Raw genomic sequence first — 72,089 nt, 5'->3', positions numbered from 1 at the left:
GACGACACTGACCGTATGTATGTATGTATGTATGTATGTATGTTTTGGGTATCATATGAACTAGAATGGTTTTCTGAAAATACTAGAACTGTATGGAACTGTATGAAACTGTACAAATTGTTTCAAACTTTATCGTATGTATAGTGTTATGAAGTATGTAAAATGACACTGGTATGCCACACACTGATATAAACTGTTTTCTTCCTTACTGAGAAGTGTCTCACCCCGAATGTACGTACAATGTTTTTCAGGTCCCTCAAGTAGCCGTAAGTAGCATCCTAGCATCCGAGAGCAAGGGTGTCGTAGCTACTGCTAATACCTACTAGGTACGAGTTTTTGGTATCCAGGTTGTCGGGATAGTTTTGTGGACACCTGGGGTATATGTTGTAATTATGGGAATGTATATCCTAGTTTGTATAGACTCTGGTATGATACTGTTTATGTAATAAAGACCATATTCCGCTGGGTATTATGGATGAGTATGGATGATTGTATGTATGTATGTGGGCATCCGTTCACCCCACGGGGTCGGACCCTCTATTTGTAGTGTATCAGGTATGTGTTAAATTGATACAGAGACATGTTAGGTTACTAAATTCACACCTGGGACCCACCTGCGGGTTCGAGGCGTGACAAAAGCCTTCAGAATATACAATAAAAGAACTCTTACAATCTTGGAATCAATTCATGTAACATTTGATGAAGAAAATCCATTAAATAAATCAATAAAAGGTGAAGAAGTTCAAACTACTCAAAAATCAGAAGACTTAGACATAGTAGAAGCAAAAGAAGAAGAAAACGAAGAAAAATCAAATAATGATGTTGTTGAAAATACTGAATTACCAAAAGAATGGAAATATGTAAGAAATCATCTAAAAGATCAAATAATAGGAGAACCATCACGAGGTATAACTATAAGATCCTCTTTGAAAAATCTATGCAATCACTATGTTTTCTTATCTTAAGATGGACCAAAAAATGTTGAAGAAGCTCTAAGTGATGACTCATGGATAATTGTTATGCAAGAAGAATTAAATCAATTTGAAAGAAGTAAAGTATGGAAATTAGTTCCTAAGTCGGATAACCATTCAATCATTGGAACTAAGTGGGTATTTAGAAATAAAAAAATGAAAATGGAATTGTAGTTAGAAATAAAGTTAGACTTGTAGCTCAAGGGTATAACCAAGAAGAAGGAATAGATTATAATGAGACATTTGCTCCCGTAGCTAAAATGGAAGCAATTAGAATGCTTTTAACTTATGCGTCTCATAAGGAATTCAAATTGTATCAAATGGATGTAAAAAGTGCATTTTTTAATTGTTTTATAATGAAGGGGTATAAGTAGCACAACCACCAGGTTTTGAGGACATACAAAAACCTAAATATGTATACAAGTTAACTAAGGCTTTATATGGTTTGAAATAAGCCCCTAGGGCTTGATATGAAAGACTTAGTGAATTCTTACTAGAAAAGGGGTTTTCTAGAGGAAACGTTGATAGTACTTTGTTTATCAAAACTAAAAAGGATGGCATGCTTATTATCCAAATTTATATAGATGATATCATATTTGGTGCGACTAATGATAATTTATGTAAGGAAATCGCCAAATGTATGCAAGAAGAATTTGAAATGAGCATGATGGGAGAATTGAACTAGTTCCTAGGATTACAAATCAAACAAGCAAAGAATGAAACTTTTATAAGTCAGTCCAAATATATAAAAGATATGCTTAAGAAATTCGATATGGAAAGTAGTAAGCCCATAGGTACCCCCATGAGTACTTCCATAAGTCTCGATAAAGATGAAAAAGGGAAATTGGTAGATATGAAATATTATAGAGGTATAGTAGGAAGTTTGTTATACCTAACATCTAGTAGGCCAGATATAATGTTTAGTGTATGCATGTGTGCGCGATTTCAATCAGCACTTAAAGAATCACATCAAATAGCCGTTAAAAGAATCCTAAGGTACTTGATAAGTATAATTGATTTAGGACTTTGGTATCCTAAGGACACCGGATTCGAAATGATTAGTTATTTGGATGCCGATTATGCAGGGTGTAAGATTGATAGAAAAAGTACAAGTGAGACTTGTCATTTTCTAGGACTATCCTTAGTATCTTGGTTTTCTAAGAAACAAAACTCCGTAGCCTTATTCAAAGCTAAAGTTGAGTATGTACCAGCTAGGAGTTGTTGTGCACAAACTTTGTACATGAAACAACAATTAAAGGACTATAATCTAGAATATTTCACCATACCAATTAAGTGTGATAACACAAGTGCAATAAACATCTCTAAAAATCCAATATCACACTCAAGAACTAAACACGTTGACATAAGACACCACTTTCTAAGATATCATATTCAAAAAGAAGATATCCTTCTTGAATTTATAAATACAAATGACCAATGGGCGGACATCTTCACAAAACCTCTTCCTGAAGAAAGATTTATATCCATTAGAAGAGAACTTGGGTTGTTACATAGTAAGGAAGTGATTTAGGAAGGTTTCATATTAAGTATAAAGAGAAATTTTAAAAATTGAGGACTTTAGGCGACTGAGCTTGGAAGTTCAGGCGCCTACACAGGGTATTTTTGAGGCTCAAACGCCTGAGCCATCAGACCTCGATCGACTGAGGTGCTACTGCCTATTGAAATTTAATTTCTATAAATCTTTAGGTGACTGAACTTAATCTTCAGGAGCCTGAACTCGCAGGATCTATATATTTTAAGCGCGAAAACCCTAACTTCAGGCTACTGAACCCTGCTCCATCATTCACCCGAAGCTCCAACCCTTGGTCTCCCTTGATTTCTCACTCAAAATCCCTTGAATCATAGCCCCAAAATCCTTTTCCTACATCATTTGCCATAGATTCTAGGGTTTCTTTTAGCTAATTTCTTCCATCCTTCACAAATCAAAGATGCCTTGCACCAAGACTATAGCAAACCGAGGATATTCTTCCGGAAGAGATGATAACAACATCGAGCAATGGCTTGTCACCCCTCAATTGAAGCTTCGTTATCATTTTAATCTCTATTCTACAGACCCGATTTTTGGTAAGGTGATAGACATCACCTTCTTCAATTCTGAAATTCTTGAAATCCTACCTATGTTTAGGAATATCGGTTGGAAAATTTTTGTCGTTTATCAAGCCAAAGGAATGTATCCCAACTTAGTCAAAAATTTTCATGCCAACATGATTCATGAAGAAAATGTTCTAACCACTGAGGTTAGAGGAAAGAAAATTTTTTTGACTCCACAAATCTTGGCTCCCATTTTTCATACCACCCCGAGTGAATTTGATTGTCCAAGCTTTGCCCAAACTTGGATTTTAGAGCAAAGCTTCACACCTGAAGAATTTTTGCCACTGATTATGGCAAACGAACCTGTTTATTTTGGCCATCCACCTATGTATAAACAACTAAATATTTAGGCCCAAATACTTCATAAAATCATCTCCAACAACATCCTACCTAAGGCTAGCTCATATGATCACCTTTCCTATGTCGATTGCTTTGTTTTATGGTGTTTACTAAAGGGGAAGAAACTTGATCTCTCTAACTTAATTTTGAAATGGACTTGGGCCAAATTGGAAGCTACTCGTGTAACTCTTCCTTATGGAGGTGTGTTGAACCTTGTCTTTGCTCAACTTAATGTTACCACACCTACTAAATTGTTCATTAAACGCACACGATATGACCTTTTCACCTCTACAATCCTCAAGCAAATGGACTATGAAAAGCATGATCAGGGTTGGTTTTTGAAATGAAGACGACCTCAAAGGCCAGCAGTTGTACCTCCTCCTCCTCCAGCACAGGACTAAGGACCTCTTGTTGACACTCCCTCTTGGTTTATCCCCTTCCATCATGAATTCTCTACTTTCAGTAGAGATATGCGATAAGGACTTCACTCCCTTCAGGAGAATGTCTTTTCACTTTACACTACCTGTTCTTCACTTGATCAACGTCTCACTCATATTGAGAAGTATCAAGCTAGCTCATCTCGTGGTGTTGATCCTATGGATACTAGTTCTGCCCCATGGAGTGATGCTTCATCTGATGAAGAATCTGAGGAAGGCAGTGAGGAAGGTAATGAAGAGGAAGCTGAAGAGGATGATGATGATGCTGATGATAACTGATTTATTTATCATTTGGTGTTGTATTAAGAACTCTCTATGTATTGGCTTTGTCTTATGTTGCTTTGTTTTTTTTTTTTTTTTTGGCTTGTAAACTCCATTACTTATGACTTTGTGTAATATGATTATGCTCTTTATGTGCTAAGTCTCTTTGTGCCTATGCTCCTAATTTCTTTTTGATTAATGTCAAAGGGGGAGAGATATTGAGCAAACATGAGAAAGCAAACATACCACAACAAATATGCAAAACAAACTCTTGATATAAGATATAGCATAGGGGAGTAAATGCAAAATAAGAACATAAGAATAATAAGACTATAAGCATATATGTTGACATGAGCTATAATGCAATTTACTTGATTGTGATTTTTTTGAATTTACTCATATTTGAAATCATCATTTTTTTTTCATATTTGTTAACAAACATGTTTATTATAAGGGGGAGCCTTATCAAAGGTTCTCTCATCTTTCCTCCTTATTTGTCATCATCAAAAAGGGGGAGATTGTTGGCCTAAATGTAACAAACCGGGAAATTTTAAACAATTTAAAATAATAAGGAAGATGGAAGGGGAAGAAGGAATAAATTAGAAAGGCGGCAGCAAGCATTCATCAACGAATAGACTGGTTTCGTCAACGAATGTTCTTCTTAGCTCGTCGACGAGGGTACGTGTCTCATCAATGAGGAATTACCGAGAGGTTTTTTTTGCATGACTGGAATTCGTCGACGAGTTGGCTGTCTAGTCGACGAACAGTGCACTAGGACTCGTCAACGAGTCCCTGCCTATAAATAGTGGATTTCTTTCATTTCTGCGAGAATTCTCTGCATGTTTTCTCTCGCTCTCACTAAAATTTGGCACTACCACCTTCTCTCTTCGATTTCAGGCGGGATTTCCACCGGTTCGACAATCAGAGGCCACTACGACACTCCTAGAAGAGGTCTCTACAAATCTGCGGGAGTGGATCGTCAGTGGGACTACTTAGGAATTCATCCCAGATTTAAGGTAAGACTTTTTATGTAAAATTTGACTTTATCCCAGTTGTAGGAAATATTATACGCGAAGAAATACCGAAGTTTAGTTCTAGGAGATGTGGTTTTCAGGGCGTTGAACGGGGAAACCTACGAGTGCATGACTAGTTATTTTAGGAGGCTTTCAGGAATTAGGTAAGGGGAAATATTTTATAATATAAACGACTAGTTTCGAGTATGAATTCTTATATACATACAGGTATAATTTTCTAAACTTTACTAGTATGGAAAATAATGTTTTCGGTAGATAAATTATATTAGGAAAATTCGTGTGGTTGAAACCATTTTCTAATTAAATGATTGTGATTTATATGGAATGAGGAATTATTAAGACTACAAATATTGTTTGGCTGTGAAATCTGTTTAATTGAATATATTGATTGATTGTGGATATTAAAGTTGTGTATACTGTGGTAGAATTGTGGATGTGTGGCATGATTGGTTTGTGGTTGACTTATGTTGTGGTTCATGTAAATTGCGATATAACGTTGGCAGTGGTATGAGGAGGTCGTTATACCATACCTGGTATAACCGTCATATAACCTTGGTAGTGGTATGAGGAGGTCGTTATATGGACAATTATAGTGGGAGGTAAACATTGGTAGTAGTATGAGGAGGTTGTTTACTTATTTACTATGAACAGAGTGTTGTTTTGTGGCTTGTGTGATATGAAAAGTCCCGTGTGGACATTGATGCTATATGATTTGATTAGTCTTGTGTGGACCAGTCCTATGTGGACATTGATGCTGTATGGTTTGATTAGTCTTGTGTGGACCAGTCCTATGTGGGCCAGTCCTGTGTGGACATTGATGCTGTGTGACTTGATTAGTCCTGTGTGGACCAGTCCTGTGTGATATTGACGCTGTATGGTTTGATTAGTCCTGTGCGGACCAATCCTGTGTGGACATTGATGTTGTGTGACTTGATTAGTCTTGTGTGGACATTGATGTTGTGTGATTTGATTTGGTGTGGATTGATTATGATATGCGTGTATGTGGGAAATTTCGTGAAGCGATTGTGTTAGCTGTGTTACGACTTTTAATTAATTAAGTATTTTGGGTAAAGTAGATTATTCCACCCGAGAGCTTGCTGAGGAAGGCGAGTATGATGGTAATTAATTGTGGGTACCAGAGTAGAGGGAAGTCATTTGTATGGGCGGGTGATCTTCCCTATTCTCGGTAACTTTACCTGAATACACAACCCGAGGGCTTACTGAAAAAGGTGAGTGCCCTGGTGTTAGCATTAGAGCAAAGGGAACCCACTTGTATGGGTGGGTGGATTTCCCTATTCTCAGAAACTAACATTAAAATCCTGATTGGTTATGGGTATGTGATTGGATGATAAAGATGTTGATTTTGTGCGATTATGGGCATGTTATCTGGCTTCTTGTGAACTGTGTGTACACTTGAGATGGATATTTTAAATTGTATTATAAACACTTCAGCCTCACACTATTATAAATTATTTCTTCCTTACTGAGAGGTGTCTCACCCCGTCTTATGCTAAATCTTTTCAGGTTATCCAGGTGATCGAGCTTAGATAGCTCTAGGGCGAGGTAGTTTTGTGAGTTAAATATAGCTGATCGGATATGTATTTAGTTTATGTTTAATATGTATTAATTCTGGATTTATAATATGAAGGATTAGGTTGTAATTATTATGGATCAATGCATGTAAATATAGCTCTTTAGTATTTTCTATTGAAGATATTTATTGTGTCCGTTGTATGGTGTCAGAGACGCGTGTCGGTCTCTTAACGCACTGGTCCCTGCGTGGTGGGTCCAGGGTGTTACAGTTGGTATCAGAGCATAACGGTCTTGCGGACTTAGGAGGACTAATACCAGAGTATAGGTTGAATTGAATGGGGGTAGGAATGGGTAGATTAGGGTGTTGATAGGAGTTTGAGTTGTTTCCTATCTTGGAGGCAGAAATCCCTTGACGTACTTCTATGATTTTCTGATTCAGTCGACGGTTTCAGAAAAGTACGGTAAATCCATCGACGGTGATGCTTTTGAGTTGTGGGACTAAAATTTGGAATTTGATTTTGAAGGTTAAGAAGTTTGTGGATAAATTGACGTGGATGTTTAATTGAGAATATGGATATCAATTCAGTTTTATGTTGGGTGATTATGATATATATATAAAATGTGGAGATTTTTAAATTGCTTTGTTGTACAATTATATTCAGGGATGGATCCTAGAGGCAAGGGTGTGGATGAAGGAGGAGGAAGCGAAATGGGAGCTTCCAGTGGAGACGAGGTTGACACATCTCGGCTGTTACGAGGAATAGCTCACCAGGTCAGAGAAGAAATGAGGCGGGATTTTTGAGGAGTAGGCTATCCACCGGTGCACCAAGGTTGCACCATTGTCCAGTTCACTCATCTAAAACCCTCGTCCTTTGAGGGTGGCACCAACCCGAATAAAGCTGAGATGTGGATGCAAGAAATGGAGAAAATTTTGGTAGTATTGAACTGTACTGAGGAGTAGAAGGTCCTCTTCGCCACCTTTAAGCTAGTCGGAGAAGCTAAACGGTGGTGGCATGTGATGAAATTGTTAGAGGAACAGTGGGTGGTACCAATAGCAATGACCTGGGTCATTTCAAGGAAGTCTTCTACAACTGATATTTTCCTGCCACCACTAGAAATGCAAAGGCGGAAGAATTTTTCAGCTTAACTCAAGGACGCCTCAGTGTTTAGCAGTATGTCGCTAGATTCCTGGAGTTGTCTCGTTTTGCACCTTCTGTGGTTCTAGATGAATATTAGAAGGTGAGGTGGTTTGAGAGGGGTCAAAATCAGAGGATCCATAAGCATATGGCGTGTCTGCAGATTCAGGAATTCACAGAATTAGTGAAGAAAGCTACAGTGGTAGAGTCGAGTCTGCAGAGTGATACAGAGGCTTTTAAGCGAAGGAAAAGGCCTGCGTCTCCACGATCCCAATCAAATGTCAGGCAAGGGTCGTGGAGGGGATATAGAGATGTTTTGGGCCCAAGGTCAGAGAGAAAGGATCAGGGACGATACGATACGATAAAAGGGTCCGACCCCATGGGGTACACAGATGCCCTATACACATACACATACAAATCCATACTCATCAGTTACACAGTGGAAAATGTTTCATCTATCAACATACTATACCATACCAAAGTTTGTACAAAGCTAGGATACACATATACAACAATACTAAGGTTTACATTCCCATAAATACCATACATACTCTAGGTGTCTACCAAACCATCACGACAACCCGGTTGCAAAAACTCGTACCTAAACAGGTACTCACAGCAGCTAAAGACACCCTCACTTCTGATTACTAGGATGCTAAATACAGCTACCTGATGGACCTGAAAACATTGTACGTACATTCAGGGTGAGACACCTCTTAGTAAGGAAGAAAGAAGGTTATATCAGTGTGTGACATACCAGTGTTTTACGTACTTCATAACACTATAAGATAATATACAGTTCGAAACATTTCCATACAGTTTCATGCAGTTACATACAGTTCCAGTATTTTCACAAAACCATTCTAGCACATACGATACCCAAAACAGACGGTCAGTGTCGTCACACTAGTACGCAACTACACAAGGTCACCTAAGTCTCACAACAATTACATTGCTCCATATGCAACTACACAAAGTCACATGAGTCTCACAACGATTACATTGCTACATACGCAACCACACTGCGACGACCGAGGCCCACAGTGATTACATTGTTCCATACGGTGTAGAACACACCCATTAGTGACCAGCCGGAACATACTGGTGATATTTCACACCCCGGATATAGAGCCGGCCACTCTCGCCCATAGTAGTTAATCGGTACATGGGGCAGCGTACGGTAATTAGCCGCCACATAGCTGTTTCAGCGTACGGTAATTAGCCGCCCCTAGCTGATTTCACAAAACCTGGAATCATTTTGGAACTCACGTTCCTATACATTTTAGCGTACGGTAATTAGCCGCCACATAACTATTTTACAAATACCTGAAACATTTACATACAACCATACATACCACACTTATTTGGTTTACGGTAAATCATATCGTTATCCATTTCAAGTATACAGTTTATGCAAATATGGATAATAGTCATCTCAATTATACAGTTTAAATAAAATGAACGATTTTCCAAACAAAGTAGAGATGAAACCTGAAATCCCCAATTTTTTTCGAAAATTGTAACCTAATAATCTCGTATTTTACAAGATAGATTTTCCCAAATAAGTTACCAAAACATACATACGATCGTAGCCTATAAGCTTACCGATCCTAATTTCGAAAATAAACTGATATAAACTGAATCCCCTTACCTTAACCCAAATTCCAACTACGAACTCTACAGTCCCCAAAACTACGAACCGAGACTCCAACACCTACAAGCCATAGTACAATACCTACTTATAATTCGTACGACTACACATATACTAAATCAAAAACGAAAATCGAGCCTTACCTCAACTTTTGCCCGAAATCTGAAAACGCTTAAAACGAGATTCCAATCCGCTAGAAACGTAGAGAATCCTTCCTTGATCCTCGTAGTAATGTTGGATTTACGAATTAGGCGACGAATGACGAAGAAATCGAGGAGAGAGATAGAGAGAGAGCTTCGAGTTCTAGAGAGAGAGAGAGAGAGAGGATATTTGAGATTACTTAGCTTAGAAGCAATGGAACTGATATTTATAGCCCTTGACTTGGGTGGATTCGTCAACGAGTTGGCGTCCTCGTTGACGAGTCCGCCATTAACTTCATCAACGAGACAGTGGCCTCGTCGACGAGCCAGATATTTCCAATTCCTTCCCTCATCAACGAGCCTCTGAATTTCGTTGACCAGGAGCCTTCAACCTTCGTTGATGAATGATGGCCTCGTCGACAAAGTCTGCCCAATTACCTTTTTACCCTTCTTTCAATATTAACCCACATACTACGGTTCGGGTTCTTACAGTGGCGAAGGCTCGACGCGTGTCTATATGTTGAGTACGCCTGAGGAAGGCAACACTAAAGGCTCAGGTAATGTGTTTATGTGTAATATGTTCATTAATGTTGTTTGACTTTGCATGATTGGATGTTGCATGTGTTTGAATTGTTTGAAATTCGTGGATATGTGGTTAGTTAACTTTTTGATATGTAAATTGGTGACTAACGAATTTCAGGGACGAAATTCTTTTAAGGGGGGGGGGGGAGAATGTAACAACCCGGGAAATTTTAAATAATTTAAAATAATAAAGAAGATGGAAGGGGAAGAAGGAATAAATTTGAAAGGTGGCAGCAAGCATTCATCGACGAATAGATTGGTTTCGTCGACGAATGTTTTTCTTAGCTCGTCGACGAGAGTACGTGTCTTGTCGACAAGGAATTACCAAGAGGTGTTTTTCGCATGACTAAAATTCGTCGATGAGTTGGCTATCTCGTCAATGAACTGTGCACTAGGACTCATCGACGAATCGATGTGTCTCGTCAATGAGTCCTTACGTATAAATAGTGGATTTCTTTCATTTCTGCGGGAATTCTCTGCATGTTTACTCTCTCTCTCTCTCTCTCTCTCTCTCTCTCTCTCTCTCACTAAAATTCGGCACTACCACCTTCTCTCTTTGATTTTGGGCTGGATTTTCACTGATTCGACAATCAGAGGCCACCACGACACTCTTGGAAGAGGTTTCTACAAATCTGCTGGAGTCGATCGTCGGTGGGACTAGTTAGGAATTTATTTCAGATTTAAGGTAAGGCTTTTTATGTAAAATTTGGCTTTACCCTAGTTGTAGGAAATATTATATGTGAAGAAATACTGAAGTTTAGTTCTGGGAGATGTGGTTTTCAGGGCATTGAATAGGGAAACCTGCAGGTGTAGGACTACTTATTTTAGGAGGCTTTTTAGGAATTAAGTAAGGGGAAATATTTTATAATAACTTTTTCATAATTATAAACGACTAGCTTCGAGTATGAATTCTTATATACATACAGGTATAATTTTCTAAACTTTGCTAGTATGGAAAATAATGTTTTCGGTAGATAAATTATATTAGGAAAGTTTGCATGGTTGAAACCATTTTTGCTAATTAAATGATTGTGATTTATGTAGAATGAGGAATTATCGAGACTGCGAATATTGTTTGGCTATGAAATCTATCTGATTGAATATACTGATTGATTGTGGATATTGAAGTTGCGTATACTGTGGTAGAATTGTGGATTTGTGGCATGATTGGTTTGTGGTTGACTTATGTTGTGGTTCATGTAAATTGCAATATAGCGTTGGCAGTGGTATGAGGAGGTCGTTATATCATACCTGGTATAATCGTCATATAACGTTGGTAATGGTATGAGGAGGTCGTTATATGGACGATTATATTTGGAGGTAAACATTAGCAGCGGTATAAGGAGGTTGTTTACCTATTTACTATGAACGAGGTGCCATTTTGTGGCTTGTGTGATTTGAAAAGTCTTGTGTGGACCAGTCCTGTGTGGACATTGATGCTATATGATTTGATTAGTCCCGTGTGGACCAGTCTTGTGTGGACATTGATGCTGTATGGTTTGATTAGTCCTGTGTGGACATTGATGTTGTGTGATTTGATTAGTCCTGTGTGGACATTGATGCTGTATGGTTTGATTAGTCCTGTGTGGACCAGTCGTGTGTGAACATTGATGTTGTGTGACTTGATTAGTCCTGTGTGAACATTGATGTTGTGTGATTTGATTTGGTGTGGATTGATTATGATATGGGTGTATGTGGGAAATTTCGTGAAGCGATTGTGTTGGCTGTGTTACGACTTTTAATTAATTAAGCATTTTGGGTAAAGTAGATTATTCCATCCGAGAGCTTGCTGAGGAGGGCGAATACGCTGGTAATTAATTGTGGGTACTAGAGTAAAGGGAAGCCACTTGTATGAACGGGTGATCTTCCCTATTCTCGATAACTTTACCTGAATACACAATTCGAGAGCTTACTGAGAAAGGTTTGTGCTCTAGTGTTAGCATTAGAGCAGAGGGAACCCACTTGTATGGGCAGATGGATTTCCCTATTCTTGGAAACTAACATTAAAATACTGATTGGTTATGGGTATGTGATTGGATGATAAGGACGTTGATTTTGTGCAATTATGGGCATGTTATCTGGCTTCTTTTGGACTGTGTGTACGCCTGAGATGGATATTTTAAAGTGTATTATAAACACTTCAACCTCACATTATTATAAATTATTTCTTCCTTACTGAGAGGTGTCTCACCCCATCATATGCTAAATCTTTTCAGGTTATCTAGGTGATCGAGCTTAGATAGCTCTAGGGCGGGGTAGTTTTGTGAGTTAAATATAGCTGATCGGATATGTATTTAGTTTATTGTTAATATGTATTCATTCTGGATTTATAATATGAAGGATTAGGTTGTAATTATTATGGATCAATGCATGTAAATATAGCTTTCTAGTATTTTCTGTTGAAGATATTTATTGTATCCGCTATGTGTTTGGTATCAGAGATGCATGTCGGTCTCTTAATGCATCGGGTCCCGCGTGGCGGGTCCGGGGTGTTACACTAAACATGACTTTCGAATCTCGTTTTGATGATAACAAATAAAGGTTGATTTAACATGTAGTGTTTAAGTAATGATATTTCAGGAAAGCTTGAATGTCAAAGTTCAAAAGATCAAAAGAAATGCAAGTTCAAGATCACTAAGTATTATAAAGCACACTCATCTTCAAAGTGATCCAAAGAATGCTCAAATGGACCAAAATGATCAAAGCATGTGGAAACCTAAAGATGACTTAAACTCAAGTCAAAGTGGATTCAAATACAAGACACATATAAAGACTTCAAGCTTAGAGTGTTTAAGGCTTTAGGATGAATTACATAAGTACTTCATACTAAATATCATATTGAAATGTTTTGAAACTCATTTGGGGTTGTCATGAACTTAGAGACCTTATTTCAAAACCTCAGAAAATGATTTTTAAAGTAACAAAGCAAGATGACTGAGTGTTTTTGAAAAATAACTTGAAAAACAGAAATTATAACTCTTCACGTGACTGAAGATTAAACCTCAAGCACTTGAAGATTTTCCTGAAATAATTCTGAAAAAGGTAGTGTAGGCTCAAGTGACTGACCCTGGTAACCTTAGGCACTTGACCCTATTTTATAACTAAAAATACACAGTTTTAAGGAATCTTAGGCAACTGACCCTGAGACCTCAAGTGCCTGAACATTGTTAACGATTATATTTTTCAAAAGTTTTAAAATTCATATTTAAGTTTCTTGTGCTCCAAATTTCGTATAAACTTGGGAAACACTCCAAGTAACTTGGAAAACATGAATTAAACCTCTTTGAGCTTATAAATACATGATTTCTCTAATCAAATCAACACCAAGCATTGAAAATCTGCTCTCAAACTAAAATTGCTCTTGCTCTCTTAAAGCTCTCTTGCTCACTCTTTCAAACTGAGAATTGCTGAGTTTCTCTGAGTCTCTAATCAATCTTCTCTGAGCTGAAACCTCTAATTTATTGATTTACATCAAGAGAAGTATTTAGGTGAATTAATTCTTGAGCTTCAATTCAATATCTTTTGATATTAGTTTTGAAGTATATTAGTGTTTTCAATTGTATTAACCAACTCTATCTGAGAGCATCTATTATACAAAAGAAATTGTTTCTTGTTTCTTGTTTCTTATTTCTTTGACGGTTCAGGTCATTGGATCGTTGTAACTGAGTGTGGGGTATCGTTTGAAGAGGAGGCTCCACCCTAAAGAAGGGATTGTAAACAGTTCTGCCCACAAAGGAACGTGTTAATGGAATTCTTAGGTGGTCTTGCCTAAGGTGAGGACGTAGGCTGGGGATAAGAGAAACCTTGTAAAAAATCTCGATATCACTCTTATCCTTTACTCTTTAAATTCCAGCATATATAAATCGTGTTTAAGTGCAGGTTGCTGAAAAATTGAGATTGAGAGGACCTTTTAATTTAAGAAAGTATGTTGGTTAATCTTTTGTGGAAACCTTAAAGGGAGTACGTTGATTAATCGCTTGTAGAAATCTTGATTAAAAGAAGTGCAAAATATTCATTCATACAAGGTTATAAATTGAAATTTTGCAAACATTGAAATAAGAAAGTGCAACAGCTCTCACAAATTGGTTAAGTATTGTGTGGTTGGTTGATTGATTGCTGTTTGACTTTTGATTGATATTGAAGTGATTGGTTACGGTTGGTTTAATTGAGTATTTAAAATCACAACATTCTTGTGTGTTTGCTTAAGTATACAAAAAGTTATAAATTTGAAAAAACATTTAAAAAAATTTTATAAACCCAATTCACCCCATCTCTTGAGACTACACCTTAACTTTCACAAATTATCTACTAAACTTTAAATTACGATAAACATGTTAACTCCCTAAATTTACAGAGAATTACAATATCATATCTGAACATATTTGGTGTTATTTTTTTTATATTTTCATCAAGTAGACTAATAAATGACTATATTTTGTGAAAAATGATTTTTTGTGCGCTTATTTGTTGCACCAAATAAAATGATGCATGGTAATAAAAAATAGTGTTTTGGGCACTAAGCTAATCTAGCTAGACCATCGACTAAAGAGAGTGGAGATAACAAGGTCAGTTTGATAGTTTGTCTTGACTCGATTGTTCATAGATTAGGTGGAACAATTTGCTTAAAGCAGGAGGATGGAATCAAGAAGAGGTGTGGTACAATTTGGTTGCTCCTCAATAGTTCAATGGTAGAACAGTCATATGTTAACTGATTTTGATTAGTATTAAGGTGATTATGTTTCCATTTCTATATAATGGGACTGGAAGTGAGGAAAAATTGGTAGTCACTATTCGTTCCTATTTAGGTATGACATTGCACTTTTTTGCAAGTTTAGCAATTAAGTGTCATGATTTAATGTACAGGGAATAATGCACAGTTTAATAAAACTTTAAGAATTAATTACCATTTCTAAATCTAAAATCTAACTATATAATAACAATATTATTTGTCACCGAAGAGCCTCAACCTTAACATGTATTGGATGCATTTTACCATTTATGTATAAATATTTAAGTAATTAGTTGTAAAGAAGTTGCTATAGCCATCCTTTACATACATGGTAGTAAAGCATCTGATTGAATATCGAGCTTTTGTTGTTATCTTTTTTATTTAATTTGTTGAAAGTCCATTTGATTTGGACTAGGTATTAAGAAGTAACCCATCTCCTATCCCTAATTTTTTTTTTGGATGATTAAAATCTGAAACTAGTATCATAAAATTCTTAACCTTTAATTGTAATAATATCTTGAAGATTTATGAGTCAAATTTTAACTTTTGGAGAAGTATACCAAAGGATAGGTCTTTTTACCATTTGAAAGTAAGATCCAAAAATGAACAATGAATGCTCACAAGCCACAAGAGTTCAATGGAGAATTGTATGAGGATCAATGGATGCAACTAATGATCTCCTGAGGTTGAAAACCATTTATCATTAAAAAAAAGACAACTGCAACTTGTACAACACTTGATTATTACACAAAGGTACATGCATTCAACATTTCATTAAGTCACTTCATATTAAATATGTTAGGGTATATAGAAGATTGTCTTTTTATCCTTCTTATTCTTATTTCTTTTTGATACAATAGCATATACTCTTCAAACACTTGACCGATTTATCGGAATAATGAATTCGTCTTTATATTATTCTTCACTTAAAATACTAAGATTTAATATCAATTGAAAGCCCATAACTCTGTATTTTACTATTTCTCATAATTGCTTGTTATAACCACAACATAAATTGTAGGTAATGATGTCATTGCTTACTTGTTCAGCGTTTCTCACTAGTCATTCCATAGTAAGAAATTTATGACATCAAGTAATGTAATTCATTTGCGTTAGTCGTTTGTTCAATAATCTTTATTTTATAATAAGCATATTTTTCCTTTTTTAATAAAGTTACTGAAAAGGTAAATAAGAGTTAAACTCAAAATGTTTTAATAAAGTTAAACGTTTATATTTAAAAAACAAAATAAAGCCATTCAATATACAAATACTCTAAAGTTGCGTTTGGGAGCATATATTTCGGAGTCTCATCTTAGACTTGGATTTGAATGGATTTAGATAAATCATAATGTAATTTGAAGGACAAACATGTAGGAGGGAGGGGTAAATTATAATTCTATGTAATAAATATGAAAAAGTAAGGTTAAGTTTTTTAAAAAAATTGTGAAACTAAAATTTTGAAACACAAGGTGCAGTACAACAGTCCTATTGCTCTGTCCCACAACGATTTAACATGGGGCACTAAGGGCATATTCTTATCTTTTTACGGCAACACAAGGACAAGGATTTAAGAAATATTCAAAAAAAGGTATTAAAACTAAGAAGTGAATTAATTGTTGTTATATGAGAATTTTTTTATACTTATTTTAATTTATAAAAATTCATTTAAAAAGAAAAAAAAGACTTCCCCCTAATATCCCATTTCACAAAATAAAAAAAAAAAGGAAATTAAAGAAAACCCAAAGAAAAATACAAAATACAAAGACCCCAAAAAAGAAAATAAGGAAAACAAAAAAAAAAACAGAAAAATCAGATGACCCAAAATAGAAACCAGATGAAATCGAATTACCCATTTCAAAAAATTAAAAGATTTAAAAAGAAAACAAGGAAAGCAAAAAAAAAAAAAAAAAAATATAAAAGCCAGAAGACCCAAAACAGAGCCCAGATGAAATCCAATTACCCACAAATAGTAAGGGTTAAAAATTGAATCCAACTCTATACCCATTGCCTCTCTGTCTCTCTCTCTCTCGCCAGAAATTCCCTTCTTTCCTCTCTCTCTCTCTCTCTCTCTCTCTGCATTTGCTGTCGCTTTGGTCCGCCATGCCCTTCTGGTCTCAAACCCCACTCCTGTCCTCCTCCTCTGTCTTCGTCGTCTATTTTCTCCCTCTACAATCTCTCTGCTTCACTAATGCGAACCCATGATCTCCCATGTAACCCTCCCGTAGACAATCCCTCCCCTCCCGATCTCTCCACCATGCCCCAGGAACCCTCCCCGCCGATCCCCGACCCGCGATCTTCCCCTCCCCACCACTCCCAAAACGACACCTCCAATACCCAAAACGACGCCTCCCTCGCCGCCGACACCGTCTCGGCCACCCCCGTCGACGACGCCCCCACCACCACCGCCCCTAATAATAACAGTACTACTGCCGTAACAAGGAAGGAGCGGCCCTCCCGTGCCTGCACGGCCCGCGCCGCGGCTCGGCTCTACGCTGCCGCAGCAGCGGAGGCCGCCGAACGCAGGCCCAAAGCCGCCAGGAAGGAGCGGCGCGACGAGGCGGCACAGGAGCAGCAATGCAGTGGCGGCAGCAAGATCGTGACGCCACTCGTGAGCTCGCCGCCGCCCTCGCAGTTGCCGCGGTGGAGTCTTCGTGCAATGTGGGAGTTCGCTTCCATTCTCAATTTCTTCAATGTGGGTTTTGGGAATTTGAGTCTTTTGTTGTGGGTATTGTGTTTTGGCTTGGTTTTCTCGTGTGGTGAGCTTATGATTTTTGTTTTCTGGGCTGCAGATTTTTAGGCCTCTTTTGAATATTACAGTAGAATTTTCAGCGGAGGAGTTTGAGACTGCGTTGATAACACCAAATGACACTTTAAGTGACATACATATACCCTTATTGAAGGTTGGTGCTTTAATTGAAGTTAAAAGCTTGTGTCTTTAGTATATGTTATATGAAGCTGCTTTGTGAAATCTTGTCATCATTTGGTCAGCATTTTACAAATATTTTTTCTGCTTTTGAAATAAAAATTTGCATGCATTTTACCCCCGAGGAGCTGGTTAAAGTGCTTCCAAAATGCTGACCAACCAGTGCCTTTACTTTTCCCTTATGAGTCTGGCCTCCTTTCATCTTTTGTATTTTGGTGGTGAGTGTTCATCAGCTTAGTTCTTATGATCCTGTGTCTGCTTTCAGGGCATGAATATTTTGAACTAAATGCTTATCCCATTTGCATTTGGGTCATAATAAATGCTAAATAGCATGCTAAGTTTGTAACTTTGCACTTTAAGTGGCTTGATTCCAAGTCTCTTTGTGCAAACTTTTGAAGCAAAAGACTGTTAGGAGGCTCTTGCAATCATAGGTTGCAACTCATTTCTTTAAGAAAAAGTAAACGACATATTTGCCCAAACATATGGATGCACTTTTTAATTTTGTGAATTGGTACTAAAAATGTGCAAGTATAAAAAATTGACTTTGAATATGGAGAAATACTTAAGAGATTGACAATTTATTTATTTTCCTTAAGTATCATATTTCCTAACACTCACTCCTCTATTGTATATTTGTTACGTTACTAAATAAGACAGTTTGAGAATTCATATTTAAGTTAAATTGGACCTTAGGCTAACATCTAATGAATATTGAGCATGTTAGCATTATTCTATAATATTTGACATGATTTTTTATTTCATCATTTTGAAGCCCTTTTATCTTTTAGGTGCTGAACTTATGTCAAAATATGGAGTGTAAGTTGAACTGAGAATAAGTTGATAATTTGATGCTATTGAGTTGTGGATTCCAAATCCAAAGTACCTGATTTGTTGTGCCAAGTATTATAACCTTTTTGTTTTTCACAATTGGGGCATGGATGATTCTATTTCTAGAATGATTGCCGAGTATTGTGAGAAAGCTAGTCATTGTCAATTTTTAGAAGGTTTTCATCTTATGTATTATTTTTACCTTTTACAAGAAACTATTTTGCCAGCAGTTTGTGGTGCTGAGCTGCAGATTTTTATTTTTAGGATTATTTGATTCTTCTTTCTTCTTGGCCACAAGGACAGATCATGGCCCATAGTAGAGTTGTTTCATTGTGAGACATCATGAGTTCAAGACATGGAAGTAGCCTTTTCAATGTGGGAGTATTTGTAAAGAATGTAGTGTAAACAATGGACTACTGACCCACTGAGTAGTACAGAACCTGCATGGCTTCTTTCAGGAAGCCTTCTGTGTTGTGTTTTTTCTTGGTGATAACTGGTTGTTGTGTGTGGTTGATTTAGTGAAGTCAAGATTCCTAAAGTGGATTTTTGGATAGGTGATGTTTTTATGAAGGCAGTTCAATTAAAAGGTCATGAGTCAGGTTTGACATGTTATGGGTAGAATCATGGTTATAATGATATAATGGCTTAAATATGGAATGCTATTGGAATTTAAAGATGTGAAATCTCTAATATTAGAATTGATTGAAATTTAACACATGCTGCCAAAAAGTTTGTTGTAGTTTGAATTTGTCATGGTTTAAAATTAGTATTTTCTAGTTTGAGTGGCAGAAATAAGATTTCGAAACACTGTTATTTTGTGGATATATCCTTGCATGTGATTGATTTTAATTAATTACTGTATCACTCCAATAATTATCCATTGTCTGCAAACTTGTCAGAGCCCTCTTGATGCTCAAATTATTTTCTTATCTATTGTATGCAAGACTTTTCCATACATGGACATCTTACATGTGGTGTTTAACTGAATGGGCTTCTTTTGATAAGATTAAGCTAATTAGCTGTCAATCTGGGTATCCTTGTATAGAGGAAGTTTTGTTGATTGATAGCCATGTTGAGCTAATTTTGCCTAGCTCAGCTTGGTTGAAACCAATATTTTATCAATTGAAAAAAAAATGGTTGTTGTATGCTTTTGAGCTTTGACGGGATGGTTGAGCTTGTGTCAGGCTAGAGTTAGTTGGCACTATTGAATTCATTGGGTAAAAAGTTGGAAGCTCATAATTCATGAACTGTTAAATGGCTGCCCTCGGTTAAATCTGTTATTGACATATAGCCACTTTTTGAGAAAGTTACATTTTAATTTCCATCTCCGATCACCCTCCATGTTGGAGTTTGGTAGGTATGCTTCATTGCCATTCTATCCCCAATGCTGGTTGGACTAGTTTTCAGGATTTATGCGTATAGCAGGGTCTGGGAAGGTGGATAGTAGATGAATTTACCCCCATCTTTGAAAATGTTGATTTCTAGATTTGAGCGTTTGCTTGGGGCATAAGTATTTTGTGCCAAGTTTGCCATTGCAATCCCAATATTTTGCAGTCTGCATTGTATTTAGGGTTGTAGATAGGGTGATCATCTAATGTTATAGTCATGTAGCCTCCTTTCACTTCCCTAATGTGATGGCATGTATCTACTGATTTATATTGCTTGCTGGACCTGTTCTGTTAACAAAATTGAATATAGATAAATGAGAAATGTTTTGTTACTGTCCAGCTTAGAAGTAATTAAGTAGGGCATCAATTAAGAAAACCTAGAAATGTTTTGTTTCTAAAAATGTTTGTACACACACATTTAGGGCCTGGTAATCCAATAGACAAATTACTCAGGTAGTTTCCCCCACCCTGCTTTTCTTTTAGGCTTTTGTTCGTGGTTAGCTATTCCTTGCAATAAGAAGGAATAGAGTGAAAATTTTCGGAATATAGGAAATAGATTTTCCTCATATGTTCATAATTATTTCATTCAATATGCAATAAGAAATGAATAGACATTCTAGTGAACTTTGGGAATATTTATTCCTCGCTTATTCCTTGTTATAGACTTAAAAAGCTTCATATTCTTATTTCTTTTATGGTAACAACATAATTTTTTCTATAACTTATTGCAACTAACCTTCTATAACTAATCATTCGTAGGAGCGGACATTCTGCAAACCAAATGTAGGGTTAATGTTTTTATGTTTTGAATAACTTGTCTTGGTTTGTGGGCCAACACAACACATGTTTAGGTTCCACAATAGCCTGTGATTAGTAGCAGCAGTGGTGATACTCGTAGGAACTGTGGTACCATAACTTGGCCAGTATGATTTGGCTAATGTTTCCCCTTCAATCCAATGGTAGGGGGCCTACAAATGCTCAAATCAAAGTGTCCATGTTAGGGTGCCATGATTTTTTTGGTGGCTGTAGTTTTACAGTTCACTGTATTTTGGGCACTTTTCTGCTTGCTTGGTCTTTAATATTGGATGGTTCTCAACTGTCTTTTGAAACCCTAGGTGAACCTGTAGTTGTATCAGGTCCACTAATGTATAGATTGTTGGTACCTTTTTAGTAGCAGTATAATATATTATGTAATTGTTGATATGTACATTGACATTTCAATTTTCCCATACAAATTTGCATTGTTAGATTTCAATTAGGCTGATCCTTTAATTTTGATAGTTTAAATGATTACAACTGTGAAATTCTTTTAGGATATCTATTGGATTCTCATTTACTTAGTTGGATGATTCTTTATCCCGTTGCGTGGATTGAGAGCAGTTGGGGTAAGAATAGCATGGCAGAAGAATGAATACTGCTAATCTTGTAGGCTATGTTTAATGAATGAATACTACTAATCTTCTCTAATACTATAAAGGGAATTCTCCCTTTGGTGTCTTTTTTCAATTTTCAAAAATATCAAATTTATCCCTATAACTACCAATGATTATTCCAAAATACTCCTTTAAATATCCATAATTATCCCAAAATACCCTAATAATTATGTCGAATTTATCCCTATAACTACTCATAATTATTCCAAAGTACCCATGTAACTATCTACAACTATCCTAAAATACCCTTATACTATTTAATTTTTTGTTATTTTCTTCTATAATTTTTTTAAAAGTTTAGAAAAATAAAGAGTTATGGAGCACACATATAGTTCGTGCCCATGGCTAGTGTAGGTTATGTTTAATGACTTGATTTGTCCATGGTTTCCTTCTACTCTGTTTGGTTGCAAGTTTTTTTAATGTTGCACTGCAGAATGAAAGAAACGGAAAATACAGCCCATGGTTTTCTTCTGCTTTGTCTGTTTGCAAGGTAATCTAATGCTGCATTTGCAGAAGCAAAGAAACCTGAGATGTATTTTCCTGCAGTCTGATGCTACTGTAGAAGGGTTCAAATTCTAGGCAGGAACTTCATGTAGGTTTTGATCTAGGTTTACCATTGCTCCTCCTCCCATGATCTTTGTTTTATGCTATTTCTGGATCATCTATTGCCTAACAATGTCTTTTAGTTTTTGGGGAGAATAATTTCTTTATAATGTAAACTAGTATTTCTTGGATGGGTGATTCTTGACTCTGAGTTATGGATGAAATTTTGGGAAGCCTGGTGGACTTACCAAGCCCTGTACTGTGGCTTCAGTTCTTGGGAGTTCCAAGTAGAGGTGAGTCCTTTAGGAGAAACGAATGTCATTAAAAGGAGTGTAATGAGTTAGTGTTGATTAAAAGTGAGCAGTTGTGTATGCTCCCCGCCTCTCTGTTGTTGCTTCTGTTCTGCTTGATAGAATATATTTGTGTGCCAGTTGTTTATCTTTCAAGCAAAAGGATGAGGGATGAATTGAATATTGAAATAAATTTTGGATTGATCAGACCTTTGCGATGACGAACTTAAGAATGTAAAATTTAAGTTTCAGCCCCTTCTCACAATTAATAATGCTTCAACACTTAAGTGGTTGTAGTATATAAAAGTGGAATGATGTGTGGAACTTATCATAGCATCCTAGTATGGGCTCATGGAACATATGGGACTTGGATTGTTCTATGGATGCAAGACCTGATGTAAGCACACCAAATTGAGACCTGGCCTATGTACAAAGTGCATCTTTTTTAAAATCTTGAGATTGTTTTCTTAATTTTTTTTTTCAATAATTTTGTTATATTTTGATACTTCTCAAGAAATTTTTAAATTATAATGTGAACCACATTTCTTATGTTTGCTTTTGGTTGGAAAGTCATGGATCCACATGAATTTGACATTTTGACCTGACTTGACTTCCCTGATCTCAAATAATTGTTAGATTCTGACTCTGGGGAATTTTGATCATCATATTAGATTTTTTGTTTAGATATAAAAAGGAAGATTTATTAAGAGGGCGAAAAAAAATGCAGAGGATGGACAAGGAATACTCCAAAAACAAAGAACAAAAATTATATAGGTGATTACGTCATCATGTAGCTGCAGTTTTTGGAGCAGTATATTAAGTTCGATGAATGAGTTTTGAGGTTAGATGAGGGAAGGATTAGGCGGCGTTAGAGACGGACTTTTTTTTTTTTGGTGGGGGCGAGGGATTTATCTTCTTTGAGGGGACCCTCCTTGACACAAATGTGTCTTGTCATGGTTATAGCTTGATAGTTGTACAATGCAGAAAAATGATGGGGGGAATTCTCGTGAAAAACCCACTCTTATGGAGACATTCAACTTTGAGAAAGAAAGCCAGTCATTGAGTACATACTTCTAGAATGGCAGCTGGGATGCTGTTTACATGATTGTAGTTGAGAAGTGCCTGAAACTTGTCTTGTTGAAGATATTTTTGCAGAATTATTTGTATTTGGTGGAGGCAGTTCTCACCTCAATCATCCTAACACTATTTATTGTTTATGTTTATTTGAGCTGAATTAGTGTCGTGGGTTGATTAATTTTTATCTGAAACTAGAATTTTCCCAGTTCCTGCGACCTGTTTTAGAAAATTCTAAGTAAATTTTTGTTGCTATAACATTACTTTGCTACATCAGTATGAACTTTTATTTTGATGGTTTGATTTTGTGCTAGAATGTGGTTATTTTCAAGTTGTTTGAAGTTTTGAGATCTAAATTCTTTGGGAACAAGTAATGGAAGATTGTCACAAGTGCGAGAGAGGTGACATGGCAAGGGTAGCTAGGATGCCGTGGTCTAAATCATCTGTACAGCATCTCAAGAATTAGTTTGCTGCTATTCTGTGTGGTATTGTGCATCTAGCATTTTCTATGATTGTGCTTTTGTTGAAGAGGTGGCGATCTTTAATTTCTCCCCTTTTTTTTTTTTAACCTTGTTGGTCCATGTGATTGTCAAATATACCCAAATTAAAGGATATTTTATTTTACAACTATTTGATTGGTTATGTTATAAAGTATTGAATATTTCTAAAACAATGCATACTGAAATTAAGTGCCATTGAAATTAGAATTTTAAGTTGTGTAAATGGTATGAATTTCGAGATAAAATCAGAAATAGGTGTTCTAGGGCATGTATAATGATTAGGGTACTTGTATAGTGTTCTTGTTATTGGGTAACTACTCCCCTGTGGATTCCTTTCAGCATATACATGTGATGCAGGACTATCACTTGTTCACTCTCAATTCAAATTCACCAACAACCTAACTCTACATGGCTTTCTCACACTATTTATAAGGAGCTCTAAAGATATATGAAATTTAAAACAAACTCCTAAATACACAAGCATTACAAACAAGCCCCCAAACACACATAATCCTTTACTAATTAAACTAAACACCCAATAAACTATTAACTAAACCCAACAGTCTTTGATCCAATTCTTTTGAATGAGTCTCCAACAAGGGTCTGCCCATGGTCTGGCTTCTTGTGCTACGTCAATATGTTTACTTGGGAGGGTGCTTTTTGTGTTTGTGCAATATTTTGAATGCTGTGGCTTGAGAGGAATCTGAGGATATTCAAATGGATTAGCGGGCAGCATTATTGTAATTAGCTGATTCTCAGACAATGTTTTATCCTTTTTGTTATTTTTAACTTGTTGGGAAAAAGAGTCGGATTGGGTATGTATAAGGTAAACTAGTTATACGACTGTTGTGAGAGGCAGGAGAAGGGAGTTAGACCCAGATAAACTTGGATAGTTATAGTGAATAAGGATTTACGACTCCACCTTTGGAGGACATTACCTTGGATTGAGCTGAATGGAAGAAGAGGACTCATATAGCAAATTGCACATAATGGGATTCGGGGATTTGTTGTTTGTTGTTGCCACTCCTGCTGCTGCAGTTTGGTGTAATTTATTATATTGCAAGTAGACTTTTTTTCCCTAGTTATCCTTTACCTTTTTATTAGCAAAGTCTTTTTGTTTCATTTGTCGCGATCCCAATAAATTAATTCATTGCTTTTGCATAACTTTTTGTTAACTTGTATGGACTTCTGGTTAGTTAGAAAAAGGGGGTAGTATGCCTAAGTGTGAGGGTGTTGGTGTATAGCAAACTTAGTATATAAGAACATTGCTACAGGTGTTGTTGGTAGTTCTAAAATTTGAATCAAGTTCTGACTAATGAACCAGATTTCAGTGCTTGATTGAACCACTGAACGAGGAAAGTTGTTTGGTCAACATCTGAAGCTGCAAATTTTTCAAGAACATAAAAAATATAGAAAAAAGATGAAAAAAAGAAAATTTCCTATGTTGTTATCTGATTTCTATTTATAGAAGTACGGAAATTATCTTTAGGTTATGTCACACAGTTGTGATTTACTAGTTACTATGTGCTAGGTTAATTAATTATTTTGTGGGGCAGATAAATTGGTATTGAAGGGCTTGTTTTCTATTCAAATCACTGCTTGCTTCTTCTTATCTCATGGACCTTGTAGATCTGAATGCAGAATGGTTTTCAGATCACATCATTCTTGTGTTGTACTGTTGTCAATGATTGCTTTTCAATAAATATTGAAAGATATGTTAAAATTGAATTTGCTATTTACAGTCATGCTGCCCTGGGACTGGGATTTAATATTTTCACAATATACAGTCAGTGTGTTACTGCAGTGGTCTTTGCTCATATCACTTTCAATTAATTAATTTATTTTTTATAGGCAATCCCTCCAATTACCCGAATGGCACTTGGTCGTAATACTTGGGTTACCGTTCTATGCAGAAAATTGAGAGACTGGTGGCATTGGGTAACATGATCACTGTACCTCATGAAACTGGTGTTTGGTTGTGTTGCTTCATGTGTAGTCCCCCCTTGTTTTGGTGCTTCGCTTACATGGGCTTGGTATTGCAGGTTGCGGATGGGGAGATACCTATTGTTGCTTCCCATGGGTGAGTGGCTATGCGTCTTTATTTTATTTGCATGTATGCATATTTTGTGTCTAAATATATTCTGTAACGTCAATTTGTCAGGGCCGAGATTGATGTATATAATACACTGGATCCTGGTGTTCGTGTGGTGATCTTGAAAGCACTATGTGACATTCGTGTTGAGGTATCATTATTTTTGTATAATTTGTCCCACGAATGTTACTCTTAAATTCTACACACCTAGTCTGTTTTATTGGTTGCAGCAATAGGCTAATGTAAACATTTATGCACTTAACCTTAAATTCTTTATCAGAATGTTAAATGCAATGTCTCAACTCTTTTTTTCTTGCATTGTAAACGATACTTGGTTTATAATTTTATGATAAGGATTTGTGTGCAATAAATCTATTTGATTTACAATCAGACATGTAAGGCTGTACTGTTAAACTTTTGTGGCATTTGCTGTCATTAATTGGTTGCAATGCTATATGCTTTTATGAAAAAAATTCATGAATTCAATGCTGCCATTCCATTGTGATCTTATGCTTATTTACTTTTGATTGAATTGTAATATATTCCTTTCCCTTGTGAATGCCTTTCTTTTTATTTTTATTTATTTTTTATTTTCTAGATAGTGCTTTGCCATCTTTTTATTTTATTAAATTTAAAATTATTATAAGTCTGCAACATCTTGTGTCATATAAAAGCTTTTCTCAGAAAAATTTCTTCACAAAGCTTATGTTCAGAGGCAGCATATTGATTTGGAATTGGTTAGCTTTAAATCTAAAAGAAAAAAATTCCTTTCATGCACTTGTTATAATTCAATATTAGTGAAAAGAATTGACTGTCAGTGTCTCTTTTTACCTTGCAGCAAGAAGACATCCGGAACTTTATTGATAACTCAATTAAACATGGTGTTCAACTTTCAGCATTTCGTAAAGAACGTGTTGGGGGTGATTCCCATGGAGTCTCTTATTGGTAATACATCTTGCAATATATACAACTCACAGATTGCATCTCTGTGGTTTGTTTCCTCCAAATCTTTTTCCATGCCAGTTGTAAAAGACTTACCCTGATATTATCCGTCTGGGTTAAGAAGAAGAGTGAATAATTGTTCTGTGGATGGTCTTGGATGGTGTAGTATCAGTTTTTATGTGCCATGTTTTATCGAATGTGCAGGTATGAAGATGACCCAATTATTGGTCATCGATTGTACCGGGAAATTAGAAAAGTTGAGGTGAAGAAGACGAAGACAAAAGGTTCTCAGATCTTTCCTTCTACATCCTACCAGTGGGAAACAGTGGCAACTAATTTTGATGAGTTTCAAGAAGTTTCTGTAAGTTATCTTAATAGCTTTTTGTGTGTGGGGTGTGTGTGTGTTTTTATTTTTGTTTTTGTTTTTGTTTTTATTTTTATTTTTTAAAACTCTGTTTAATACTTATATATTTTTCAATTTTCAGTTTTTTATTCTAGTACAATCTGTGCTGTCGTATTAATGATTTCTCTTAATTACTGATTTATTGTTTTTAATTGGATTAAAAAAGCACAACTTGTGATGGCTGGATGGAATTTAAAGGGAAGAAATTTATTTGGTGTGATCTTGGGTCTGTCCAGTGTTGGTGGAGGAATTATTGTCGATTTTCTTTGAGAAGTTTGGTAGAAGGAAGGAGAGGATGACAGTATGGAAGTGTGGTATTTTTTGCGGTGCTCTGGGAATTATGGTTGGAGCATAATGCACGTATTTTTTCAGCAAGAAAATTAAATTGGCAAATGGTTTGGGAGAGGATTCATTACCTGGCATCTGAATGGTGTGTTGGGTTCGGTTGCCTTAAGGCAGTTAGTTTTTTGGATATTCTGTGAGACTGGAAGAATCTTCTGCTCTGAATTTTATTTATTATTTTTTTCCAGGATTTTGTTTTATTAGTTTGTTTTTTCCAGAACTTTGTTGGGAAAGGTCTTTTTCTCCTTTTTGTAAATTCTCCTCTATAAATGAAATCTCTTCATTTGCAACAAAAAAATGATAGATCTTGATTAATATTCATGCAAAGGCTTTAAACCAAAATTTTTGATTGATATATCACTATATTGTATATGCCATAACATTATGTCTAATTCAATGATTGCTTAAATGTGTCAAAATAAAATTTGGAAACTTGTACAATCTGTCTGGGATACTGATTAGGTCAATGTATACAGTAAACATGCCAACATCATAGTTCTTGAAAATTTCTTTCTTTTTTCCTACATATTTCTCCCATTGAGAATCGATGTTGGTTCTTAAAAAGGCCTACGCTAATATATAATGAAATATATTATCTGTTGGATACCAAAAAAACTGAAATATAATTTTGTTACTGGGAAAATTTAATTATTTGATAGAACAAGATTGCAAAAAATATTACTCCTTACATTTTGTTGTAGTATAAAAATAACAGGAGTTTTGTTGTTTACTATCCAGTTGAAATGGAATTGATAGTTCTATTTTATTTATTTATTATTATTATTATTATTATTATTTTTAAAAAACAGCAATGATATTTTAAGCCCCTGATAGTGGTGTTGCAGATGACATTTTTATGTGGAATGTCTAGTTTATAGATGGTGGCGGGTAGTGGTTTGTGATTGATATGGTTTGGAATTTGGACTGCTTAGTAGGTTATTGTCATTGAAATGTCTAGTGGGGGTATGGATATTGCAATGTGATGGTAGAGCTGTGGCTGGACAAGGTAGAGCTAGGGTTTTGCAGGAGCCTTTTTGATTGAAAGTTTCTTGGCTAGTAGGAAATTTTGAATGGGAAAGTAAATCTTTCTTAAATGTTGAGAGGGATGTGGGATCTTGCACACACACACATGGTGGAAAAATGCAGCAAGTGGGAGTCGAGGGAAAATTGGAAATATGACATCAAATGAAGTGTTGTAAGAATGTTAGACTTTAATATCTCCTTTAGTAGGATCTATATAGCAAAATTAAATCATACAGATGTGTTTAACTCACAAACTCCGCCTGTGATGCACTTAAATGTCCTAATTTTTTCACACACAGCCGGTCCCAAGCCCGGGTTAAGGAGGAGGGTTGCATTAGGTAGCTGACAGCCAGCGTAAAATTTGTCAGATCACTATGATATGAATCCTTACCGAATATTTGCTGGGGCGTCCCCTACGAGCGACGCGTTGCACTTGAACCACCCGGGTGTAGCGAAAATTGGGCGAGGGTGGGCTAGGTCGTCGCCCCGAAGCGACGCGCCGTGTCGGCGCCCGGATACGGTGTCAAATATGCGAGGGTTCCTGCATCATTCTGGACGTGGGCAGGTAAAGACGTTAGTTCAGGAAACTAGGATTAGATTAGCAACTTGGAATATAGGGACACTTACGGGTAAAAGCATGGAAATTGTGGATGCAATGATTAGAAGAAGAATTAATATAATTTGCCTTCAAGAAACTAAGTGGGTGGGGGAGAAAGCTAGAGAAATCGATAAATCAGGTTTTAAACTTTGGTACACTGGAAAAGAAAAACATAAGAATGGAGTAGGCATTCTTATAGACAAAAACTTAAAAGATAGCGTTGTGGATGTAACTAGAGTAAGGGATAGAATTATAAAAATCAAAATGGTGTTAGGACAAGAGATAGTAAATATCATTAGTGCTTATGCTCCTCAAGTTGGCTTAGCAGAAAATTTTAAGAGATAATTTTGGGAAGATATGGATATTATTATACAAGGCATATCAGGAACTGAGAAAATATTTATAGGAGGAGATTTGACACGTTGGAAGAGATAATAAAAATTATGAAACGATACATAGAGGATATGGATATGGAGACAAAAATGAGTCTGGGGAGATGATCTTAGACTTTGCTATGTCATATGATTTTAGTATAATGAATACTTGCTTTAAGAAGAGAGAAGAATACTTAATAACCTTTAAAAGTGGACAAAATAGAAGTCAAATAGATTTTTTTTAACTAGGAGGGTAGATCGTGTATCATGTAAGGATTGTAAAGTTATTCTAGGTGAAAGTCTAACCACACAACATAGAGTCTTAGTGTTAGATATATGCATTAAAAAATGGAAGAAAAAGGATAAAATAAACCTTGGTAGGAGAACTAGATGGTGGAACCTAAAAGGAGAAAATATAATAAAATTTAAAGATAAAATGATCAAAGATGGGGATTGGACCTTAGAGGATGGGATAGATTCAAATACTCTTTGGAATAGATTAGCTAGCTCTATTAAAAAGATAGCAAAAGAGATTTTAGGCGAATCAAGGGGAAGATTCTCAAATAGCAAAGAAAGTTGGTGGTGGGATAAAGATGTACAAAAAATCATAAAGAAAAAAAGAATTTGGTATAAAACGTGGCAAAAATGTAGAAACAGCTATAACTTTGAAAAATATAAGGAGGCAAGAAAAGATGCAAAAAGGGCCGTTAGTGAAGCTAAATATAGATCATTTAATAGTTTGTATGATAGATTAGGTACAAAAGAAGGGGAAAGAGATATATTTAAATTTGCTAAAGCTAGAGAAAGGAAGAACAAGGACTTAGGAAATGTAAAATGTATAAAAAGTGAGGATGATATTGTCTTGGTTAAGGACGAAGATATTAAAGAAAGATGGCGAAGTTACTTTAGTAAGTTGTTTAATGAAAACCAAATAGAAGGCTTAAATTTAGAATTGTCAAATGAGGAAAAGACTAAAAATATAAGATTTATTCAAAAAATTAGAGTTAACGAAGTTAAGTTTGCACTAAAAAAGATGAAAAATGGGAAAGCTATGAGACCAGATGACATCCCAATTGAAGTTTGGAAATGCTTGGGTGATAACGGAATTATATGGTTAACTAATTTATTTAATACAATTGTAAAAACTAAGAAAATGCCAGATGAATGGAGGAAAAGCACTTTAATACCTATATACAAAAATAAAGGAGATATTAAAAATTGTAATAACTATCGTGGAATTAAACTTATGAGTCATATGATGAAACTATGGGAAAGAATAGTTGAACAAAGATTAAGGTTGGAAACGAAGATCTCAGAAAATCAATTTGGTTTTATGCCTGGGAGATCTACCATAGAAGCTATTTATCTTTTAAGAAGATTAATGGAAAAGTTTAGGGAAAAGAAGAGGGACTTGCATATGATATTTATTGACCTTGAGAAAGCATATGATAGGATACCTAGGGAAGTTCTATGGTGGGTTTTAGAAAAAAAGGGTGTATGTTGTAGGTATACCGATGTCATTAAGGATATGTACGATGGAGTAATGACTAGTGTAAAGACTATAGATGGAGAAACTAGAGAATTTCCAATTACCATAGGTGTACATCATGGATCTGCTTTGAGTCCTTATCTTTTTGCTTTAGTGATGGACCAATTGACTAAGAGTATTCAAAAGGAGGTTCCATGGTGTATGTTGTTTGCAGATGATATTGTATTAATTGACGAAACTAGGGATGGAGTAGAGGTTGAGTTAGAATTATGGAGAGAAGCTTTGGAATCTAGAGGCTTTAAGATAAGTAGAAATAAAACTGAATATATGAAATGTGATTTTAGTAATGATTGGAGGAATATTGGAGACAAAGTTAAACTTGATGATGAAGAAATAAATAGCACTTGTAGATTTCGATACCTTGGATCTATTATGCAAGCTGAAGGAGAAATTGAAGATGATGTAATGCATAGAGTTAAAGCAGGTTGGGTAAAATGGAGTAGAATACCCTTAAAATTGAAAGGGAAATTTTATAGGACAGCTATAAGACCAGCTATGCTATATGGATCAGAATGTTGGGCGACGAAGAAACATAATATCCAAAAAGTAAAAGTTGCCGAGATGAGGATGCTTAGATGGATGAGTGGTATAACATTGAAAGATAAATTAAGGAATGAACATATTCGTGGTAAGTTAGGTGTAGCTCCTATAGAAGATAAGATAAGGGAAGGACGACTCAGATGGTATGGACACTTGCAACGTAGGCCTTATAGTGCACCTGTGAGGAAGAGTGACTTAGTTACTGTGGGGGGCAGTAGAAGGGGTAGGGGTAGACCTAAAATAACTTGGGAGGAGATAATAAGTAAGGATTTAATATCTTTGGATCTATCAAAAGAAATGGTCCATGATCGCATAAATTGGAGGAAAAAGATTCATATAGCCGACCCCACTTAGTGGGACTAAGGCTTGGTTTTGAATCTATCAAAAGAAATGGTCCATGATCGCATAAATTGGAGGAAAAGGATTCATATAGCCAACCCCACTTAATGGGACTAAGGCTTGGTTTTGTTGTTGTTGTTGTAGATGTGTTTAACTCACACTTACATATATATGTTAATATTTATGAATGACATTCTTGTAAATATTAGATGTTCTATGTGTGCTTGCCTCTGTGCACTTTTGCCTGCTTTGTATCACAAACTCATTTTTTTCCCACTGTAATATGTATCTCATACATGTGTTTTGTATTTTGTTCAGCAATTTTTTTTTTTGACTCAGAATAGTTCCGAGTCTTTTTAGCAAATTTCAGAGGCGTCATTTGGACATATTTATGTTGTATTACAAATTTGCCACTTGTGGATAAATGATGCCACATTGCTGGTGCTGTCATCACTAATTCCATATGCCCAGGACAACCATTGCACCTCTTCCTCCACCACCATTGCCATGACTGATCCTTTGATCTTCCTTGCTGTGCTGCTGATGCCATTACTACTATTTGTAAGTTCTAACAATGCATACATGAACATATTACCACCTCCAATGAGCCTCGGCACTTCCACCATCACTATAAATGCTAACAATTTCTAAGATCAGTGCAACTACCACCAACTGCTAGTATGGCCGCTTTTGCTATTTTTTTCACCTCCCTGAGAATAGCACAGTGCAAGTGTTACCTACCATTGCCACTATTTGACAACATTCTACTGCCACTGCCTGCCTCCACCATCATCACCTTTATGGTATCTTTGTCACCATTGCTTCCATTGCTCTGCTGTGTCAACATTATGATAAAACTGCATCCCTAACTACAACTTTTTGTGGCTGCTATCATCTCCACCCCATCCCTATTCTCACCTCTACAATGATTCTACCACGACTTCACCACTAGCGCTGCCACCCATTGCCAGGATTACTATACCCACAGTCATCATTGTCATCTTGACACTACCATCATTTTCATTTTTTAAAAAATTGAAAATTCTTAATGTGGTTATTAAAATATGATTTCAAATTTACCAAATGTCTTGTTTATATCAAGATATGATTTCACACTTACCAAACATATGTGAGTTACATGACATGTGGCTGGATACAATTGTCTAGTGCTTTTTGATAAACTCTATTCATTTAAGATGCTTTTTCCCAAGTGCTACCTGAAAGAAAGTATGAAATGAGATATTGGAGTTTAGGGAAGATGATATTCATAACCATTCTGGTATGGGCATGCTTTAGTTTTAAGTAACCATTTCATAACCATTCTGGTATGGGGAAGCTTTAGTTTTAAGTAACCAATGCTCTACCAACCAGTGGTTTGCTTTTGATATTGATTGTAAACATGGGGCTTAAAATGATCTTTTACTTTTTGAATTCATGTCAGTTCATGTTTAAGGTGAGCACGTGGAGATTTGTAAGTTTTTTTCAATGAACAGAAGTTCATATTATCCTTTTAACTATAGTTATAATTTCCAAAAAAGATGACTATTGTAATAGCCAGTCATTGAATTTCTTTGATAATGGATAAAATTATGATTTATGTGGAATTTAGCAAAACAGGCATGTGAGTTCTCGAAATTTCAGGTTTTAGGTTTTTTTGGGCTCTTGCCTAAGAGGCATGTAGTGACAAAGCCCATAAGATAATCGCCTAAAAATATATGCACTTTTTTTGGTAAACAAAGAATTTTATCAGAGAGGAGTACAACTAGAAAAAAGAAGGAAAACAGGGGGGATATATGCACATAAGGCGATAAAAACTTGTTAGGTCTCAGTTTCTAGAGCATGACATTGGTATGGATTTTTTCCCAGATTGCTGTCCACAAAAAGCTTTAACCTTAGAAGGGGCTTCAAATAGAAGAGTGAGGGGCAAAAGGAGTATTAGGAGCTTGAGTCAAATGAGAAAAGAAGGATTTACAAGAAAATTCCCCAGAAGAATCTTAGCCTCAAACTTTTCTGTCACTCCTCAGTTGGAGCTGAAAAGAATGAAGCACCTTGAGCAAAGGGCAAGCTCATTGATTTCTCTTGCATTAAGGTTCCTTGCAAAGTGAAAATCCCAGAACAGTCCACTCTCTTGCAAGCAAAAGAAAGGTGAGATAGGGAATCATGAAAAGAAGGTAAACAATGGAGATGTGGGTATTTATTAGCCAAAGGGGGGCTCCCCTAACCAAAGATCCTCCTAGAAACATATTCTCTCCTCATTACCAGAATAAAGAGTGATTAATCTGAGACACAGATTTCCGCATTGGTAATGTTAATCCCAAATTTAGCATCCCACCTATTTGGGACAGGTCCAAATTTACAGTGAATTACCCTGTGCCAAAGAGAGGTTCTAAAGGGAAGTGCCACAACAACTTCCTGGCCAAGGAAATGTTTTTGGACACCATATTATCTAGAATCAGACCTCCCTTCCCTTTGGATCTACTCAGAGTCGCCCAACTAAAGATTATCTCAATCATGCTCAGTGACTCTCAACCAGAAGAAATCCCTCGTCAACTTCTCTAACCTTGGAGTCCCTCACAGGAATTTTGAAGAAGAATGTGTAGCACAGGACTACAGGGGTACAGAGAAATGACCTTTTTTTGTGAATATAATGAAGGTACATGTGAGGCATACTGTTGAAATGGGCAGTTCCTCTTCTTGTCACGAAGTCAAGAGATGTAACCAAGGAGAAATTAGGGACCAGTTGGTGGACTTGCCAGCCTTCTATTGCCCATTCTAAAAAGCTTCAGATAGAGTAATCATTATCCAGGCTTATATAGTTTAGTTTTTCTGGATAGTTCTAATAGAGCTCCAGATGGAGTAATCAGTATAACAAAATTTACTGTAGCACGTTGGTCTGAGCATTCTGAATTCAATGTGTGTTGAGGATCTATTAATATATTTCTTTTTTTTTTTTTGATAAAAAAAAATATAAGTATTGAGGAGAATGAGTGTTGTATATTTTTTGTTGCAAACTTGCAGCAGGTCAATTTTTCCAATTTGAATCCCCCAAAAGGCTTTTATATATTTAAGACGAGCAGTTTCTTGAATCAACTGATTCAGAATTGGATGTACAGTCAGGTGGATTTAGCTTTTTTTGAGACATAGTATAATTTAGATTTGCACTTAATAACATGCATGCCATTTAAGTTTTAAAATGAAGCTTTTTATCAGGAACCTATGTCTGTGATTGCTATAAGTTTCCTATTATATGTCTGGGCAAGCTTATTGCCTAGATTATAATGATATCTTGGAAAGTAATACTACTTGAAAGCAGCTAGGATGTTTGTTATTTTATGGTACTAATGAGAGAAGGTTGGTACTTGGTGAGAATGTACTAGTTTAGCTTTACTATGAGGCTGCAGAAATTAATTTATGAAAACAAACTGCATAATGATGGCTATGATTTGTTTGATCAATGTATCTCATGAAGAAATTCATTATTTTGTCGATGTTAGATGTTACTAAAGAAGTCCCTACTATTTTCGTCTTCTGGAAGTATATGAATTTATTGTATATGTTTGAGGCTGTTTTTTCCTTATTTTTGTATTAATTATCATCATTTATACGTATAATGCTTTTCTTTGTATTGTGTACAAGAAGCTTTACTTTTTCCTTGTGGTCACTATGAGTTTAGTTTCATGACTTGTCATAGATTTGTCCCATTTTTTGCCTGAGAACTATGGCATTTTATTACAAATCATAATTAGGTCATGGAGAATAAGTGAAAATATCATTCTCTTAATTTTTGAAGCTTGTACAGACTGCAGACTCTTGGTATTTCTTGGTCTGTAGCAAGCACTTGGATCGCAGATGCAAGTTTATTGTTCAGGTGTATGTACAGTCTTTATGCTTTTTTTGGACAAGAAAAAAAATATATTAGCAGAGAACAAGAAAAAGTACAATGAGAGGAGAAGAGACGTCCTCCTAAGATCAGAAGGTAAATATTGCAATAAAGCTGCCCTCCAAATCACTTTGAAGGTCTGATGATATCCTTTAAGAACATCCAAAAGAATGGGCCCAGAAAGAAAGCCAAAAAACCTACTCTATTCCATAACAAATGAGGAGAGATTGTATGATCCTTGGACATTCTTGTATTCCTCTCAATCCAAAGGGTCCACAGAATAGCAAAAACTGCACACTCCATAATGCTCTATGTTCATTGATGAATTTAATTTTTTAGAGTCAAGTGACTTCTAAGCCACTTCATGTATGATGCTGGCAGTACTTCCTCATGCCAATCAAGAATTCCTATACATCATTTCAGACAATGAAAGAGATTTTAATTTTATTTATTCCTATTTTCAGTAATTTTATTTTAGGAAAAAATAATTGTATTAATTTTGGGAAAATAGGTCTTCAGTTCAATCATTTTTATTTGGATCACGAGCAAATTTTTAGAAGGCCCATTTGAGTTGATTTTTTATTTTGGGGAAGTAGGTTCGCGCTTTTATCATTTGTTTTTATTTTATTTTCAGTATATTTTATTAATTATTTTTTGGGCTTGCCTCAAGATGAGAGCATGGTTTAAAATGCCAAATCCCCAAAGGGTCAGTGTATTATATTCTAAGGCTTATGCATTTGTACAAAAGGCACACCTTTTGTGCCTTTTGAGTTGAGGATTATGCATTTTAGGTGTGTAATCTGAAGTTAGATTTGGCTAGGAAATTTTAACCGCATGGGTATATGAAAAGGAATGTTCTAATATGAGTATCTCTAAAACTCTTGAATTCAACCTTCACAAAATAATTGAGTTTTGTCTTAGATCATGAAGACAATTTGAACTTTGTAATATTATAACTATCTCTTGGCATTATTTACTTAATGAATTCAAGTTAGCATTCTGAGAATGGCTGACAATTAGTTTACAAATTATATTTTATTTTTAAAATGTTGGAAAACTGGAGAATGAGGTTGCTTTTTTAGCATTTTTGTGATTCTTTTAAACATTGAAAATGAAAAAAGCGAAGTATTTCAACAACTAAACAGTAAATTAACCTTTAAGAATTTTGAGCCAGCCTTTTGTGCTGGGTGTGTGTCCTGCCCTAATTGCTATTAGAGTCGCTGCTGCAGTCGTGCTGCCACTGCACCACCAACCTTTTTTGCAGTCATCCCCTTTGCTAACAAAATTCCAAACCTTAACTTGAACCTCAAATCAAAGCCAACCTCGTTGTCGCTTGTAGCAACAAGTTCTTCTGAGAAATGTTGAATAAGACGCAACTTTTTTACTTATAAGTGCTTGGAACCAATATTAAAATTTAAGCTCAAATTACGTCAAACTTATTTAATCTAAACTTTCATTTAGTTCTTATTCTGTTTCATGTACTTCACTATTAATTTAAGCCAACTTTGCTATTCCCCTCATTGCAATGCTTCCCTAATCTGCCGCACAGTCTGATTTTTCTTCTGTTGTGCCCCCCCAGCTTCCTTGTTCCTTGCTTGATTGCTCACAGCTAGGGTTTGTTTGCATGTATGCTTAGAGAATCTTGCCACAGACCACTCTTCACTCATGGTGTCACTCCTTGCTCACAATGCTGCTACTTGTTCAGTGATGTCCCTGTGGCAAAGCACTTGGCAATCATACTTCCAGTGACGCCTGACACATGTCTGGTTTCAAGATTATACATGCCTCACCCTCTTTAATGTTCCTGTGTCCCACCTGTGTCAGGAAAATATTCTTAATCCAACAGCCCCAAATTACAGATGACACCAAAATCCAGTTAAACTCTTCTTGATGGCACATAAGCCTCTTTGAAAGCAAAACATCAGCAGAATCCTTATGATTCTCGTTGTAGACTTACAGGCACCAGCATCAGTGCACAATTTTGAGATGATCATCACCATGCTCTGCAGTGTTTTCCATCATCTGGCGATAGTGGTCTATCCTTGACTTGCAGCATTTGCCAATTGTGTCGTGTTCCCTAATGCAGCTTCATCCTCTTGCTTTGTTTTGAATTTTAAAGTAAAGCACAAGTGTTATAAATTTGTTCCAGCCCAATCTGACGTTAACACAGTACCCCTTGACCCACCCATTTTGACCTCCACATGTCAAACCCAAGCCCCTCTTCTGTTTATTTTAGAGTGCATGTGCCAGAGAAAAAGTGGTTACAACTGTACCAAGAGATATCACTGACCTAAAGGATTGGAGAGACCATATGCAGGACATGATAGAGAGATTGAACATGAGCCATGCTGTAGTAAGAAGGCAATTGTGTAGCTAAACTAGAAATTTACTTTGACCTGAAAACAGACCGAGTGCAATCACGGATCTGAGCAAAAAATTAAACATCATCATGCGCAGATTAGATATATCAGTGAGAGAAAAGGACGCAGGTACTTTTTGCCATAATCACAGCTAACCACACTCTAGAGACTGTTCTGAGTACCTGAATATGGTATAATAATCAACTTTCTTGAATTTGATGGGCTATGGGAGTATGCTGACTTGGATGATTGGTTCAATCAGTTAGAAAATGTTTTTCTGCAGGGGCATTAGGGCTGAAAACAAGGTAAATCTAGAGATTACCTGTCTTAAAGGACATGCTTCTACTTGGTGAAACAATGTTAAGTCTCAATGAAGGAATCTCATGAAGGGAACTGATGATGGATTGAAATAGGTTGAAAGAGTTGATGGTTCATAAATTTGTGCCTGTTGATTATGCTAGAGAAATATATTCTAGTCTATAGTCCCTCTTCTATCATGCGAATGATGTCTAAACATACATTTCTGGTTTCCACAAACTTGTTTCGAGATGCCAGTTTGTGTCGAGTAAGCAGCAGTGGCTGGTTATCTTGTATATTGGTGGATTACACTGAGATCTGAATAAAATTAAACCAGAACTTTACTCAATTGCTCTGGTGACATCATTTTCTTGCGATGTTGAGAAGGAGATCACATTCTTAAAGGACATCTGGATGGGGTGGGTGGATCATCTTGTGCCCCAATTGTTACTACACCTCCAGCTTAGACCAGGTTTGTGGAGCTGAAGAAGACTGGAAAAACAACTGGGTGGAATGTTATGAATATGGAGAGAGGGTCATTCGTATAGGCAATGCCAAGATATAACAAATGTGGCAGAGGAGGAACTAGAACAGAGTGAGAGTGATTGCCCATAAGAGGCATTCGAACCTGCAAGTAGTGTGGAGTCAGATGTTGATGAAGAACCAATTTTGTATGAACAATTATCCGATAGGCTCAATGAAACCCAGCCTGAGAATGTCTTCCAAACCTAATGAATTCTTTCATCATGGCTGTGTAGTTACCTATGAGGGAGGTTATTAGATTTTGCACACAATTGTAGATACTGGAGCTAAACTCAATTTAATTTCTCATCGTGTTGTTGGCTAGCCATGAGGACAACTATTTTGGGCACATTAGATGCAGATGTATGGTTATTGGACTAGAGATGGGGACTGTTTCTCCCAATGTTGACATGAACTTAATGCTTGGTGGGATTCTGTTTTAGTTCCATTGCTACATTTGTGTCTTGCAGGCTTGCGATGGATTGTCAGAGGCAATAGAAATTTCTGTATCTCATGATTTATGATGTTCATGAGAATTCTATGAGGGTCAAGGTTGGTTCATTGTGCCATGTGTTGTATTCTTAGTTCTTGTCTCCAATACAGGAGCTTGTCTTGAGTGTTGGTTTGAGTTATTCCTGTTCACCAAGTCCTTCTGCAAGCTGGATTTGAGGCCAAACTTTGTTATGGTGGGAGAGAATTAAGTTGGATTTGCTTCCTCATGGAGAAAGGGCCCAACCAAGAAGCCCCATGCATTGTTTTTGAAATTTTATAGATTAGATTTTCTTTATTTATTTTCAATATTTTAATGTTAGGGAAAAATATTTGTATTGATCTGGGGAAAATAGGCTCAAGGGTTTTTATTTATTTATTTATCTTTTTTTATGTTGGGATGTAATCAATTAACATTCTTGTGCTTGTATTGGAGAACTTGGGAATTTTGAACTTAGGTTTTTACCCTATGGTGTGAGGACACGTGTGCCCTTGCTCACAGACCCTTGAAATGGAAAAACTTTTTGTGTACCTTCGTTTGATGAAGAAATTGGTTTTCTTCTAAATTATTATGGCATTAAAGAGTTTTAAGAACTCCAAATTGTCACCATGTAAAGATGTGACGCTGATTTTCTCTGCCTGTCTTCTGCATTTTGAAATTTGTTGTCCATCTGCTGCTCACAGGAGAAGCTTTTCTCAAGTAAGAATAGGACAGAGGTTTCACTTGGGAAGAAGTTAAAGATTGACATGCTTCCTGAGATTGAAAAGGTCCACAAGGTATTGAAGCTGTTTTTTAATTACTAATTTGCATACTTGGGTTCACATTTCTTGACCATGATACACTTCGAAAATAAACTATTTTTTATTGTTGCCAAGCAGTCTTTCGCTTTAAATAATACCTGACTTTTTTTTAAATGTTGAATGTGCAGAGGAAAGAGAGGTTACTGAAAAAGCAACATAGACAAGCTCTCCTTCTAGATAATTTCTTGAGTGTGGATGGGCTTGCTCCAGGACGATCGCTGCGTGATAGGAAACCTGTTACCTATACTTTTGGTTAGAGCTATAAAGTTAATCTTTTTTATTTTATGTTAATTTTTTTGCTCCTTAAAAATTAAGTGATTTGTGTGATTAAGAAACCATGTAAATTGAAAAAATTCAACTGATCATATGCATTAAATATTATGTAAGGTTTAAACCAAATGAAAATTGTTTTGTTCTGTATTGTTGCCTTCTTTGTTCTCATAAAAAAGAACATGATAAACTCAGCCTTATTTTTGTCCACCTAATGAGGATTTTTTTTTTCTAGTAATAAATTGCACCCACAAGTTGAAGATTACCTAAAATAATATGCCCCTCTGCCTGTTTATTTATGAAATGTGCACACATGGAGACAATCCCTTGTTTTCAGCTGTTCTTTCTTCTTCCATAGTATTCCTCCTACATTGTGATCACTGTTGGGATACTAAAGTGATCAGATTGTGTACCAAGGCTGCAAACGAGCTGAGCCTAGCCGAGCTCACATTGAGCTTTAATGTACTTGCTCAAGCTTGTTTATTATGAAAATGAACGAGCTCATAAGCCCTTACTAAGCTGACCTACCAAGATGCTTGCTAATGGTTTGATTCTTTTGGAACCTCTCATTTTGAGAGACTAGAAGTTTTGTTAGACAAAAAGGTGAAAATGGGCTCTTAGTAGTCTTGTCTTAAGAGGTTTTTTGGCACTACCAAGCTAGCCTATTGGCCTCGAGGATTAGCCTTATAACTAATTTAAGGTTATGGAGTTTGAGCTAAATAATCCTATGCACAAATAGTACCTACTTTTAAGCTCATTACAATCTATCAAACCTAATTCAACCTTATTAAATTAGTCCATAAATGATTCTAATTCAAGCCTATTAAACAAGCGCAATCAATCCTATAATTGAGCCACTTATGAGCCAAAACGTGTGAGCCCATTTATGTTCAGGCTTGGCTCGTTTATTAAACAAGCTGCATATAAGGGCTTGAGAATTGCTCGTTTATATAATGAACGAGTCTGAATGAGCTCTTACTGAACCAAGCTTCCAAACTGCTCGTGAACAGCTTGGTTTGTTTGCAGCCCTAATTGCGGTACCCATTCTTGATGCTCTTTCTTCTATCTCACGGCCTCATCTTATGGGAATTCCCGGATGCCAGTATTATAAAAAGACAGTTAAGGGAATGATATTTCATTGAAAATTGTATGACACACTTGGGATTGATTTTACTGGCAGTGGAAGGGGAAAGGGTAGACCCAGTAAAACTTGGACTAAGGTACTTAGATAAAGTTGAATGATGAAAAAAGATTCACATGGCGCCCTCAAATGGTGGACTTTAAGGCACTGTTGTTGTATTGTTATATAAATTAAACTTATATTTGGTTCTCATGCGGACTGCCTTTACACTTTAATCCGGTAAATGATACTCTTGTTGATGACCATACATTAATACTCATGTGATGATGCATATTTTGATATTTGTTGTTGAATTGAATGATTTTGCAGATGATTATGACCGGTCAATTAATGAGGCTATCAAGATTACCAAGTATGGATCTCTTTAGCCTCATGTTGTTGATACTTCTAATGTTACAGACCCTGCTTATTTTTTTTGAGTGGAATTTTGTCAACTTACACTTGTATTATAGGGTTTACTGGTTTAATTATCCTTGTGGGCTCTTTATTTAATTTAAATCAGACGGAAACAGCCATCTCCAGAACCCAATGCCCGAAGAGAAGTTGTGCCAAAACCTGAGGCTTCTTCAAATGGGAAATGGGGTGACCCTGCGCATAACTTTGAGCATCTCTCCTTTAGTGCCCCATCTCCCAAGTCTCCTGATTATGATGACGTTGATGAAGAGAATAAATCTGAACAATTGGATCGTGGGTATAGCTCGCTTCTCTAATCTATTTCTGAAATCCCTTTTGTGCCTTAAACTGATAAGTATATTTATTGATGACTTGTTGCTTGACAGCACACGGCGAAGACAGAGGCCTCAACGTTATTCAGCTAAAGAGTTTGTTGAAGCAGTTTCAGATAATGAAGCAGACTTTGACAGTGACGATGAGATAGTTGGTGAGGCTGTATATGATGAGGAATACTTAAAGAGACGCAAACAGAGGAGGAAGCTGTCCAGCAGCTCTGAAGGAGATGAGGAGTACCGTTGGGATGAAGAAAATGCCGAAGATGAGGAGGAGGAAGAAGAAGATTCCTTGAGTGCTAGTGAGGATAGTGATGAACCCCAAAGATTTAAGAAATTACCGGGCCGCACTAGGAGGGAAACTAAATTAAGGTCTGTTGATGAGCTCCAGTCAGGTCTAAGACGTAGTAAGAGGGCCACCAGGAACCGCGTTAATTATCGACAATATGAGTTGTCAGAATCGGAGACTGAGTCGACGAAACTTGACAAATCAAATGCATCGGATGGGCAGTCAGATGAAAGTGATAATGTGTTGTATTCCATGGAAAGCCAAGGTTCTGATGCCAATGATGATGACCATGAAACTAAAGTTGGTCAGCCTGCCGAAGATTACCCCGAGACAGCAGAGGAGCAAAACCAGCCATCTGAGAAATTAAATGGCCCGGATCAAAACGAAGTTGAGGGGGTACGTAAAAGGCGTTTTCTTGACCTAAATGAACTTGCCCCAGGTTCTGGATTTGATGATGGTCCCAACCCAATAACGAGAGATGACAATACAGATGACTTCTAAAGCTTCCTTCTTTGCCTGATAGCCATCGGTTGTAGTTTTCTCAGAAGTCAATAGTGTACGATAGTAAATTTTATAAATTTTGTGATAAGCCCGGGGAGAAAGTTACAGTTAGACAGTTCTTCCTTGTGGGGTTACAATCATGCTGCAATTCATTCATGTTTTCCAGCAGGGTGCGACATGATGCTGATAGAATTATGTAGATTGGTAGTCATTTTTTAGTCACGCCACATTCAAAGGAACCTATGACAAATGAGTGGGAATTTCTTCAGGGTTCATTAGTCTTCTTAGGTCAATGTACAATAACTTTCAACCAATATATTGTATAACCAAAATATTTGGCTTTTAGATGTTCCAGCGCTGTTGTTCTATTATTCTTGTTCGTGACAGAGGTCTGCCTCGAAAAAATTGTATGGGCAGGTCGGGGTGCGGTGATTAAAATGATGGGAATTTAGTTCAATTCTCTTCTTGTAACGGAGCCGTATCGTCCTAAGAAAGGTAATCTATTTTGTTTCCTTGGTTTAACATTATTGCAGGGTCTATGAACCTATATGCACATTTACTGTCATGTCCTGCCTTTTATTTTTTACGGCCTTCATTTTTGCTACCCCCTTGCTCTCTGAAATCTGGGAATTGTGTTTGGTATTTGGTATTTGTTTCCTAGAATTTTCCATCGGGAACTTGGGCATGAGGATGCCCAGAACACGTGCCCTTGTAATCTCAGTCTTTTCCATCAGCCATTAAATTGCTTGAAACATCCACTGTGTTTTGGGATTTAGATTGTTTCTTCACAAGCACTTTGAGTCTCTCCTAATCGCTGCAACAAATCTCAACATGCTTCTGCACAACAATTTATTCATATTTTTCCCCATCATTTTGTTTGCTTCTCAATACAATTGACGAAATTCAACTGCTCTGAAGACACTCTGATTCTCAGGTGGCATTGGGTTATTTATCCTACAAAATTGTTAGAAATGTGACGTTTATGTTTGTTTCCACACTGGCACTGGAAGTGGCAGGGTGACGATTCGAAATTAATAAAAAAAATAAAAATTTAGAAAAATTGTAAAATTTTTAATTCCGCATATACGCTGTTACCATTTCGCGTTTACATTATCTCCCCTTTATTTTTCAAGCTTTGGCTCCTCTTTTGTCGAACGGGGATGACACATTTTTGGTGTCTAAGATAATAAGAAAGACACAGAAATATCCCTTATGGTTAGTTTATTAAGTGAAAGAGACGGCACATAACTATCATCCTGAACGCATAAGATGTGTTTTCTTTGCCCAACGAAATTTAGTTTGTTGAAATCTTTATTTTTTGTTTTTGGATGATAAAGAGTTCAGGTAAAAGGACAACAATCCACGCTAAATGGGCTTTTGGTTCAGGTCATCCAAGCAAATGTGTGGGAATGTGACTTCTGAAATTTTACATGCCCACGTTTGGCAACATGCAGCAATTTAATGTAATCCCAAAACATCAAAATTCAAAACCCACCACCTTAGTTTACCATAAACTCTGTCGGACATTTATTTTTGAGGGACTAAAATGTTGCCGTTGTAACATTTCCATTAATTTATCTCTTCCATGTAATGGTTGACCTAGTTCCTTGAGTAATCATCTATTTTGGTTTGTGCGTCATGTTTCAAAAGTCCTTTGATTAAATCGAGTTTCATATAAATACAACCTTCGTAATACATGTCCGATGTGAGATCGTGTACATGTCCAATGTGAGATTGTGACAAACTCTTTCATCTAATCTTTGATACCTTCATCAAAATAACTCACACTTCTGTATGAAACCTACCCATATGATAGTATCAGGGAGTGACTCTTGTACTAAATGTTACTAAATGTAACGATCTTGACCTAATTCTAACGAGCCGTTGTTTGCTTTGTCCAATTTAACAAGCATTATAATTTTGCTCCTAAGATTACTCAACTAACAATACGTGAGTTGCAACCCCAGCCAACTCTACACCTCTTCAATATTTTCTCCCTCTCCCTTCCATAAGGCATGCATCTTCTTTGCTAAGTAGTCATCATCAAAGTTGCAACCACAAAGCAATACTTATTGCTAGGAAATTGGATAAGGTCTCAGTCTCTCATACTTGAATCAATTTTTCCTAAGTTTAATGGTTTAGTTTTTTACCAGGGATCTCTAGCTATTGTCCATGATCTCCAACTTTTGTTTGGATATTTTTAGTCCATGGTTTCATTAACTATTTTTTTGTTAGACATTTATTAACTAAGATTTGATGATGACAAATTCCATGTGTGCCAAAATGCCATAGTACCATTAAATTATGGTGTAACAATTAAAGCCGGTGAAAGCACACTATTTCAAACAAGTTCTACTTAATGTGGTTAACTGACATTTATTAATGGCTCTTTAATGACTAGTTGCTCTTTGATATGAGGCCATAGGCACAACAATTGATACATTTTATCAAACATAAAAGGCACTATGCCAAAGTCTATATATATATAAATGCCCCCTAAACCCAAAGACACATAAGATGGAAATTTACTAAAATATTGTTAAGATTGTTTCTACTTTTAATCTCTCTCAAATGGGGAAAATACCAAACTCTAGTTCCATATTTTGATACTCTTGTTTGACAACTTTTGTATTCGCAATTTAATCTCTCAATTTTTATATCAGTTTTTGAGAGGATAGCTTTCTCTGTTGCATTCAAAGGAATCAATGTCATTGCTTTCATCAAACTGTATTGATATTCTTGCTTTTGTAGAAAGTATGGGGCTTATATTCCATTGGTGATTACGGAATCTCAAAGTGGTTAAGGCTTAAAAGAGAGTAGACATAGGCTTGGGATACTTGAATAGTGCTATTTAAAATAAGATTGTTTCTCTCTTTCTTTTATTTTATTTTCTTTGATAATCTGTGGATTTCTTTTGTGGTCATTTAATTTGCTTTTAAATCCTAATCAAGGATCATATAATTTTGATCATACCCAATTCACCCCCTCTTGAGTTTGCTTTAATAACAGTTGGTAGTAGACTACGTGCTCTTGCAAATAGACTTGATTGTGTAATAGTGATCCATGATAACCAACACACTCATCATGGTCTTAGTTGGGCAATCCACCATTAGGCTTCCACTTCTTAAAGGAAATTGTTTTTATTATTGAAAAGTTTTGGTAAACCACCTATGAATTTTTCTTTCCAAAATCCACTTTTGCCATCACTTCTCCATAAAACTTTTGTAAGAAATACATCTTTATACCAAGTAAAATCCGTTAATTTTGGACAAGCGACACAACAACAAAATGAAGCCTTAGTCCCACTAAGTGGGGTTGGCTATATGAATCCTTTTCCACCAATTTATGCGATCATAGACCATTTCTTTTGATAGATTCAAGGATATTAAATCCTTACTCACTATCTCCTCCCAAGTTATTTTAGGTCTATCCCTACCCCTTCTACTGCCCCCCACAGTAACTAAGTCACTCTTCCTCACAGGTGCACTATAAGGCCTACGTTGCAAGTGTCCATACCATCTGAGTCGTCCCTCCCTTATCTTATCTTCTATATGAGCTACACCTAACTTACCACGAATATGTTCATTCCTTAATTTATCTTTCAATGTTATACCACTCATCCATCTAAGCATCCTCATCTCGGCAACTTTTACTTTTTGGATATTATGTTTCTTCGTCGCCCAACATTCTAATCCATATACCATAGCTGGTTTTATAGCTATCCTATAAAACTTCCCTTTCAATTTTAAGGGTATTCTACGATCACATAGCACACTTAAAACACTTCTCCATTTTACCCAACCTGCTTTAACTCTATGCATTACATCATCTTCAATTTCTCTTTCAGCTTGCATAATAGATCCAAGGTATCAAAATCTACAAGTGCTATTTATTTCTTCATCATCAAGTTTAACTTTGTCTCCAATATTCCTCCTATCATTACTAAAATTACATTTCATATATTCTGTTTTATTTCTACTTATCCTAAAGCCTTTAGATTCCAAAGCTTCTTTCCATAATTCTAACTCAACCTCTACTCCATCCCTAGTTTTGTCAATTAATACAATATCATCTGCAAACAACATACACCATGAAACCTCCTTTTGAATACTCTTAGTCAATTGGTCCATCACTAAAGCAAAAAGATAAGGACTCAAAGCAGATCCTTGATGTACACCTATGGTAATTGGAAATTCTCTAGTTTCTCCATGTATAATCCTTACACTAGTCATTACTCCATCTTACATATCCTTAATGACATTGGTATACCTACAACATATACCCTTTTTTTTCTAAAACCCACCATAGAACTTCCCTAGGTATCCTATCATATGCTTTCTCAAGGTCAATAAATATCATATGCAAGTCTCTCTTCTTTTCCCTAAACTTTTCCATTAATCTTCTTAAAAGATAAATAGCTTCTGTGGTAGATCTCCCAGGCATAAAATCAAGTCGATTTTTTGAGATCTTTTTTCTAACCTTAATCTTTGTTCAACAACTCTTTCCCATAGTTTCATCGTATGATTCATAAGTTTAATTCCACGATAGTTATTACAATTTTTAATATCTCCTTTATTTTTATATATAGGTATTAAAGTGTTTTTCCTCCATTCATCTGACATTTTCTTAGTATTTACAATTGTATTAAATAAACTAGTTAACCATATAATTCCGTTATCACCCAAGCATTTCCAAACTTCAATTGGGATGTTATCTAGTCTCATAGCTTTCCCATTTTTCATCTTTTTTAGTGCAAACTTAACTTCGTTAACTCTAATTTTGCGAATAAATCTTATATTTTTAGTCTTTTCCTCATTTGACAACTCTAAGTTTAAGCCTTCTATTTGGTTTTCGTTAAACAACTTACTAAAGTAACTTCACCATCTTTCTTTAATATCTTCGTCCTTAACCAAGACAATATCATCCTCACTTTTTATGCATTTTACATTTCGTAAGTCCTTACTCTTCCTTTCTATAGCTTTAGCAAGTTTAAATATATCTCTTTCCCCTTCTTTTGTACCTAATCTATCATACAAACTATTAAATAATCTATATTTAGCTTCACTAACAACCCTTTTTGCATATTTTCTTGACTCCTTATATTTTTCAAAGTTATCTCTATTTCTACATTTTTGCCACGTTTTATACCAAATTCTTTTTGTCTTTATGATTTTTTGTACATCTTCATCCCACCACCAACTTTCTTTGTTATTTGAGAATCTTCCCCTTGATTCACCTAAAATCTTTTTTGCTATCTTTTTAATAGAACTAGCTAATCTATTCTAAAGAGTATTTGTATCAATTCCATGTTCTAAGGTCCAATCCCCATCTTTGATCATTTTATCTTTAAATTTTATTATATTTTCTCCTTTTAGGTTTTACCATCTAGTTCTTCTACACTAGTTTATTTTATCCCTTTTCTTCCATTTTTTAATACATATGTCTAACACTAAGACTCTATGTTGTGTGGCTAGGCTTTCACCTGGAATAACTTTACAATCCTTGCATGATAAACGATCTATCCTCCTAGTTAAAAAAAAATCTATTTGACTTCTATTTTGTCCACTTTTAAAGGTTATTAAGTGTTCTGCTCTCTTCTTAAAGCAAGTATTCATTATACTAAAATCATATGACATAGCAAAGTCTAAGATCATCTCCCCTGACTCATTTTTGTCTCTATATCCATATCCTCTACGTATACTCTCATAATTTTTACTATCTCTTCCAACGTGTCCATTCAGATCTCCTCCTATAAATATTTTCTTAGTCCTTAGTATGCCTTGTATAATATTATCCATATCTTCCCAAAATTGTCTCTTAAGATTTTTGCTAAGCCAACTTGAGGAGCATAAGCACTAATGATATTTATTATCTCTTGTCCTAATACCATCTTGATTTTTATAATTCTATCCCTTACTCTAGTTACATCCACACCGCTATCTTTTAAGTTTTTGTTTATAATAATGCCTACTCCATTCTTATATTTTTCTTTTCCAGTGTACCAAAGTTTAAATCCTTATTTATCAATTTCTCTAGCTTTCTCCCCCACCCACTTAGTTTCTTGAAGGCAAATTATATTAATTCTTCTTCTAATCATTGTATCCATAATTTCCATGCTTTTACCCGTAAGTGGGATATTCCAAGTTGCTAATATAATCCTAGTTTCCTAAACTAACGTCTTTACCTTCCCACGTCTAGAATGATGTAGGAACCCTCGCATATTTGACACTGTATCCGGGCACCAACACGGTGGGTCGCTTTGGGGCGACGACCTAGCTCACCCTCACCCACTTTTTGCTACACCTAGGTGGTTCAAGTGCAACACGTCGCTTGTAGGGGACGCCCCAGCAAATATTCGGTAAGAATTCATATCATAGTGATCTGACAAATTTTACGTTGGCTATCAGCTACCTAACGCAACCATCCTCCTTAACTCGGGCTTGGGACCGGCTGTGTGCGAAAAAATTAGGATATTAAGTGCATCACAGGCGGAGTTAATTTTGGACAAGTGAGGTTGACTAAAATAACACTATTTTTTTCTAACGCGTCATCAAGTTCACCTATGAATGGTCTAAGGATTGACCATAGTAACTTTGAAACAACGTCACTCTCTTGGGTTTGTTGACCATTTTCCTCTTTAATTTTTTTTAGTAGAAAAAATATCTTCCTTTTCACGATTGGTAAGGTAATTATCCCACAAGGCTTTAAGTGATCCATTGAATGCTTGAGTAATTATATGAACTGTATTAGTTTCACTATTTCTTCTTAACTTGTAGGCTGTTGCTGCCATTGCCTTTTGTTAAGTTAATGCAGCAATTTGATTTTCTGTAAATCCATCTAAATTCCATTCAAGTAAAGAATTACCCTCAAAACTTTGTTCTGATTTCAAAGGTTCATCTTCAAATAATAAGCTTGGAGGTGTTGGTCTATTGTAATAAGTTCATTTACTCTTATTTTTTCCAAGAACTCCTAATTTGTTGACTTCAAAATCACTATTATCTAGATTAAGAGTTTTTTTTTTAAAATTGTAAATGGCTTCCTCTTTTGTTAAAGTATTAATATTTTTCTCTTTATTTTGATAATCCCTTTTTAAAAATTCTAAGATCTTTTTCATATCCTGTACATTTTTGGATTCTAGATTAAACTTGAAATTATCTTTAATTGTAAAAGGTTCGTAAATGGGTTTCTACTTTTTAATTTTACTTGATTCTTCTTTTTCAAAAGTGCTATTGACCTGGATGTCTATTGATTTTTCTAAAAAATTTTTGATTCTTGTTGATTGATTTGTCATAGTATGTAATAATTGATTTGTGTAATTATTTTGACTAATTATTTGATCAATTCCATTAACACCCCTTTTAACTTCTTTATAAGGTGAAGCAATAATTTTTGTACCTTGGTAGTTGTTGGCCTTATAGGTCATACCCGGTTTTGATAATGACAAATACTCTTGATATTTGATGACTTTCAAGTTTGTGTGCAAGATCATACTAAGCTAGATTACATTGATAGCATGCAGCAACTTGAAGAAATATGAAGACCTCGACACATTTATTATTTGTTATAATATTATTAGGTCTGTAATAATTTCATTTCAAATGGATTTGTAATAATTTGCATATCATGCATGTACGACTATAAGCTCACAGGACTTAGATTGACCTTAGAACCTTCATTTCTGCATGAAAATGTGCCCTATTGTCTTAAAGTTAATCATCATATGAATAGGGTCAATGTTATAAGAAGAAAAGGATTGAATTGCCCAAATTGGCATGTTCGGTCGACCGAACCCTAATACTCAAGGACCTTCGGTTGACTGAACCTCCATCGGGTCAACAGTTTGACCCTTCGGTCGACCAAACCTAATATGAGCTACAACTCTTTGGTCAACTAAATTGACACGTGGGGAGATCCTAACTGTCTGGTTGACCAAACTTATAGAAGGAAATTGACCTGGTCGACCGAACACCCAAGTTCAGTCAATCAAACTCAGTTTGGTCAACCGAACCTCGAAGTTTTGGAAATCGCCTCAAGATTGGCCGACCATCCTCCCAGTTCAAAATTCTCCTAGTCGACTGAACTGAGCATCCTAATCGATCGAACCATGAAATTAATCGACGGACCCTCTTGGGTTGCTCAAAATTTACTGAGGTTAAAACGCTGTTATTTTTTATTAACCTCATTTAAAATTTTCCAAAAATGCCAAATAGGTCCTCAATGGTCATAATTTAGTCCTCTTCTATATATAGGAGCTCATTTGCAAGGATTAGTAATGGATTAGCAAGATCATTAAGCCAAAAACTCTCTCAAATATTCCAAACCCATTTTGCTCATACTACTTCCATACACTCTAAAAATTCGATTTTATTGATTAACTAAGTGTAGTGAGAGTGCTTAGAGTGCTTGTACATCATTCCACTTTACTTAATATTCTCATTTGTATTGTTTGTTGATTGTTGTTGATATTGAGAGTTAAGCAAGAGTTTTCCCACTAATTTAATCCAATGAGTCTTGTGTGGGGAAAACTCAGTGGCTTGAGGGTCTTTGCATTGATATTGCAAGATTCCTTATCCAATATTTTTTGTGTGCAAAATAGTTTTTACAAGCTTACATTCAAACATCTCTTGTGCTTATTATATTGAGAAAATATTTTTGAGCTTGCTTGAATAATCTTGCTAGCATCTTTGAAACCCTAAACTGATATTGAGATTTTTTGTACTTTGTTTTAAAGAAAAGCTTGTTTAAACACTCTAGTGCTTGCTTGAGAATAATCATTGTTAGCCCTGTCAGCTACACTATCTTGGTTTATATGTTTTGATGATATTAACTTATTTGTTGTTTGTAGTATTTTCCATCCTTGCAGATCTTATCTAGTATAGGTACAAAGTGTTAGATACACAGAGGTACCAAATCAAAAGTAAAGATCGGACCTAGTAGACATCAAATAGAAAAGATCGGAAGGACACTGACTCAGAAGCACCAAAGCACATCCCGGAGTTTTTATTGTGTATAAATTAATTGTAATAAGGGTTGTGTGAGTGAGTGCGTATTATAACTCTTGCGGTGTGTGTCTTGCATGATTTCTGAGTAAGAGTTGAGCCATTGCATAAGCATACTAGGACACATGAGCATATAGGATCTGCACAAAAGTAACAAACTCACAATTCATAGTTTTCAAAGTAAAAACGAAGAGGTTGTCAAAATAATACTATACTCAATTAAGTTTTCAAAATGGGACAAGTGTTAAGTAATATATGAGTTACAAACATTTTCAAAACTTGGTCTCGATTTTACAAAACTAGCTCTACGTCCTAAAGTCCTAAAAGTCAAGCATATTTTCAATAAAAAAACATACTATATAAGATATCAAAACAAGTTTTCAAATATGTTTTCATAAAACAAGATATCTTATATTTATGGGGAAACTCACTTGGACAAGTTTTAATCTTAATTAGGCTCAATATATTTCATATGATTTTTTCCAAGAATGTTTTAAGTCATTAAAACGGTTTTTGACAAGGAAAAACAAAGCAATCGTCACTACCGTAGTGTAGCCTTGAATCCTGAACACCTTGCGGTATTTTGGGCATAAATTTTTCTAGAAAAGTCAAAATGGGACGATATTGGTGTCTCTGGAAAGCTAAGACAAAATGACACAACTTTCATTTTTATGAATAAATCTGATTCAGGGACCTCGTCGACGAACACAGGGGATTCATCGACGAGTCCAACGGGCAGAGTGACGCTAACGGCGGAAAACGGCTAGTTTGCCAAATAAAATATCTTTTCTTCCCCCCAATGGCTAGTTAACGGCTCCTAAGGCTCTTGGGTTATAAATACAAGATATTAAACTTGTATTAACATGGTTTTTGAAGGCTTTTGATCATTCTTAGTGAAAAATATTTTTTTACATCCAAACCTAAGCACCTAGCACTTTGCATTGTTGTTCTTCATTCACAAGTGCTCATTCTCTCTTACTCTTTAATTGTGTTTGATTCATTACTTGAGAGATAGTGTGAGGTTTGCTTTGTATTTAATATTTGCTCATTTAAGGAGCATCATATTATATTTCTATCGTCTTCTTGTAAAGTTCTTTGTGGACCATTTGGTGAAGGTTCTTTGTGAACCGAAGAGGCTCTTGGTGAGCGGGTAGGAATTTGTTTCCGAGTTGTAAGGCTTCTTCGCCAGTGAAGGAGATCGTATAGTGGAATCCTTGAGTTGGTCTCAAGGCGTGGATGTAGGCTTGGTGCCGAACCATATAAAAATACCGGTGTTGTTCTTTCTCTCCCTTACACTCTTTATTTTATATCTTGTGCATGATTTATATTTATATTGCGATATAATTTCTTGTATCTTGCTAAGAGTTTTTATTTTGTAGAAGAATACATATTTCGCAAAAAGAGTCTATTCACCCCCCCTTTAGACTATATACTCCCGGGCTGGGACATCTAACAATCATTAGACTGAGTGTTGATTGTACACATTTACATCACTGAGCTTATAGATCCTATATTATTGATGCGCATTGATTGATTGTAATTAGTACATATCTGCTTGATTAAGAAGCACAATCACTATACCCGATTTGGTTCATACATAAATTTTTATATCTGTTGTATTCCAAGCGTGGGTCTAAAGAGGGAGACTAGTCCTGGTGAATAGTCCCGGATTGGCTTAGACTCGGTTAGGAAAGTTAGGTGCATCATCCTGTTAAGGTGTATTTGTAGGTTGACGTCAGTTTTGTTAATTGAATTGTTTGTAAACGGTGCCGCTCCACCCATGAAGTGAGCCTTATTGCAATCCTTGTGCTTGTGAGCCAAGGCGGGAACATAGGAAATATTGGCCGAACCCCAACAACATATCGTGCGTGTACTTTATATTTTCGCAATTTATTTTCTACACTTTCATTTTTAGCAATTGTATGTTTTTTGTTTAATTCATTATATGTTGTATATGTGTTGTTTGGGTTTATGATTATATATAAAGACTAGGTTTGTGTAATACTGTTGCTGGTTAATTAGACCTAGGAGATAAATTTTTAAATACCCAATTCACCATCCTCTTGGAAATACACCAGTTCCAACAATTGGTATCAGAGTCTCGTAGCATTGACTTAAACGTTTTTGATAAAGATCGGGATGACTCACATTGGTGTATCCCCATTCGGAGAGGGACAATCACCTTCTATTTCTACACTGTTTTCTGGTGTAAATTACACCCATTTGAAAATTCAAATGAGTATATTTATAAAATCTATGAATTGGAGGGCCTGAGAGGTGATTGATAAAGGAATTTGTATGCCCGTTAATGAAAATGATACTAATATGCATACAAATTCATATGCCATGGAATTATTATATTGTGGTTTAGATTCTCATATTTTTCATGTGTTTATGGCATATAGAAGTGCACAGGAGATCTGGGTTGAGCTGGAAAAGAGATACGGAGAGACTCAGGAAAAAGAAACTGCCACTCCAGAAGCTCCAAGCTCAAATGATCAGATAGTGGCATATCAAGAGCATGTAGCATGCATATCAAGAGCATGTAGCATTTGCAGTCAGCGAGGTATATAATTCTCACTCTATCTCTTTTGATGACTCCTGTTGTGAATGCTGCTATATAACATGTACTGAATCTAATGATAAATCTATTGATGATGCATGCGATGATTTTGGTAAAAAATTTTGTGATATAACTTATGATGAATCATCTACTGTTTCTGTTGATACTGCATGCATAGATTCATATGATAGTTACTGTAATAAATCTTGTGATGAATTATACAATGAGCTAAATGATAAAAGCATGCCTTATTGCAAATAAATAGAAAATGCTTTGAGTAAAATGCATAAGCTTCTAGTTAGGGTATCTAAATAGGAAATGATTTCGAAAAAGAAAAATAAAAGGTTGGGTAAACAATTGGAGGAATTAAAAGATTATCATGTCACCTTAGAGAAGAAAAAGTTGAAGAAAATATTAGAAATAATCTGCCAGGAGGGAGAAATGGGAGATGATAAACCCTTAGGAATCAAAAAGAAAAATCACTTTAAAAAGGGTTTAGGCTTGATTCATAATGCCCATAGTTATTTAACTGCATCATCAAATGAAAATAGGAGGTGTAAGCAAAATTTTTCATATGCATATAATACTTGCTTATATTACAAAAAGAAAGGGCACATCAAATCTTCTTGTAAATGTAGAAGTGCCAGAGGCTTAAATAAGAAAATGGTGTGGGTAATCCTAAAGGCAAACCTCTCAGAACCAAAAGATGAATGGATTCAGATTTAAATTACATATTCATTTAATCCATCGTTAAATCTTAGGGTTAGGAGTTATGATGTCTGAAAGGGCTGGGAAGTGGTTTGTGCCTAAAGCTAAAATTATAGAACCTTAAAATACTGAGATGAAAAACATAAATCATATCTTGAATAAATTCTCAAAGTATGTCAAAGTAAAATCCACTCCCAATTGGACAAGACATGTTTGCCTAGTAATTAATTCGAAAAGCTTAACCCATGCCTAAATGTAGATATCCTAAGTTAAACATATTTTTGTCTATTGCACAAGTTTGGTCTTAGGGAATTCATCTTGTCATATATCATTCTTTCCTAATGACATTCCTTGAACATAAAGGCCTCAATCAAAAATTAGACATCACTCTAGGTATAAGCATGGATGATCATAAATTCCAAATATTTTTGGTGCTTATTAAAAAATATCTTTTTCATAATCAAAATTAAAGGCATCCACTAGGGGATTCGAAAATCAAAATATTTCCCTTTTGAGCTTAAAATATTAAAATCTTCTGATCTCGGTTCTCCATTCCATCCATAAGACTCCTTACCAAACCACGATCATATTCGGTAAGGTTTCTCCCATTCCTCGGCTTGTATCCTGGCTCATATTTATAATCATATCTAAAAGATATAGTCTATTGTCCAAAGAGCTGTATTAAAAAAAATTCATACTCTCCTAGATGCTCTTTGCCCAAGCTTGGACATAATTATATGCACAAAAATATTTTGTATATTGTCATGCTTATCCAAAATACTCTCATGAACTTAATAAATTTTAATTCTTAAGAGTATTTGATCAAATTCCTTTCATAAGCTCTCAAACTTTATATAAAATTATTTAGAGCTTTATCCTCGTGAATTAAGTGAAATGGCTAATATGATTGCACTAGGTCTCAATCTAGATGAATGCATAAAATTCAAGTAAACCTATACATGTGCTTTTTTATATTGAATGCCATTTGAACTTAAGCCTCTCACACGTATTGAGATTCATAAGAAAGGAGACAATGTAGGCTTAGTTCATTTAAAGAAACATTCATTGTGACTTTTTGGTCCGGTAAGCCTAAAACATTCATTGCCAAGCCTAAATCATTGAAAATCTTAAAAACACTTGGCAAAGGATTTGAAAATTAGAAAAAGACATAAGTTGAATATATACATAACTTAGGGGGAGCATCATTTCATAATTTTTTAAATTAAATGCTTTCATCATCTCATAACATTCATGTCCATATGCCTAGATGAATAACAATACTACACTGAACTCAATACTATCCACTGTTCTCTGCTATTTATATTCTTTAATGGATAGATTATATATTATGATTTGTTGATTGCTACCTGATTGCATGCCTATGTTGAATGCTTCCGGCATGGCTAGAAATTATAGGTTGTTGCATGCCTTATATGATCTATCTATTGAGAACAACCTACTAGGTACAAGTTTTATGGGAAAATGTCCAATTTATAGGCGAAATGCTGTCGAAATTTTGGTAGATTTTTCCTAAAGTAAAACCTTGTACAAAGATGATTATGATAGAATAAATGTTAAAATATTTTTCAAAGGATGAGTGAAAACTAATTAAAAAATTAAATTTCATCTTGCATAATCATTGAAAATGATTAGGGGAGCTAAGCTCCATTCTTAGAGAAAAGAGCTTAATGGCTTCATATGCATCATGCTTTACTTTTTGAAATATTGAGGCTCTTCTAGAAACCCTGAGCAAAATATCCAGCTTTCATGGTTCTATGATTGAGATATGGATTGCTCTTGGTAATAAGTATTATAGAATGCCTTAATACATATTCTTCGATGCATTTGTTGCCTATAGGGACGACCATACTAATCAAAACATAGTTGATAAATCAATAGTATGGTTGGTTTAAAGGTTATAAAATGAACGACTTATACTACTAAGCATATTGCAAATGGTTTTTAACTGGTATAAGCAGCTTATTACATCTAAGCCTGAACTCAAATTGATAGGGGGAGCATCCAAAAATTAAAATGCCTATTATATTATGCTCATGAACTTTTTAGTTTAGATTTGTGTTGGAACACCTGTGGCATGTGCTTAAATGAAATGATCTTTGTGAAAATTTTTAGTTGATATATATTACTTTGCCACATGTTCTATGTGCTGCCATATGATATTGCATGTGATTGATAAATTTTTAGGATCATTGTGATTGTGCTTTTCTACTTATATTTTAGTATGTGCTTTATTAACAAACCAAAAAATTTGTGCTTGCTTGCTTTAAATTAAACTTTCCTTTTCAGCAAGCACCCCCTAGTACCATTTTGCAAACATTATAAGGGGGATATATTATTATTATTATTATTATTATTATTATTATTATTATTATTATTATTATTATTATTATTATATACATATATATCTTTAAATTGCATAACTGGTTCGGTAACTTCACATAAAAATGCATGTGAACTTGTTGGAATTGTTTTTACGCTCAAACCTTCTATTTGCTTTCTGCTTTGAACCAAAATCTTTCACAGGTCTTATGAAATATTTGAACTAAAATGATTTGTGGATAATTCTGGTTTGACCTTATTTTCATGTCATTTAAATCATTTTAATAACTAGTTATATAGTTTGTGTGCTTAATTGCTAAACCTATCATTGCTTTATATGTTATGAATTTGTTTGTGGTATGAAATGCACAACTATCATATCTCTTGCATGCTGATAGTCATACTTATGTTTTGAGAATACTGAACTATTTTAGTAAGTAGTTATGGACATATTGCAAACATAAAACTCAATTAGGGCACTTGTATACAACGATTTTTTTGGGAAATGCTCTATATTCAAACGACATGCTGTCAAAATCTCTCAAAATTTCCCAATTTATCTCTTGTATATGAATGTGTTTTCCCATTTGCCCCTCTTTGTACTTAAATGCTTCTGTCTAAGCCCCTTTTTGCTATTGCCAAAAGAGGGAGAAGTGGCAAAATTGGATAATGAATAAAATTTTAAAATATTTATTTTTCCCATTATGCATAAAGTCAGGGGGAGCCTATCTTGACTATACCCATTTTTGCATGGTGTATTTGTCATCATCAAAAAGGGGGAGAATGTTGACTTTATAGGTCATACCCGGTTTTGATAATGACAAATACTCTTGGTATTTGATGACTTTCAAGTTTGTGTGCAGGATCATACTAAGGTAGATCACATTGATAGCATGTAGCAACTTGAAGAAATATAAAGACCCCAACACATTTATTATTTGTTGTAATATTATTGGGTCTATAATAATTTCATTTCAAATGGGTTTGTAATAATATGCATATCATGCATGTAGGACTATAAGCTCAAAGGACTTAGACTGACCTTAGGACCCTCATCATTTCTGCATGAAAATGTGCCCTATTGTCTTAAAGTTAATCATCATATGAATAGGGACAATGTTATAAGAAGAAAACGACTGAATTTCCCAAATTGGCATGTTTGGTCGACCGAAACCTAATACTCAGGGACCTTTGGTTGACTGAACCTAAATTGAGCTGCAACGCTTTGGTCGACCGAATTGACACGTGGGGAGATCCCAATTGTCTGGTCAGTCAAACTTATAGAAGGAAATTGACCTGGTCAACCGAATACCCAACTTCAGTCAACCGAACTCGGTCTGGTCGACTGAACCTCGAAGTTTTGGAATTTGCCTCAAGATTGGTTGACCATCCTCTCAGTTTGAAATTCTCCTAGTCGACCAAACCATGCAATTGGTTGACCGATCCTCTCGGGTTGCTCAAAATTTACTGAGATTAAAACGCTGTTATTTTTCATTAATCTCATTTAAACTTTTCCAAAAATGCCAGATAGGTCCTCAACGGTCATAGTTTAGCTCTCTTCTATATATAGGGGCTCATTTGCAAGGATTAGTAATGGATTAACCAGATCATTAAGCCAAAAACTCTCTCAAATATTCCAAACCCATTTTGCTCATACTACTTCCATACACTCTAAAACTTCGATTTTATTGATTAACCAAGTGTAGTGAGAGTGTTTAGAGTGCTTGTACATCATTCCACTTTTCTTAATACTCTCATTTGTATTGTTTGATGATTGTTGTTGATATTGAGAGTTAAGCAAGAGTTTTCCCATTGATTTAATCTAATAAATCTTGTGTGGGGAAAAATCAGTGGCTTGAGGGTCTTTGCATTAATATTGCAAGATTCCTTATCCAATATTTTTTGTGTGCAAAATATTTTTTACAAGCTTGCATTCAAACATCTCTTGTACTTACTATATTGAGAAAACATTTTTGAGCTTTCTTGAATAATCTTGCTAGCATCTTTGAAACCTTAAACTGATATTGAGATTTTATATACTTTGTTTCAAAGAAAAGCTTGTTTAAACACTCTAGTGCTTGCTTGAGAATAATCATTATACTGAGTGTTCATTGCACACATTTACATCACTAAGCTTATAGATCCTTTATTGTTGATATGCATTGATTGATTGTAATTGATACATATGTGCTTGATTGAGAAGCGCAATCATTGTACCCGTTTTGGTTCGTACATAAATTTTTATATCTGTTGTATTCCAGGGGTGTGCCTGAAGAGGGAGACTAGCTCTGGTGAATAGTCTCAAATTAGCTTAGACCCAATTAGGAAAACTAGGTATACCATCCTGATAAGGTGTGTTTGTAAGTTGAGGTCAATCCCGTTAATTGACCTGGTTGTAAACGGTGCTGCTCCACCCGTGAAGTGAGCCTTAGTGCAATCCTTATGCTTGTGAGCCAAGGCGGGGATGTAGGCAGTATTGGCCAAACCCCGATAACATATTGTGCGAGTACTTTATTTTTCCACAATTTATTTTCCGCACTTTCATTTTTCAGCACATGTATGTTTTATGTTTAATTCATTATATGTTGTACATGTGTTTATGATTATATATAAAGACCCTAGGTTTGTTTAATACTACTGTTGGTCAATTAGACCTAGGAGATAAATTTTTAAATACCCAATTCACCCCCCTCTGGGAATACACCAATTCTAATAGTAATCAATTTTTAATGAATCTATTGGTGGATGTATTGAAGATACAATTTGATCATTATTAGCAATCTTCCAACATTTTTTATTATCTTGAATAGTATTAATTGTTTGTATAACCTTTAAATAATTAAAAAATAAAATATTCTTTTTAGTCTTCTTCATTTCGTTAATCCATTTAGATTTAATTTTTTCTCTTTCTTCCTTGTTATAATTTTTGAAAAAATCATCTCTATTCTTTTTATTAAACTTATGTTTATAGTCTTCTTGGAGAATTTCCATATTAGGTTTAAATTTTTTACTTATGACTAATAAGTTATTTCTTTGACTATTTTCTTCTAAAGCTTTTCTTTGATCGTCATCTAGTGCTTGGGACATAGTTGGTGAGATTGATTTGTTAGATTCATCTTTATAATAATCTTGTGAAACTTCAGATTAGAAATTAACTCCTTTAAGTTTGAAATATTTATTAGGTTTAGTGTAGACACCTGAAATACTTTTTCTGCTTAGTTCTTCTAATTGACTTGAACTTGATAGGTTAAGGCTTCTACTTCTAATTAATGGTGATTGAAAATTTATTTTAACATTTCCACTTGAATTTGGAATTACACTTGTAGCGATTGTCTTATGAATATTTCGAGTTTTATCCTCACTATTCTCATTAAGTTCATTAAATTCCCATTCTACCCTAGTTTGAATCTCATGTCAAAGAAGTTTTTTTGGTTGAGATACGAACGAGGTTCTCTCATTATTAGCTTGTAATAGAAGAGTTGATCTTTTGGACTTTCTTTAATGGCATTTGGAAAATTTGTTGATGTTGTAACTTTGTAATAAACTCTATAAATTATTTCAAAATTTGAAGATCGACTATCGATGTTATAATTTTTTGTTTGAATATCTAATGTTAACAACTTGTATATTGATTCATCATGCAAATTTGCTTGAATATTTGGATAACATTCAAAGTAAATTGGACATTCTGCAATATTTGACTCTAACATTCCTAACAAAGAGTCATTAAACTCATGATGTCGTGTGTCTCGAAGTAAGACACAAACGGGCTTATTAAGACCGGCTCTTGTAAGAGGAAATAATTCTACTTGGACCATTCCGATATGAATTTTATCATAGTTTGACTTAAAAGCTGCTAGATCTTCTAGACTTAACAGTCTCTTTTGTTGTCTTGCTTTATTTGTTACTAATGAAATAGACTTACTAACAATTTTGACAATATACTCTTCATTAATTTCTAATGAACCTTTTTGTTTAATCATTTGAGAATTAGATCTAGCCATTTTCCATATTTCTTTTGGATCTTGTTGAGGAAAATTTTTGCCATTCCAGTTTGCTAATCTTTTTTTCAGTTTTACTTAATGATATTTGTAATTCTTTTTTGTTTGATCTATCTTTTGAAGTTAATTCATTCTGATATGATTTTCTTTCTTTTAAAAACTTTCCTTTTCTCCAAATATTTTTAACCAGACTATCCATTACTTTCTTAAATTTTCTAATTTTACCTTGTTTGATAACCTAAATGGGACCACCCTAAAGACTCATATCGGGCTGACCAAACGGATTTGACAAGCTGACCAAGCGCTTAGCGGAATCAAACAAATATTTTTAGAAAACAAAGAAGATGATGAATAGTGATTGGATATGATACCAAATTCAATTCAAATGACTTTGATTTATTCCAAAATAATTTTAATTGTCCTCACGATTTATCAGATCATTCTTCAAAGATGCTACTGTTCTGTTCATATTTCATGATCACTTGAATATTCTGCTAGGATTACTGTATTGTTCCACTAGAGGTTAGTACAATTTGTTATTCAAAAACCATTCTAAGAATTTTCAGAGTAAGTTGGTGGGACAAGTTCACTTTACCAGATGGGAAGGTGCGAGCCTGGCTTGCACAGTATTCTGGGCAGAGCTTACACACTTCCATTAAGGTCCATATCCTAAGTCAAAAGATAAGAAGAAGGTTTTGGATGACGATATTGTTTCTTGTTCTTCAATAGTTTCAAAAACCAAATCTATGAAGGCCAAGATGCTGCAGATGATCGCTGAATTAGAATCAGACGACTCTGACTCATTAGATCATTCCTCACATCATTTAGTAGATCTTAATCAGTTTGGCTCAAACATCGGCAACTGGTATGATTTTCTTCAAAAGGACCGTGATTATAATCCAACGACTGATGCCTCCTCTTGTCCCAAGGTTTCAAAGAAGAAGTGAATTTTTCAAAAGATTGATGATAACTTGTCATCATACTGCTTCAACGTGTGTCAAAAGTTTCGACTTAAACAAAAGAAGACGGCAACATCCTATCTTCCTGCCCAAGTTCTTCAAAAGATAATAATGACTTCCATCAGTTTTCAGCTCAAAAGTCTTTATTATTAATATGAATGGTTTAAGTAAGTGATTTTATAGTTGTCCACTTTTAGGCCAGCTCCGTAATTTTTGTGCGTCTGTCCAAAGCATTTGTGTTAGTAGTCCATCCACCCAAAGGCGACCACCCGTGTGTCGTTATCACAATTGCTTTTGTCTGTCAAAGTATTTATTTCTTTTGTATTGTTGTGTCGGCTCGCAATGTCTTATAAGAATCCAAAGTTGATTTTAGTGGACAATGGGGCCCATTGAGCACCGAGCTACTTTACTTTTCGGATTCAAAATATTTGAAGATCGAACCCTTAAGTCTATAAATAAGTTTTCCTTTCATTTGTGATGTACACAAGTTTTGGGGATTCTCTTAGAGTAATCCTAAGCCTCGAGCTTCATTCAAACTACTCTCTCTGTCTCCCTCTCTCCCTCTCGTTCTGTCCTTTAGGTTTTCTATCAATATAAAAAGAAGCCAAGTTTAATAAAAGTTTTGTAAGTAATCTCATTTATATTCAATTATTATTATTATTATTATTATTATTATTATTATTATTATTATTATTATTATTATTATTATTATTATTATTATTATTAATCGACCATGGATACACCCCTCCCAAATTAATTTGATGGAAAATGTGAAATCAAACCAAAACCTAAAAATATGTGAGATGAGAATGATACACACCCTAAATGCTATGGCAGTGAACACCTTGTTTTGTGTCATATGCTGTAGTGAATTCGCTGAGGTGTCGAACAAATAAGGTGCACACTTAAAGTCACTCATAAAGGAACCAATAGGGTGATTATCTAGAGTAAATATGATTGTTATGAAATGTTTGAAATGATCAACATGAGAATATTAAGAATATTTTGACAATATATATCAATAATATAGATGCTTGAAATCTCTTGGTAGATCTTATACTATGTGCTTAAAGTGAAATTCTTAGATGCCAACCAAAACTCTTGCGATGCTAGAGTAGTGGTTATTTAAGAAGCTAAGGACCTAGAAATGCTCTAATTGGACAAATTGTATGGGTCTCTTCTTACATACGAAATGGAGACAAAAGTAGAAGGTAATTAAGAACAAGAAGACACTAGCTTTTGCCTTCACAAAAAGGAGGAAGAGAATGAAGATAGTGATGAAGCACTCATACTCATCACCAATAAATTCAAAAGAATTGACAAAAAAGAAGAAAGATGAAAAGAAAGTAGAAACAAACAAGGAAGATTAAATCACATGCTATGAGCGTAAGAAGCCTGCGAACACCTTTGAATTGTCCAAAGCCTAAGAAGAAGGTGCTTAAAGTCATATGCATGGGAGGATAATGATTTATACTTTGAAAATGAAGTAGCTAACTTTAGCTAATGACTATGGAGGACAAATAAGAGATATATGCCCCTTTTAATGATAAAAACCTTCATATGATGATTTATATAATGTTCAACATGAAATGCATGATGATCTTAACATAGGCATTAAATACGAGGAGCTTAAAAAATTGATTTTTTTTTCTTATGAAAATGAGCTTTTGAAAAATAAAAATAAGGATTTAAAGGTAAAAATTATATCTTGTTCTCCTAACCATGATTTACAATTGGAAATGAGATTTTGAAAGAGAATCTTGAAGACCTAAATCATGTCCTTCCAAATTTTATTCAAGGAAAGAGAACTTAGAAAAAATATATTAGCTAGTCAAAGATGTGTCTTCGATAGAACTAGTATTTGGTAATAATCTGTAAAAAAAAAAAGTTCTATAAATTATTTTGTGAAACCTAACTAGCAAGTCCTTTTCTCAAAATGTAATTTTGCTATAGGAATGGATATTATTCATACTTGTTCCATTAAAAAAGATGAATATGTTAGTGATATAAGAATGTGTATCAAGGTAATCAAAGCCATTGCATCGAGTAACTTTAAAAGGGTTTAGACTACAGAACCCCACTAACATTTAAAAGACCAAAAGAAGTTAATTACCAGCATTTATGTGTGATTTGAGGTGTGTATGTTTGCTTAAATTCAAATGATTCTTGGAAAGTGGATACTCAAGACTCAAGAAAAATAGAGGAAGCGTCACCTTTGGAAAAAATGACAAAGATACATTGCTTAAAAACGTAACATAAGAAAGAATTCCTTTCTTGTTGTGGAAGATGTTTAAATTGTTGAATCTTTCTTGCTTAGCATTAGTAATTTAAGTGGTGAAGGATAGATTGTGAAATGTAGTGACTAATGTTTACTAAATTGTGAAGATTATACGGGAGTTTTGAATGGCCTACTTAAAAGAGATATTTGCTAACACATTGCTTAAGTTTTCTACTCTTAATCTGTCCTAAATCTCTTAATTTGGTCTTTTTTTTTTCACAGCAAGGTATTTTGATATTCTTGCTTGATAGTTTTTGCATTCAAAAAACTAATCTTTTAATTTGCATATCAATCTTGGTGAGGATCATTATCTTGTTGTACTTAAAAGTAATTGGTGTCCTTATCTTTGTCAAAACATGGAGTGTATGGTGTCCTTGCCTGCGTAGAAATAAAATGGTGCAAGTTCTATTGGTGTCAATCAAATCCCAAGGTGGTTGAGGTCTTAGAAGAGTGCGTGTAGGTTTGGGATAAATGAACTACCATAATGAGTTTGCATGTCTCTTTCTCTTGTTCTCTTTGTTTGTTTTTATACTGTGCAGATTTTTTTGCATTTATTTAATTTGTTTTAAATTTCAAGTCAATCATCATAATTTTAATTAAACCCAATTCACTCACCCATCAATTGTCTTTGAGGCAACAGTCATTTAAAATGGTTGCTAGTGATGTGGCCCTTAAGTACCATAGTAATAAATGCAATAGAGATCGCATTGCTAATATAACCTTTGCTTAACGATACGTTTTTTCTCACAGAGGACTTGGAAGTCTACCAAAATTATTAAATATGTACTTCACATTTTCTGTTTCATTTTTTTTTTTTTTTTATCTCAATCAAACCTTGGAAAATCATTTTTTTTCTTTCTTATGGTAGTCTTGATTCTATCACTAAGGAGATTTGTCATGCTCTTTGTGTTGCTAAAGGTGTCTTCCTAGTCAAGCATATTGGATTTTTCCTATGGTGACTAAGAAAATAAGCAGATGATTTCTCGAATCTACTGTTGGACCCATGAACACTTTTCATTTGTAGTAGGACTTACACCAATCAAGTCAGTTTTTGTTAAGATTCAAGGGTATTGAAGCTTATTATCTTTTCTTTACCTGTTGTTGTCATGAAACCCATTAAGAAAAAGCTAAAATATTTCCTTTAGAAAGGAAAGTAACATAATTCACAAGGTTACAAGGTCAATTGGGATAGGCTATGCAAATCTTGCTCTAAAAAAGACTTGGATCTTAACTACTATATATGTATATATATAAAGTTGGTATTGTCTATTTGTTTCTATCCTAATTTTCTTTGGGCTTTCTGGGTTCATTCTAATAGGTCCAAGGACAGAATAAGCATTTGGGCAACTAACCCTTTTCCATATTGTCTTGAATATGGAAAAGAATACTTAAGATTAGAGATGACATATACAAGTTTTCCAATTATCAAAGTGGTGATGGGAGAGCCACTTCACTCCTTTATGATAATTAGCATCCCCTCAATCCCCTGTGCATTAAGTTTGGGTCTATGACTGTTCAAGAGCTTGGGGTTCCAATTTATGCCAAGGTCTCTCTCATAACCAAGGATGGTCTTTAACTCCCTGACATTGGCTATAAAGAGCCTCCAACAAAATTATTGAAATAAGGAACTCTCTCAACTCTTTACCTAATCATTCAACTTCTAACCAGATCACTTGGCTACATTTTGAGAGTACACTAGAGACAAAAACCCTATTTTCATTGTTGTATATAACACATGAATTTGTACAACGGAAGTCTGATACATCAGTAAGTAAAGAACAAATATATAGAACACAACCACAACAATCAAATAAAAGCAAAAACAACACACGAAATTATGTGGTTCGGCAATGCCTACATCCACGGGAACAGTCGACAAAGAACTTTTACTATCTTGTGTCAAATACACTTACAATATCTTTCTTATAATGAAAATACACCCAGATTGATGTATATATAAACACCACAAAGGTTTTCCCTCCAAAAACCATAGAGGTTTTCCCTAACCAACTTAACATTCACATTCAAATTTTGAAAATCTGTGCTGGGTTCTCAAGCCAAACTATTGACGATTTAAGACAATATGCAAATTGTCTAAAATTTACTGCCAAACCATCGACGGTTTTTCCTACTACTCCTCCACACATGTGATTTTTCACTATGTCTTATTCCTTGCTTATGCAATCCATTGAATATATGAGCCACAAAACACAACAATCTCCACCTTAGTGAGTATACGCCCCTTAAGAGAACCCAAAAAATAGCTCGTTGCTCTACCTTGACCTTGGAACGTTAGGTTTGGTCCGTCTCCCTTTTAGTACTTGGAGACATGAAGTAAGTCCAGGCAATGCTTGAAATTTTCAGTAGTAATCGGTTTTGTCAAAATGTCCACTGCATTTTCAGATGTGTGAACCTTCTCTAGTACAAGTTCACTCGAAATAATCAATTCCCGATAAGGCTTCCTTTGCAACTTTGGCAACCGCTACATATTAAGACTCAGTTATAGACCATGCCACTAGGGATTGTACCATGGACCTCCGCCAGATGGGTCCTCCTAATAGAGTAAAAATATAAAACATTGTAGACCTTCTATCATTCACATCCCTTGCATAATCAGTATCAACAAACCCCACAATTGATGGACTATCTTGTTGCTTGCCGACACATGATGCCATAGTTAGATGTACCCCATAAGTATCTGAAAATCTATTTAACAGCCTCCCAATGCCATCTACCCAGATTAGAGAGAAGCTTACTCACCACACTCACTGCATGTGCCAAGTATGGCCTTGTACACACCATGACATATATTAAACTCCCCACAACACTAGCATAGGGGACTTTTAACATGTCTCAGATTTCATTGTCCGTTCTTGGGCATTTCGTGGTAGACAATTTAAAGTAATTCACTAGAGGTGTAGATATCGGTTTAGCATCAACCATGCTGAACCTTTCCAACACCTTCTCCATATAACTGCCTTGAGATAACCACAATATCCCTGTAGTTATTTCTTGGTGAATCTCCATCCGAAGTATCTTATTAGCAGCGTCAAGATCCTTCATGTCAAACTCTTTATGAAACAGATCCTTTAACTGATTTACCTCACTTAAATCCTTCGCAGCTATTAACATGTCATCGACATACAACAATAAGAAAAAGAAAGAACCATCATCAAGGTCTTTCACATACACACTACAATCATACTCACACCTTCTATAGCTTATCTGAATCATATAGGAATCAAATCTTTTCTACCATTGTCTCGGAGACTGTTTCAGCGTAAAAAGATTTCTTTAGCTTGCAAACTAAGTTCTCTTTCCCAAGTTCACTAAATGTCACCATGGAGAAATTTCGTCTTCACATCTATTTGTTCCAAATGCAGATCATAACGAGCTACTAATCCCAATGCAACCCTGATAGAAGTGTGTCAGACCATAGGTGAGAAGATTTCATCATAATCTACTCCCTTATTTTGTGAGTGCCCCTTTGCCACTAACCGTGCCTTAAATTTCTCTCATTCCTTTTCTAAAATTTCTTCCTTCATCCTATATACCCATTTGTAGCCTATCGCCCTCTTCCCATTTGAAAGTTCCACCAAAACCCAAGTTTGATTCTTATGCAATGATTCCATTTCCTCCATCATAGCAGCCATCCACCTACTTTTCTCCTGGCCGTGCACTGCCTCTTGAAATATACTTAGATCATTGCTACTGGTAATGAAAGCATAAGATACCAAATCATCAAAGCGATAACTTGGCGGTGGTCTGATAGTGCGTTTGGATCTTCGTATGGGAACATTGTCGACTTGCTGGTTTCCTGAGCTATAACTCATTACAATCGGAGGACCAAGATTAGTATCATTGCCCTGAGTTTCTAACTCCACCTACACAACATGTTTATCTCTGCTTCAGTTTTCTAGCTTTTGGTTCTCTTCATCATCAACTTGAGTATGTTTCACCATAGCTTTCTTATCGAAAACTACATCCCTACTGATCACCACCTTGTTTGCCATTGGATCCCACAACTTGAATCCCTTTACACCCTTTTGATATCCCAAAAAGATGCAACTTCTAGAATTTGCATCAAACTTTGATCACTCCTCACTAGATGCGTAGACATAGGCTAGACAACCAAATACCTTCAATCCAAAACAATCTACCGCATTTCCCATCCAAAACTCCTTTTATCACTTTCCCCTTTTGTGATGCCCTTGAAAATAAGTTTACCAAGAAACAATACATACTAATTGTCTCAGCCCAGAAGTTCTTTGCTAGCTCTACATTAAGCATAAGACACCAAGCTCTCTCAACCAGCGTCCGATTCATCTTTTCAGCCACACCATTTTACCGAGGTGTTCGACAAATAGTGAAATGTCTCATAATGCCCTGTTGCACAAAAAAAATCCATGAAACAAGAATCAGTGTACTCGGTCCCATTGTCTGATCTAAGGTATTTAATTCTCCTCCTCGTTTGATTTTCCACTTCAGCTTTCCACTACTTAAACCTGACAAATGCATCTGACTTGTGTTGCATGAAGTAAACCCAAAATTTTCGTGAGTAATCATCAATAAAACTCACAAAATAAACATATCCATCCCTTGATGCTACTCTCATTGGCCCCTAAACATCAGAGTGTATGTAGTCAATAATACCTTTCGTCTTGTGAACAATTGATTTGAATTACAACTTGTTTTGCTTTCTGAGAACACATAACTTGTAGAAGTTCATCTTACATGTTTTCATGCCCTTCAATAGTTTCATTTTATAAAGTTCTTTCATGCCATGTTCACCCATTTTCCCAAATCGCATATGCCACCAAACGATTTCATCACATTGAGAATCTACAGTTGTAGCTCCACCTACAACATTAGTCTCCTGTAGTGCATAAATATTTCCATCTAAATTTTTCCATTTCATCACTGTTAGATTGCCTTTGCACACCTTCATTATTCCACTTTCGGACTTGTAATTGAATCCATTACAATCCAAAGTGCCTAGTGAAACGAAGTTCTTCTATAGGTTCGGTATGTGTCTTACATTACTCAGGGTTTTTATAGCACTATCAAACATTTTGATTCTTACATTTCCTATGCCAATGACTTTACATGATATATCATTGCTTATAAGACTGAACCTAAATTTACCAACCTGTAAATGCTAAACCACTCCTTATTTGGAGTCATATGGTAAGAACATGCTGAATCTAGGATTCATGAATCTATGAGGCAATCCAACCCGATGAAACTGAAAGTATATCACCATCAATGCAATCTGAATTCCTTTCTTCAACTACATTTGCTGATTTTGAAGCACCTTGCTAATTTTCAACATTTCCTTTCTTCCATTCATAACACTTTGGTTTAATGTGCCCTTTTTTGTTGCACTTAAAACACCGGATTTCCTTTTTCTTCTTGGATTGAGATCGTGATTTTTGACTCGATCTATTCCTGAATTGTCCTCTTCCACGTTCATGGATACTTTTCACAAGTAGTCCCTCTGCATGATATATTTCATCACTAACTTTATTTCTTTGATGAAAACCAATCAATGCACTTTGTCACTTCTTCCACATTCAGGGTTTCTTTGCCCCATGTAAGAGTTGTAACCAATGTTTCATATGTGTGAGACGTTGGCAGAGAATTCAGTAGCATCAATGCTTCATCGTCCTCTTCGAATTTCACATCAACACACATTAAATCACTTATGATTTGATTAAATGCATTGATGTGTTTGTTCAAATCTGAACCATCCACCATCTTAAGCCAATAAAGTCTTTGCTTTAGGAAAAGTTTATTCATAAGAAATTTGAACATGTACCGATTTTCAAGGTTTTGCTGTATAGTCGTAGGAGAATCCTCTTCCATGATGTGATACAACACGTTATCCTCTAGGAATAATTTGATAGTAGATACTTTTTTCGCCTCCACTTCCTTCCAATTAGCCTCATCCATGCCATCCGGTTGAACACCATACAAGGCCTTTAACATCCCTTGCTGTACAAGTAAATCCTTCATCCTTTTCTGCCATAAACCAAAGCTACAGGTTCCATCAAATTTGACAACATCAAATTTCGCAGACAAAGTACTCGATGCCATAAAAACAATTGCTCTGATACAATTTTTTGTATATAACACACGAATTTGCACAATAGAAGTCTGACACAGCAATCAGTAAAGAACAAATATATATAAAACAACCACAACAATCAAATGAAAGCAAAAACAACACACGAAATTATGTGGTTCGGCAATGCCTACATCTACGAGAGCAATCGACAAAGAAATTTTACTATCTTGTGTCAAAGACACTTACAAGATCTTTCTTACAATTCAAATACACGCAGACTGATGTATATATAAACAACACAAAGGTTTTCCCTCCAAACACCCAACCAACTTAACGTTCATATACAAATTTTGAAAATCTGTGCTGCATTCCCAAGCCAAACTGTCGACGATTTAAGACAGTATGCTAATTGTCTGAAATCTGCTGCCAAACCGCCAAACCATCTACGGTTTCCCTGCTTCTCCTCTGCACGTGCGATTTTCCACTGTTTTCTTCCTTGTTTATGCAAACCATCAACTATATGAGCAAGAAAACACAACATCCACCCCTGGTTTAATCTCCCATAATTTCAACTTGGATGAGGCATTTAGACTCCTCCCCCCCTCCTTAACGCAGCACCAAACCAGGAGAGAATGTCATTAGCCCCATAGTTTTCTCCTCATAAATCGAGAACTGACCTTTATATGGAATCAAACTCAAACCTCCTATTATCGTGAAACCCAACAACCTGCCCATGCCCACTTGAGCCAATGCTTAAAACCCCATTGTTGAATGGAGTAATGCAATCTGGTTT

At 35.4% G+C, this 72,089-nt stretch overlaps 1 protein-coding gene across 1 annotated transcript; it reads left to right on the top strand.

Annotated features, from left to right (window-relative positions):
* The first annotated feature begins 16,924 nt into the window (after positions 1 to 16,924).
* On the top strand, positions 16,925 to 43,903 carry LOC131146764 (DDT domain-containing protein DDR4). The gene is made up of 12 exons (XM_058096535.1): positions 16,925 to 17,617; positions 17,715 to 17,825; positions 25,756 to 25,842; positions 25,947 to 25,984; positions 26,066 to 26,147; positions 26,835 to 26,941; positions 27,143 to 27,299; positions 40,339 to 40,431; positions 40,584 to 40,707; positions 42,176 to 42,218; positions 42,369 to 42,557; positions 42,646 to 43,903. Exons 1-12 carry the CDS (start codon positions 17,114 to 17,116, stop codon positions 43,379 to 43,381), a joined length of 2,271 nt encoding a protein of 756 aa, XP_057952518.1. The 5' UTR covers positions 16,925 to 17,113; the 3' UTR covers positions 43,382 to 43,903.
* The last annotated feature ends 28,186 nt before the right edge of the window (positions 43,904 to 72,089 follow it).

Source organism: Malania oleifera, chromosome 13 (genome assembly GCF_029873635.1).
Source record: "Malania oleifera isolate guangnan ecotype guangnan chromosome 13, ASM2987363v1, whole genome shotgun sequence".
Classification (NCBI taxonomy): domain Eukaryota; kingdom Viridiplantae; phylum Streptophyta; class Magnoliopsida; order Santalales; family Ximeniaceae; genus Malania; species Malania oleifera.
The sequence above is the reverse complement of the archived record's forward strand: the minus strand, read 5'-3'. Positions and strand labels throughout refer to the sequence as shown.

Bases quoted from the DNA above. Each gene is read 5' to 3' on its own strand.
- LOC131146764 (XM_058096535.1), top strand. From the start codon at position 17,114: ATGCGAACCCATGATCTCCCATGTAACCCTCCCGTAGACAATCCCTCC. The intron at 17,826-25,755 runs GTTGGTGCTTTA...TATTTTTTATAG, and splicing joins TACATATACCCTTATTGAAG to GCAATCCCTCCAATTACCCG. The intron at 26,148-26,834 runs GTATCATTATTT...TTTACCTTGCAG, and splicing joins TATGTGACATTCGTGTTGAG to CAAGAAGACATCCGGAACTT.